Below are 71,883 nucleotides of genomic sequence, written 5' to 3'. Positions count from 1 at the left end.
CTTTTCGATCCCTTGGTTAACCGTTGGAGTATCAAACGAAGTCCAAATGACACGAAACTTGACAGGCGGTCTACCGGTAGTAAACCAAGGCCGCTTGGCAAGTCTCGGTCCAATCCGAAAATGTTTAAGACCCGCACACGAAAAGAGGTAGAAAGGGACACCGGAGGACATAGGAGCGCCGGAATGCAAAACGGACAACGGGGAAAAAGCTCGGATGCATAAGACGAACACGTATGCAAATGCAATGCACATGATGACATGATATGAGATGCATGACAAAGACAAAACAACACGAAGACAAAAACCCGGCAACGAGGAAATATCATAACTTAGTGTCGGAAATGGCAAGAGTTGGAATACAAATGTGGCAGGTTACATACGGGGTGTTACAGTCATGTCCATCAAATCATTCTCCTAATGATGTGATCATGTTCATCAAATGACAACACATGTCTATGGTTAGGAAACTTAACCATCTTTGATTAACGGGCTAGTCTAGTAGAGGCTTACTAGGGACACAGTGTTTGGTCTATGTATCCACACATGCATCAAGTTTCCAGTTAATACAATTCTAGCATGAATAATAAACATTTATCATGAATAAGGAAATATAAAATAACAACTTTATTATTGCCTCTAGGGCATATTTCCTTCATGGATGATAGAGAAGTGGCAAATCAGCATGTCAGATAACTCTTGTTGAGAACTTAGCAAAGGATGAAAGCTCGTGCTGATAAGCATAGAATTGAAAGAGAGGTTTATGAGGGTGATGAAGTATTTTTTTAAATTGCAGCCTTATGTGCAAACTTCAGTTGCCCATTTTTCAAATCACAAGCTTGCCTTTAATTATTATGGTCCTTATCCTATGACTAGGAGAATTGGAGAAGTGACCTACAGATTACAGCTACCTGACACTAGCAAGACGCATCTGGTGTTTCATGTTTCCCAGTGAAAGAAGTGTACAGGGCCTCCACTCTAGGTACAAAACGAATTACCCTCTTTCATTTCACCATTTCAAGTCCCCGTCAGAATCTTGCAACAGCCAGTTCGACGAGCTACTATGGCCCAAGAACTTGTTGAATGGAGTGATGCAACACCTCAAGAATTGTCGAAGTAATGGACCATGGGTAGCCTCACTCGAGTCCCTGAGCATCTCAAGACATTTGGGCCGGCTGCGCCCAACGAGCGTCAAGCATGAAGCGCCGCCTTCTGGCGGCCGGCTGGCTCAAAGCGGCCGGCTGCCAGAGGACGGCCAAAGTATCAGAAGACGGCCCCAAGACGAGCCGCCTCCCAGCAGGCGGCCACCAGAGAGGCCGGCACCTGGTAGGCAACCCGCGGCGCCCTCAAAGACTGCGCCCCATAAAGAAGACAAGACGGGGTGAGGCTACGGCGTAGCCATCACCCCCATATCCAGGGCGGGGCGTGGCCACAGTGTCCCGTACCAGCCGAGATCTCCGGACGGCGCGGGACTGTTTCCATCCCGCCCTTGATGTTGCCACCATCGGGCGGAACCCTGTTCCCACGACGGCCTGTCGGTACAGCCTGCAGGCGGCGGGCCCCACTTGGCTGCGAGAGCCCAGAAGGCGGCAGCGCCTGACCAGTCGGACCTGAGGGGGGCCAGCCTCCAGCAGGCGGACCACCTTTTCCTTGGGGTCCATGCGCCATCGACCAAAGGAGACATGGTGTGGCTATAGTGATCTCCCACCAGACGGTGGGACTGTAGCATTATGACTACAGTAACAAGCAGCCAGCCAGACCCGCAAGCGGCGGAGGCGGCCTGTCGGCTCCGTACCAGACTAGCCGGCAGGGCCCACCAGGCGGCGGGCCCCAGCGGCCGGCGAAGGAGCCGGCGACAGAAGACACTGACAATCGGGTCCTACAGTCCGCAAGATTACCATTGTACCCCTGGGGGTAGGCCTATATAAACCCCCCAGGGCACCCATGCAAAGGGTTCCCAACACTGTTAGATCTAGACGCACATAGAGAGAGAAGAAAGCTAGCCCTGCCTTCTTCCACCCCTCGCATACAGCTCGGGGAGCACCATTGTACTTACTAGTGCCTTAGTGATCATGCGGAGAACCTGCAGAGCAGGACTAGGGGTGTTATCTCCTAGGAGAGCCCTGAATCTGGGTAAGATTCGCCGGCGTGCATGTCTTTGCCTCATCCCGTTTCCTGGCACCGGCGACGTCTTACTAGCCCCCATCATGATTAGCCATCCTTTGGCATATGTCGCACCAAACCCCCAACAAGAATCAACTTGGGAAGACATGTATTCTCTCAAGTAGACATTTCCACATGCGTCGGCTAGGAGGCAAGCGGTTACTCAAGAACAGGGGTTCCCAACAACTCTACGGATGGCAACAAGATCACATACAAACGGGAAATACCAAATTCAAGTCGTGGGCTTAAAGACCCATATGGTGTTTCATATTTCCCTATGAAAGAAGTGTATGAAGTCCCTACTCCAAGTACAAAAGAGAAGGTCCCTCTTTCATTTCACCATTTCAAGTTCCTATCAGGATCCTACAATGGCGAATTCAACAAGTTGGCAATTGTATTGTGGGCCAAGTACTTGTTGAATGGAGTGATGCATCATGCATCACTGCAATAGTCAACTTGGGAAGACATGGATTCTCTCAAGCAAACATTTCCATGGATTCAGCTTTGTGTGTGGGGGGAGGGGGGTCTAGCGGCTACTCAAGAATGTTGGGGATCTCAATAGCTCTATTGACAGCAACAAAAGAACATTGTCACACCCTCGATGCGACTATAGCTCCCACGTGTCGAGGCATGACTTAGAGACATAATCGCATTGAAGGCATATGTCGCAAGTTAGGCAATCTTCACAACATCCCATGTATTGTAAATAATAAAGGGGAGATAACATAGTTGGCTTACACTCGCCACGTCAATCAAGTACATAAATAACATTACATCAACCAAACACTCATGGCCCGACTACGGCGCCAGAAATAAAAGAGAACCCAACATGCGACACGGTCCCAATCACCCCCAACTGGGCACCACTACTGATCATCGGGAAAGGAAACATAGTAACGTTGAGAGTCTTCGTCGAACTCCCACTTGAGCTCATACGCGTCACCTGGAGCGGAATCATCAGGCCCTGCATCTGGTGTAATAGTAATCTGTGAGCCACAGGGACTCAGCAATCTCGCACCCTCGCGATCAAGACTATTTAAGCTTATAGGCAAGGCAAGGTAAAATATGAGTGGAGCTGCAGCAAGCGACTAGCAAGTATGGTGGCTAACCTATTCGCAAAGGAGAGCGAGAAGAGGAGGCAAAGCGCGAGCGAGAAACTAGAGAGCAACCTGCGCAAACATTACTCCAACACTGTGTCCACTTCCCGGACTCCGCCGAGAAGAGGCCATCACGGTAACACACTCAGTTGATTCATTTTAATTAATTAAGGTTCAAGTTATCTACAACTGGACATTAACAAATTCCCATCTGCCCATAACCGCGGGCACGACTTTCGAAAGTTCAATCCCTGCAGGGGAGTCCCAACTTAGCCCATGACAAGCTGTCACGGTCAACGAAGGAATAGACCTCCTCCCAAGATGTTCCGATCAGACTCGGTATCTCGGTAATTCAAGACACTTCAACAGGTTAAAACAAGACAAGCAACACCGCCCGAATGTGCCGACAAATCCCGATAGGAGCTGCACATATCTCTTTCTCAGGGCACACTCAGATGAGCCAGACGTCGGGTAGGCTAGCACAGAGTTGCCCCTGGTAGCCCCGGACATCGCTCAGTTGGACCAACACTCAGAGGAGCACTGGCCCGGGGGGGTAAAATAAGATGACCCTTGAGTCTGCAGAACCCAAGGGAAAGAAAAGGCTAGGTGGCGAATGGTAAAACCAATGTTGGGCATTGCTGGAAAAGCTTTAATCAAGGCGAAATATCAAGTGGTTCCCATTATAACCCAACCGCGTAAGGAACGCAAAATCCGGGAACATAACACCGATATGACGGAAACTAGGGCGGCAAGAGTGGAACAAAACACTAGGCGAGAGGCCGAGCCTTCCACCCCTTTACCAAGTATATAGATGCATTTAAGATAACATAGCAATATAATGATATCCCAACAATTAAATAAAAGATGTTCCAAGAAGGAACGGCCTCCAATCTTCACCTGCAACTAGCAACGCTATAAGAGGGGCTGAGCAAAGCGGTAACATAGCCAATCAATGGTTTGCTAGGACAAGGTGGGTTAGAGGTTTGACATGGCAATTTGGGAGGCTTGAAACCAAGTGGTAGGCATCGTAGCATTGGCATAGCAAAAGAGCGAGCAAACTAGCATAGCAAAGATAGTAGTGATTTCGAGGGTATGATCATCTTGCATGCACAGTTGTCAGAGTTGACTGGATCCTCGAAAACAAACTCAATGGGCTCCTCGTTAGCGAACTCGTCTCCCGGCTCTACCCAAACAAGACAAACAAGTAACAAGGATACAATCAACCACGTGCAAGGACAAGCAATATGATGAAATGATGAAATGCTATGCGGGATGCCAAATGCAAGATGTGACAGGAAATGCATGAACCTGGCCTCAACTTGGAAAACCAAGTGTGCCGCTGGAAATATGAGATGAAATCGCTTGAAAACGATATAAAGAACGCCGGAATCGGAGTTGCGGTTTGAAAATGGCAAGCGATTCAAAAATGACACCGGTCTGCGATTTACAGCAAGTAGGCCTCTAAATGCAATGATATGAACATGCTACAGCACCCAAACATGACAACAAAATACATGGCAGGGATGCACACAAGATGCTTAACAAAAGTCTAGCATTGAGCTACAGCCAAATCATCCATTAACAGGTTCAAACAAGCATGGCAAAAATGCAAATGGCAAACAGATCTCAGACTTAGTGAAATTAACACGTGTCTGGAATTTTAGATCAGGTAGCCCTCTTCGGAGCAACAAAACCACACGCTACAGTATCTGAACATGGAAAAGTAAAGCATGGCATGGAGCTACTCAAAGAGCTTAACAAAAGTCCCTTAGTGACCTTGAGCCAAAAGGGATCAGAAAATACAATTGCAAGCATGTGAACATAGCAAAAACATAATCAGTTTTCAGACAGTGAAAAACTGGCACATGCTGAAATATAGCTCAAGTAGGCATGTTTACGAGTTCGATGCACTCACTACGGTGCAAGTCATGGCAAGGCAAGCATACACCCATCAAGAAGGCACAAAATGCAAGCTAGACATGGCAAGAACAATAGCATAGCATGCACGGATCAACTACAACATCACCGGCAAAATTGCAAACAAGTTGACAATCTGCCCAGATTCACAAAGTAGCAAAAGTAGGGCTCGATTGACTCAAGCTAGGGTGCTCCATAATTGCAAACAAAGACATGGATGGATAGAGCACTACAATATTAACAAAACTCTCTTACTGATCATCCTCAACAGAGGCACGGATCACTAGGAAACAACATGAACATATGGCATCATGAGATAAACAGCTCCAGGACTTAGTCACCTCACACATCACAAAAATACATGGGTTGCACCTCTGGAAAGATGACAAAACCCTTAACAAATATATGTAGAACTCACGGGCATATCATGCACACAATAATCATGGCAAAAATGACAAAAGTGCTAAACGGAGTAGCAGATCTGACAACTAACTCAAGTAGCCCTCTTCTAACAGCATTTTGGGCATCAAAGATGAATTCAAATGAAAATGATGCAATGGAATGAAATGATGTACTCTCTGAGGTGAACATTTTGATATGCTATATGCATGAATCGGATCTACGGATGCGAAGTTACGGAGCCGCGAACATGGGCATATGAACTAAAAACATCAGGGACTTAGACGAAATTTTTACCCTCCAGATCTAGGGTTTCGGCGGGCACACGAACTGAGGCAGCGTCGCACTGTAGCAGTTCGCCGGAAATGGCGCCGGAGTGATCGGGGAAGCAAGGGCCGGCTGGATCTTCGCCGGATCCAGGCCGGCCGGCGGCAGGCGGCGAGGCGGCGGCGGCGGGGCGGCGCGGTGCGGCGGCCGCAGGCGAGGTGAGGCGGCGGCGGTGCGAAGGGAGGCTGGCGGCGGGGCGGCTCGGCCCAGGCGGCGGAGGAGGAGGGCCCGCCCCGGGCGTGGCGGGCCGGCGGGAGGCGGTGGCGGGGAACGAATGCGGTGGCGACACGTGGCAGCGGCGGGGACGGCCGGACAATGTCCGTCGGCGGATTTCTGTCCGGCGCGGCGCGGGGACGATTTCTAGGGTTTCGGAGGTAGGAGGAGATCCGAAAATCGGGGGGTGTTTAAATAGGCATAGAGGGAGCTAGGAGAGTCCAAATGAGGTGTGGTTTTCGGCCACGCGATCGTGATCGAACGCTCTAGATGATGGAGTAGAGTTTGGTGGGTTTTGGGCCAAATTGGAGGGGTGATGGGCTGCAACACACACGAGGCCTTTTCGGTCCCTCGGTTAACCGTTGGAGTATCAAACGAAGTCCAAATGATACGAAACTTGACAGGCGGTCTACCGGTAGTAAACCAAGGCCGCTTGGCAAGTCTCGGTCCAATCCGGAAATGTTCAATCCCCACACATGAAAGAAAGTTAGAAATGACCACCGGAGGAGAACGAAGCGCCGGAATGCAAAACGGACAACGGGGAAAAAGCTCGAATGCATGAGACGAACACGTATGCCAATGCAATGCACATGATGACATGATATGAGATGCATGACAATGATAACAACACACGGAGACAAAGACCCGAACCCGAGAAAATAAAATAACTTAACGCCGGAAACGGCAAGAGTTGGAGTACAAATAGGGAAGGTTACATCCGGGGTGTTACAACACTCCACCACTACGAAAGGATCTCGTCCCGAGATCTAGGACTGAACGAACGCCGGGTACTCAGAACGGAGGTGATCCTCGCGTTCCCAGGTAGCTTCACGGTCGGAATGATGTGACCACTTGACTTTGAGAAATTTGATTGACTTGTTGCGAGTCTTGCGTTCAGTCTCTTCAAGAATAGCAACTGGGTGCTCACGATAAGAGAGATCTTCTTGGAGCTCAATGTCCTCGAAGTTGACGGTGCGGTCAGGAGTCTTGAAGCACTTTCGAAGTTGAGAAACATGGAACACGTCATGAACATTTGCAAAGTTTGAAGGAAGCTCGAGTTGATAGGCGAGGTCGCCTCTCTTGCTGACAATCTTGAAAGGTCCCACGTATCTAGGGGCAAGCTTCCCTTTGATACTAAAACGACGAGTACCTTTCATAGGAGAGACGCGGAGGTAAACATGATCTCCGATCTCGAAAGCCAAATCACGGTGCTTACTATCATAGTAGCTCTTCTGGCGGGATTGGGCCGCTTTGAGGTTATCTCGAATGACTTTGCACATTTCTGCCTCTGTGATTAAGTCATTACCCAAAAGCTTACGTTCACCAGTTTCAGACCAGTTGAGAGGGGTACGGCACTTCCTGCCATACAGAATTTCAAATGGGGCCTTGCCCGAACTTGCTTGAAAACTGTTGTTGTAGGAGAATTCAGCATAAGGAAGACAATCCTCCCACTTCATGCCGAAGGAGATCACACAAGCCCTGAGCATATCTTCAAGAATCTGGTTGACACGCTCGACTTGACCGCTAGTTTGAGGATGGAAAGCTGTGCTGAAGCGGATGTTCGTGCCCATGGCCTTCTGAAAAGAATCCCAAAACTTCAAGGTAAAGATGCTGCCATGGTCTGAAGAGATCACTTGAGGAATATCGTGCAGAGAGACAATACGAGAGGTATAGAGTTCCGCCAATTGAGCTGCAGTGATCGACTCTTTGATAGGCAGAAAGTGAGCCACTTTGGTGAGTTTATCGATGACAACGAATATAGCATCATTGCCACGCTTGGACTTTGGAAACCCAGTCACGAAGTCCATTTCAATGTGGTCAAATTTCCATTCTGGAATGGCAAGAGGTTGGAGGAGACCAGCTGGCCTTTGGTGTTCTGCCTTCACTCTTCTGCAGACATCACATTCATTCACAAATTGAGCGATCTCACGCTTCATTCGAGTCCACCAATAAGCTTGCTTGAGGTCCTGATACATCTTCGTGCTCCCAGGGTGGATGGAGAGGAGAGAATTGTGAGCCTCGTTCATGATCACTTTACGGAGGTCACCTTTGGGTAAAACAATACGATCCTCGAAGAAGAGAGTGTCCTTGTCGTCAAGGCGGTAGCACTTGTACTTGGACTGACTCTTGGCAATCCCAAACTTCACCTTTTTCACCATAGCATCAAGAAGCTGGGCTTGACGAATCTGGTCTTCTAAGGTAGGAGAGACTAGAAGGTTGGCAAGGAAACCTAGAGGAACAACTTGCAGATTAAGTTTGCGGAAGGCTTCACAAAGCTCGGGTTGATAAGGCTTGAGAATCAGACTGTTGCAGTAAGCCTTTCTGCTCAAAGCGTCAGCAATCACATTGGCCTTACCTGGAGTATACTCGATACTCGGATTATACTCTTGAATCATTTCGACCCATCGAGTTTGCCTGAGGTTGAGATTAGGCTGAGTGAAGATGTACTTGAGACTCTTGTGATCAGTGAAAATGTCCACTTTTCTTCCCAATAGAAGATGTCTCCAAGTCAAAAGAGCATGCACAACTGCCGCCAACTCGAGATCATGAGTGGGGTAGTTCTTCTCATTAGGCTTCAACTGGCGAGAGGTATAAGCAACAACTTTCTTCTCTTGCATCAATACCGCGCCAAGACCTTGGAGAGAGGCATCACAAAAGACCACGTACGGCTTGGATTCATCAGGCGGAGTCAGAACTGGAGCAGTGATCAATTTCTCTTTCAAAGTGTTGAAAGCAATGTCACACTCTGGAGACCAAACGTACTTGACGTGCTTCTGAAGAAGATTAGAAAGAGGCTTCGCGATCTTAGAAAAGTTTTCAACGAATCTTAGGCAATAGCTTGCGAGACCGAGGAAACTGCGGAGTTGCTTCACGTTGGAGGAGCCATCCTGAAGAGGTTGACCACCATTAGCACATTGATAGACAAATATTGAAGCTAAATCCAACAGAATGAAAATTGCAACATATAGTCTTCACATCCGAACAAAATGAACGAATGCATTCCTCTTGAAATGGTCACATATCCATAAATTGAGAAGCCACGTAGAAATAAGGTAGAGAAATAAATCAACAAGGTACGGATCAAGAACGAATAATTGGTAAGAAATCCCAATCTCAAACCAATATCCGTGAAAGAAGAACTAGAGCTACAAGAATTCCCACCTATGAAACTCCCGAACCTTTCCGGTTATGCAATCAGGTGTTGGGGATACAGGGGAAGCATAATATCTCACCCAAATCTAGCAAATCCTACATCCAGCTGTATCCATCCTTCAACACATAACCAAGAAACCTTCGGAAACCATCTACCTCAACCTTCGAAAAGCATCCGTTATACAAGTTATGGTGATACTCCCGAACTCCCGCCCCAGTACTGGGTGGCGTCGAGGTTATCTCACCAACGAACTGCATAAAAGAGATTTTCGATGTCGGCGTACTAAACTCAGGTATTCCAGAACTGCAATGATAAAATTATGATGACAACACCTCAGAGCTCAACTCCCCGGGACACTTCCACTAAACCCCTGACAGGAGGCACCAAGTCAATGTTCTCATCATAAAACCATCGGAACGATTCCAAGATACCCGCGTGATCCTAAAATTTTTTTAGTGAAATTTGAGAAGAGAAGAGTCAAAACTCTACGTCAGGATGCCTTACCAGAGCGATGAGGAGACTGGGAAGTAAAAAGAATTCCTAAACTCTCTGATATATAATTCCTAAATGACTCAAAACATTTTTCTAGAGACAACTCGGCCGCTAAAAAAACGATCAAGCAATGGGGCTCCTAAGGTCGGGGAAGGCTCTGATACCAACTTGTCACACCCTCGATGCGACTATAGCTCCCACGTGTCGAGGCACGACTTAGAGACATAATCGCATTGAAGGCATATGTCGCAAGTTAGGCAATCTTCACAACATCCCATGTAATGTAAATAATAAAGGGGAGATAACATAGTTGGCTTACACTCGCCACGTCAATCAAGTACATAAATAACATTACATCAACCAAACACTCATGGCCCGACTACGGTGCCAAAAATAAAAGAGAACCCCACATGCGACATGGTCCCAATCACCCCCAACTGGGCACCACTACTGATCATCGGGAAAGGAAACATAGTAACATTGATAGTCTTTGTCGAACTCCCACTTGAGCTCATACGCGTCACCTGGAGCGGAATCATCAGGCCCTGCATCTAGTGTAATAGTAATCTATGAGCCACAGGGACTCAGCAATCTCGCACCCTCGCGATCAAGACTATTTAAGCTTATAGGCAAGGCAAGGTAAAATATGAGTGGAGCTGCAGCAAGTGACTAGCAAGTATGGTGGCTAACCTATTCGCAAAGGAGAGCGAGAAGAGGAGGCAAAGCGCGAGCGAGAAACTAGAGAGCAACCTGCGCAAACATTACTCCAACACCGTGTCCACTTCCCGGACTCCACCGAGAAGAGGCCATCACGGTAACACACTCAGTTGATTCATTTTAATTAATTAAGGTTCAAGTTATCTACAACCGGACATTAACAAATTCCCATCTGCCCATAACCGCGGGCACGGCTTTCGAAAGTTCAATCCCTGCAGGGGAGTCCCAACTTAGCCCATGACAAGCTCTCACGGTCAACGAAGGAATAGACCTCCTCCCAAGACGTTCCGATCAGACTCGGTATCTCGGTAATTCAAGACACTTCGACAGGTTAAAACAAGACCAGCAACACCGCCCGAATGTGCCGACAAATCCCGATAGGAGCTGCACATATCTCTTTCTCAGGGCACACTCAAATGAGCCAGATGTCGGGTAGGCCAGCCCAGAGTTGCCCCTGATAGCCCCGGACATCGCTCAGTTGGACCAACACTTAAAGGAGCACTGGCCCGGGGGGGGGGGTAAAATAAGATGACCCTTGAGTCTGCAGAACCCAGGGGAAAGAAAAGGCTAGGTGGCGAATGGTAAAACCAATGTTGGGCATTGCTAGAAAAGCTTTAATCAAGGTGAAATATCAAGGGGTTCCCATTATAACCCAACCGCGTAAGGAACGCAAAATCCGGGAACATAACACTGATATGACAGAAACTAGGGCGGCAAGAGTGGAACAAAACACTAGGCGAGAGGCCGAGCCTTCCACCCCTTTATCAAGTATATAGATGCATTTAAGATAACATAGCAATATAATGATATCCCAACAATTAAATAAAAGATGTTCCAAGAAGGAACGGCCTCCAATCTTCACCTGCAACTAGCAACGCTATAAGAGGGGCTGAGCAAAGCGGTAACATAGCCAATCAATGGTTTGCTAGGACAAGGTGGGTTAGAGGTTTGACATGGCAATTTGGGAGGCTTGCAAGCAAGTGGTAGGCATCGTAGCATTGGCATAGCAAAAGAGCGAGCAAACTAGCATAGCAAAGATAGTAGTGATTTCGACGGTATGATCATCTTGCCTGCACAGTTGTCAGAGTTGACTGGATCCTCGAAGGCAAACTCAACGGGCTCCTCGTTAGCGAACTCGTCTCCCGGCTCTACCCAAACAAGACAAACAAGCAACAAGGATACAATCAACCACGTGCAAGGACAAGCAATATGATGAAATGCTATGCGGGATGCGATGCGGGATGCCAAATGCAAGATGTGACAGGAAATGCATGAACCTGGCCTCAACTTGGAAAACCAAGTGTGCCACTGGAAAGATGAGATGAAATCGCTTGAAAACGATATAAAGAACGCCGGAAACGGAGTTGCGGTTTGGAAATGGCAAGTGATTCAAAAATGACACCGGTCTGCGATTTACAGCAAGTAGGCCTCTAAATGCAATGATATGAACATGCTACAGCACCCAAACATGACAACAAAATACATGGCAGGGATGCACACAAGATGCTTAACAAAAGTCTAGCACTGAGCTACGGCCAAATCATCAATTAACAGGTTCAAACAAGCATGGCAAAAATGCAAATGGCAAACAGATCTCAGACTTAGTGAAATTAACACGTGTCTGGAATTTCAGATCAGGTAGCCCTCTTCGGAGCAACAAAACCACATGCTACAGTATCTGAACATGGAAAAGTAAAGCATGGCATGGAGCTACTCAAAGAGCTTAACAAAAGTCCCTTAGTGACCTTGAGCCAAAAGGGATCAGAAAATACAATTGCAAGCATGTGAACATAGCAAAAACATAATCAGTTTTCAGACTAAGTGAAAAACTGGCACATGCTGAAATATAGCTCAAGTAGGCATGTTTACGAGCTCGATGCACTCACTACGGTGCAAGTCATGACAAGGCAAGCATACATCCATCAAGAAGGCACAAAATGCAAGCTAGACATGGTAAGAACAATAGCATAGCATGCACAGATTAACTACAACATCACCGGCAAAATTGCAAACAAGTTAACAATCTGCCCAGATTCACAAAGTAGCAAAAGTAGAGCTCGATTGATTCAAGCTAGGGTGCTCCATAATTGCAAACAAAGACATGGATTGATAGAGCACTACAATATTAACAAAACTCTATTACTGATCATCCTCAACAGAGGCACGGATCACTAGGAAACGACATGAACATATGGCATCATGAGATAAACAGCTCCAGGACTTAGTGAAATTACTAAGTCCCTGAAAACAGAATTAGCAAGTGCACCACTGTGCAAGCTTTCACTAGTCACCTCACACATCACAAAAATACATGGGTTGCACCTCTGGAAAGATGACAAAACCGTTGACAAAACATATGTAGAACTCACGGGCATATCATGCACACAATAATCATGGCAAAAATGACAAATGTGCTAAACGGAGTAGCAGATCTGACAATTAACTCAAGTAGCCCTCTTCTAACAGCATTTCGGGCATCAAGATGAATTCAAATGAAAATGATGCAATGGAAAAAAATGATGTACTCTCTGAGATGAACATTTTGATATGCTATATGCATGAATCGGATCTACGGATGCGAAGTTACGGAGCCGCGAACATGGGCATATGAACTAAAAACATCAGGGACTTAGACAAAAATTTTACACTCCAGATCTAGGGTTTCGGCGGGCACACGAACCGAGGCAGCGTCGCACTGTAGCAGTTCGCCGGAAATGGCGCCGGAGTGATCGGGGAAGCAAGGGCCGGCCGGATCTTCGCCGGATCTGGGCCGGCCGGCGGCGGCGGGGCGGCGCGGTGCGGCGGCCGCGGGCGAGGCGAGGCGGCCGCGGTGCGGAGGGAGGCTGGCGGCGGGGCGGCTCGGCCCAGGCGGCGGAGGAGGGCCCGCCCCGGGCCTGGCGGGCCGGCGGGAGGCGGCGGCGGGGAACGAACGCGGTGGCGACACGTGGCGGCGGCGGGGACGGCCGGACAATGTCCGTCGGCGGATTTCTGTCCGGCACGGCGCGGGGACGATTTCTAGGGTTTCGGAGGTAGGAGGAGATCCGAAAATCGGGGGGTGTTTAAATAGGCATAGAGGGAGCTAGGAGAGTCCAAATGAGGTGCGGTTTTCGGCCACGCGATCATGATCGAACGCTCTAGATGATGGAGCAGAGTTTGGTGGGTTTTGGCCAAATTGGAGGGGTGTTGGGATGCAACACACACGAGGCCTTTTCGGTACCTCGGTTAACCGTTGGAGTATCAAACGAAGTCCAAATGATACGAAACTTGACAGGCGGTCTACCGATAGTAAACCAAGGCCGCTTGGCAAGTCTCGGTCCAATCCGGAAATGTTCAATCCCCACACACGAAAGAAAGTTAGAAATGACCACCGGAGGAGAACGAAGCGCCGGAATGCAAAACGGATAATGGGGAAAAAGCTCGAATGCATGAGACGAACACGTATGCCAATGCAATGCACATGATGACATGATATGAGATGCATGACAATGATAACAACACACGGAGACAAAGACCCGAACCCGAAAAAATAAAACAACTTAACGCCGGAAACGGCAAGAGTTGGAGTACAAATAGGGAAGGTTATATCCGAGGTGTTACAAACATGCAAGCGGGGAATACCAAATCCAACTCATGGGCTTAAAGACCCCTGGTGTTCCATGTTTCCCATTGAAAGAAGTGTACGCGGTCTCCACTCGAGGTATAAAGAGATTTGCCCTCTTTCATTTCACCGTTTCAAGTTCCTGTCAAGATTCTGCAACAGTGAGCTCGGCGAGATGAGATGTCTATCATACTTTGGCCCAAGTCACTATTCAATGGGTTGACGCATCACCTCAAGAGTCAACTTGGGAAGACATGGATTCTCTCAAGCAAACATTTCCACGTGCATCGGCCGGGGGGCATGCAACTACTCAAGAACAAGGGGTGCCATCACCTCTACTAACGACAACAAAAGAACAAACAAGTTGGAAATGTCAAGTTCAACTCGTGGGCCTGAAGCACGACCCACTCGTCATCGCCACCTCCCCTAGTGGCTTGCAAGCCCGAACTAGACCCGTTAATCGGGTGTAATAGCTTACGCTTAAATATATAACCAGGGACCTCCTATATGGCCTCATACGCGCCAGAAGCCACGGAGCGCGCACCCTCCCCGCTCTTATGAGCACACTCATGGGCCGGCCCATGTGCGGGGCGGCGAGCCTCTTGTTTATTTTTTTTTTGCTTTTTGTTCTGTTTTAGGTTTTTTCATTTCTAGAAATAATTTAGGATTTCAAAAAAATTGCAAATTCTTGAATCGTTTGTGAATTCAAAATTTGTTCATGACTTAAAAAATGTTCGGGAAATGATAAATGCTCACGGGTTCAAAAATTGTTTCATGATTTCAGAAAAAAATGGTTGTCTATTTAGAAAATATTTAAAATTTAAAATTGTTCATGAATTTATAGAAAAATGTTTACAATATTCAAAAATCAAGAATTTCAAAAAAATGTTCCCATATTTCAAAAAAAGTTCAAAAAATTCAAAAAATATTTGCTATGTTAAGAAGTCTTAATGAACTCAATAATTGTTTGCCAAAAACAAAAATGCTCCTGAATTTCAAAAATTGTTCCCAAATTTCAAAAAATGTTCACATGTTCCAAGAATGTACGCAATTTCAAGAAATGTTTGTGATTTTAATAAATGTTCAGGAGTTTATATAAAATGTTCACGATTTAATAAAAAATGTTCACCATTTCAGTAAAATCATGAATTTGAAATAATGTTCACTTTTCAAAAATATTTTCGAATTTGTAAAAAAAATGTTCGTCTATTCAAAAAAAATTCACGATTTTTTAAAAATGTTTGCGAATCTATAAAAATTGTTCACAATTTCGAAAAATGTTCACGAGTTCAAAGAATGTTCGGATTGAGAAAATGTGTTTGTAAATTTGAAAGATGACCGGAAATAAATAAAAAGAAAAGCAAAACAGTAAATATAAGCAAAAAATAAAAAATTAAACGAAAATGAAAAATGAAAAAGAGAGAAAAAAACTGAGAAAAAAAGGTTCTGGGAAGGTTCCCAAAACCGGAGGGGAGGAATAGCAAAATGGCCGACCCAAAAAGGAGCAGACGCTGTAGGGGGGTACGCGCCAGCTAGTTATTTGGTGACCTACGCGCCAAATATGAGTGGCATACAACCAGTAGGTGTGCTGGGTCATTAGCTTCAAAAAAATCGTGACTCTGTGTGGGCGGTTGGGTGAATGATCCAGCGAGAAATTCAATTCAAAGTGATTCGTGAGTAAGCAGAGAGCCAGATCCTTACAAGTGACGACTGCTTTTGATCTGTAATGTGTTCTGTACACCCTAATTTTTCCTCCCGAAGGTTTACACCTTAATTCTGCTCAGGTGCTACGTGCAGACGGGCTGTTACTACATCAGTCGTACGTACCCCATAGTCCATAGCTATTGGTTCCGACATACAAGTGGCACTGTGATAGCACCTCACAACACTCTTGGTCTGCTTAAAATGTTGGGCAACTCATTTATAGTGCTTGTAGCGACCGAGTAATAAAACTGGAGACAGGTAGTAGCCACACCATATCGTTGCTGTTACAACTGTCAACACAGGCATAATTTTGGAAAACAATGGCAACTACAAATTCTGAATGCGGCCTTAAAACATGTGGATTTTTCCGCCATAGCTACTGAATCAACAACAAAACGGGTTCATCCGTATTTGTTCGTCACCAATATTATTGTCCTGTGGGCGAGGATCAGTCAACTACTATTCCCTCTGTTTCTAAATATTTGTCTTTTTAAAGATTTCAACAAGTGACTACATACGGAGCAAAATGAGTGAATCTACACTCTAAAATATGTCTATATACATTTACATTTGATAGTCCATTTAAAATCTCTAAAAAGACAAATATTTAGAAATGGAGGGAGTACATTGCATTTCAGGAACCATGTTAACTAATAGAATGCCCGTGCGTTGTCACGTGCCTTTTAAATTTTGTGTCGTATTCTAGCGTGTAGATAATTGGATTGCCTGAACGAGGCCCAGCCCGACCCTGGCGACGCGGAGGGAACGCATCCGCCGCCGTCAGTAACCCCACCCCCACCTGTTACCGCGGCGCCACCGCCGAAGGGCCGGCCGGCGAAGTCGTGCTGCGCCCCGGGATGGCGGCGGCGGGCCGGATCCATCCCCCGACGCGCTTCCCTCCACCCCGCCCCGTGCCTCCATATCTCGCCCTACTCCGCCCGCTTCCGCTGTGCCGCCGCCGGTGGGCCGGCCGACGAGGCCGTGCCTCGCCCCGGGTTGTTGGCGCCGGCTGGATCCGCCCCCACCGCACGCCCCCCGACCCCCTGGCCCCGTGTGCCTGTGCTGTTGCACGGGCACCCTCCTCCCAGCGCTGTTGTACTCTCCTGTCGGTCGTCTCCAGCGGCCCTCCCCCGAGCCGCGGTGACGTCTCACAAGCGGAGGCGATGATACTACCTTGTTAGTGGTAGTCAGGAAGCCCCTCAAGGCGGGTGCTTGCTGGCACTGCTCTGGCCCTGACGACCTTGGACCCGTGTTTCTCGGATGTCCATTGCTACAGGCGTTGCTGGACGGCTCCGGCCTCGGCGACCAGGTAGTTGCGTCCCTTCCAGCTCGCCTAGCTCCCCGACGTCCCGACAGCTTTGGCCACGACAGTTTGGATATGCGTTCCTCTAGTCCTAGCTTGCCGGTGTTGCTGATCGTCAGCGCCCCACCCCCTCATGGTTTGCTTCACCGTCTGCCCTACCTCGTAGGCCTCAAAGCATCCTCTTTTGTGCCAGATCCAATGCTCACGGGTTCAAAGCAGGTGCCACTCTCGGACGGCAGGTGCAGCCCACCAACCCCCTTTCGATATGGTGGCTCCGATCAGCGTTCACTTCCTCATCCTTGTTTCCAGATTCGGCGGCTATGGGTTTGCTCAGCCGTAGGCCAGGGAGAAACCCCTGCCCGGTTTACCGATGCTGGCAGCGGCGGCGTCTGCGGATGTCGTTTCCTCCTGGGAGGCGTTGTCAAGGCCCTCGGTTGTGCCCCTCTTCGAGCTTAGGGGAAACCCTAGGTCTAGTTCTTCCGGACCGGATGGCGACGGCGTCTCGGCGTCGTCTTCCTTCTTGAAGGTGTCATCTTGCTCGCTTGCGGTGTCCCCGGTCTTGGCTCCGATGATGTTGGTGATCTTGTTGGTTCGGGATTGCCGCTTTTGGTTTGGGCTTGGTTGGTTTAGTTGTGTCGTATGTATCCTCTGTTCGGGCCGAGCATCCCTTGTCTCTTTACTCCGGGCACCATGTTCACGCCTACCTGTGTTTGTGTCATGTGTTGTACCATCATCTATACTATTCCTGCTCCTTCTATCAATGCAATGATACGTAAGTTTTGCGTATTCGCGAAAAGAATTGTGCGGTGGCATGTAAATTTCGCATATATAAAAGAAAAAAAATTCTAATTCTGAGTCGTCTATTTTTAAATTCACTTTAGGCTATTTTTTGTTACCGTCGGATCTGCACAAATCATAGTGTTGTTTGGTTTAGAGAAAAATCTAAAAAAAATCTTTAACTCGTAGAGCCAGTTTGATTAAATCCAACTTTCAATCCCTGAAATTAGCATTCTGTACTTATCAATCCCGGTAAATTCCGACCTTCTACCGATCTAGACCAATTTTGTGGTGCTGAGAAATAAATAATCCCTAATGGTTGAGAATTCGGGGTACGTTTCAGATCGGTTCTATGAAGTCAAGATTTTTTTTAGACTTTTTTCTTCGGTTTATTCGCTCGCTCCATCTGTCCCCCTATGTGGCGTGTGTCAGGTCTCGATTGTTTTTCTTTTCAGGCTAAAAGTATCTCTAGCGTAAACCGGGTCATCCAGCAAAATAACCGCCGGTTAGCAGGATGTAGGCGATTTTTTCGCCCCGAATAGATCGTGTATATTCGACTATCCTGGATTCTTTTTTTGCGGGATCCTGCATATTCCAGAGCTGTTTCTGCTATATCTATGCGAATGGGGGTAATTTTTACAAGGACCTGAAATATAAGAAATAGTTAACAGGAGGGAACTTTGTGTGTTTGGTATGTGTCAGCAAGGAGAATGAAATGGGTCCGACCCGTCCTTTGGGCTCGTTCTTATGTTTGGTAGGCAACTGGAACAGGAACCACTCGTTCCCCGAATGGAAATATTTGCTCCGGATGCGTAACACGCTCGTTCCTCCAAATTGGTGGAACAACGCGGAACCGCTCCTCCTCGTCTCTTCCTCTCTTTCCCCTGTGCCTTCTCCCTCATCTCTCTCTCCCTCTTCAATCAGCGTCCAGTGCCCTTGCGGCATCTGGGGAGGCGAGCGATGGCGACCGGCGGGCGCGCAGCTCGCGGCCGGGAAGACGGCGGCGACTCCAGCGCAGAGATCGAGTCGGAGGACGCACCTGGTGAAGAGCGTCGTGGCAGAGCAGGTGAGCAGGTGCAGGGACGGGAGCGTGAAGGCACAGGCCGGCGGGCGCTCGGCTGGAGCACCTCCCCGATCTGGCGGCTGCGGTTTCGCCATCTCATCTCTCTCTCGGGAGGAGCAGCCGTCCTGCCACTGGCGCATCTGTACCGCGGAAGCGGCCATGGAGAAGTGGAGCGGTGGCATGAGATGGAACTGCAGCTATCAATTTGCTGATCGGCACAACATGAGCAGCTCGCGCAGCACTCAGACAGTGGCGTGCTACACCATGCGAGAGAAAAAAGAAAGAGAATCAGGCTGTGCTCCATCGTGCTCTTTCACTTGTGCCTTTTGCAATGTAATTTTATGCATGCCCCTAGTCAAATATTGATGATTCTGTCTAAATTTGTTACTAGTAAAATACAATCAATGTTTGTATATATTATCAGAAAAGAAATCACTAATTTTAACATTTTTCATTTCATTCCATCTCACCAATCAAACATTGAGATGGAACCATTTCATTCCACCTTATTATTCATACCAAACACAAAGATGAAACCATTCCATTCCGATGGAACGGAACCATTACATGTCATTTCACTTGGTTTTTCAACCAAACACACCGCAGCTTCCGCCTCCGCTAGCTGCCGCAGCCACAAGATTGATGCCGATGGCATCTTCTTGATGTGAGCTCCAGCACCGGCCCTTTGTCCATCCTGACGAGATCCTTGCGGTGGAAGCGGCCGAGGTGTACCCAATTGTAATTTAGTGGACGTTTTAAGGGGGTTGTGTAATTTTGCCGGGACCATGAATTATTTTACATGATCTGTTCAGGCGGAACAAAAGTCATATTGTAAGAATGCAAAAAGTTAAAAAAAAATTGCAGTGTCCTCTAATATTGTTTTTTTTTTGGAACGGGGTATACTTAAGATGCTCTATGGAGTGGGGCAGGGGGTCGGGATGTATTGCTCCGCGCCCGGATCCGTTTTTTTTAGGGACGATCCGTTTTTGCCCACACAATTTTTTGAATTGTTTTTAGGAAAAGATAACTACTGAATGTTAGGTTTTGACGATCTCGTGCCGAAGGCATCTATTACCGTTGGATCATACGCACCAATCTTGATGCACGGGATTACCACGTCATTAGCAGGAGTCGTTCGTTCCAGAGACTGACCGAATCGAACGCCACGACCCATCACTTCCTCTATCCCTCACCCATCTCCCTCTCCCTCACTTTTTCTCTCCCGGCGATCCCCAATTTAGCTCCATTTTGACTAATACTCCGGCGAGCTGCGGCAACCAGATAATGGATCGCGACCAGATCAGGGGAGCGATGGCTGGGCGACGCTGTGCAGAGGGCGGGTGTTGAAGACCGCGGCAAGACCATGGCGCTGACGTGCACCCTGTCTTTCGGCGGCACCTCTCCCCTCTCCCCTCTCCCCGTGATTCAGTCGGAGCCCTCGCCAAGACGCGTCGCGACAGACGATAGCGAGGGTGGGAGCGCAAGGTAGAGCTGTCAGGCGCACCACGCGAGCGCGCCCACTGTTGCTATCCAAACAGCAGTCGTGAGGGAATGAGGAGTGCAGCGGAGGTCCTGCACCGGCACGCCGTGGAGGAGTTGCAGCAGAGGTTCCGGGTCATCTGTTGGAGGGAGGAGCAGGGAGCGGACAATGCGTCGTGAGAGGCAGCAGTGAACAACGCACCGGAACGAAGTGCATCAGCAGAGGATGTGCGGGATGAGCAGCAGCAGCGCCTATTCCCTGCATGGGTTTTCACAGGTAACCTGATGCTTTCTTCATCTTTAAATTCAGTAACGGATGTCCATTCAGTAAACCATTGGAAGGATACTGATGGCTTAGTTGCCATACGAAAAATTAGGATCCTACTTGACCGTATACAAGTTTATTTGGAACCATCTTTTTTTACAATTTATTTAAATGATTTGTCATGCTGAAAGATTGTATCACGTACAGTGTTGCCATGCTAATTTTTAGAAAACTGAAGACAGGCAAGATTTGGATTAAAATTTGCCATGCTATTTTACACAACATGCAAACATTTGCCGCCTTGATATATAACTGAATATTTGTGTAGTAAGTTCAGTTCTCATTTGGAGCCGTCACAACATTTTTATTACGAGCAGTGTGCCCGGCGCCACCGCATCCCCATCTGCCATGGCGAGCGCCTCAAAGTGATCTTTGTCGTTGTCATAATGAACCAAAAAGCCCCCCCCCCCCCCCCCCCCCCGCGTCATCTCCTCCGAGGCGACTCAGGGGCCAACCCTAGCCGCCACACTTTAGCCCCCTCCCCCCCCCCCTCCGCCGCCGCCAGAGGAGCATGTGACGCCCGGATAATTAAGCTACAGCAGTCCTCTGCTAATGATGCCACATCACCGCGATTACTGTTGTTAAACTCGCGTTGGTTCGAATCCGGTCCAAAATCAAATTTTAAAATAAAGTCAAAAATAAAATGTTCAAAGTGTGGAAAATAATTCATAACCAATTATGGTGGTGAACCAACTTTTTACAAAGTGGTTTAATGCCATATAATAATTAAAACAGTGGCCAAATCAATAACTTATATGCCTTTAAAATTATAAAATTTTGCAAACTATTTTATTTATGTGCCAAACCAATTTATGGCAGTGCCTAAATTTTCGTTATAAATTATGGGCAAAGTCTCTTATTTTACAAAACCCCCTTTTGATGATTAATTTAAATTCTAAACAGAGCTAAAAGAAAAGAAACAAAAAAAGGAAAACAGAAAAAAGAAAACAAAAGACCTAAACCTACTGGGCGCCTTGGCCCATTTAGCTAAAACAGGCCCAGCCCACCTAACTCATCCCCCTCCTCGCTACAGGAGCTGAGGGGGATCGTGGAGGCCATCTGCCATGGCACCGGCCACGCGTCGACCATCCCGCCGCCGCCGGCGCCTACAAGTCGACTCCCTCGCACCCGAAACCCTAATCCCCTCCCTCGCGCCCCCATCTCCTCTCCCTCGCTCTCTCTCGATGAAATCGCCCGAGCAGACGCCATGTCCATCGCGGTCGTCGCGTGGCCACTGGCCTCCCCGCGGCCGGAGCTCATGTCCAGGAGGACCTCCAGCGTCGTCTCCTTCTCCACGTGCACCCGTTCGAGCTAGGACCGCTCCAAGCCTCACCATCGAGCTCTTCTCCGTCGCGGACGTCACCATCTCGCCGTCGATTCGCCTAGCTCCGTCCAGTCTTCGGCCTCCCCGAGCTCACCGGCGACACCGTTGTGAGCTCCTCTACCAAAACCTCTCTCCCCCTCTCAATTTCGTCACCGTAGCCGCCGTCTCCGAGCTCGTCCGAGCCCCCGCGTACGCGTACACGTACGTGCGTGTTGTGATGTGCTGCTCCTATGCCGCTGCTTCTGTTGATGCTTCTGCCGTCGTGCTGCTCGCTGCGCTGCGTTAGCTGCTGCTGCTTCTGCTGTGCTGCGGCCGCTGCCTGCTGCCGGCCCCGCCCGTTGTGGCCGGAGCTCTGCATCCGCGGCCGAGTCACACATGCGTGCGCTGCTGCAGCCATGTCCGCTGCACCTACTGCACCCGCGACCCGCGCCCATGTCCACGAGCGCGACAACCCGGCCTCTACAGCGCTTGCCTGCAGCCGCCTACGCCCGCTCCAAGCTGCTGGTCGTGGCCACCGCAAGCTACGCGTGCGTGTGAGCCAGCCTTGAATCCTGCTGTGTTCTTCATTGCGTGTCTGGCCAGGTTTAATTAGGACAAGGATAGATTATATTAGAGGCTAAACTTGCCTATGCCAAGTGGGCCTCTGTACTTAACTAGTTTAGTTAATTAGATATATTTATTTATGTTATTGGGGTAGTCCATGGCATGTGGGCCGCATCCCCCCTTCTTGACTAGTCAATTTGACTTGGTCAAATTCGGATTAGTTTAAATACAGATATTCCAGAAAATGTAGAAAATATTTAAAACTTTGGAAAATCATAGAAAATTAACCGTAACTCCGATAAAAATACTTTGTACATGAAAGTTGCTCAGAACGATGAGACAAAACCGGATACGCAGTCCGTTCATCCGCCACGCATCCCTAGCATAGCGAACACGCAATTTTCCCCCTCCGATTCATCTGTCCGAAAACGCAGAACACCGGAGATACTTTTCCGGATGTTCCCCTCTTCGCTGGTATCACCTATCCCTACATTAGGTCACCCCTAGCACAACGTAATGCCGCATCTTGCTTTGGGTTACATTTGATTGCTGTGTTATTTATTGTGTTCCCCCTCCGTTACTTATTTTCGGTAGACTCTGAGACCGCTGCCGATGTCCGTGTGTTCGACTACATTGAAGACGACCCCTCTCTCTTGCCAGAGCAACCAGGCAAGCCCCCCCCTTTGATCACCAGATATCGCCTACTCTTCTCTATACTGCTTGCATTAGAGTAGTGTAGCATGTTACTGCTTTCCGTTAATCCTATTCTGATGCATAGCCTATCATTGTTGCTACAGTTGTTACCCTTACCTGCTATCCTACTGCTTAGTATAGGATGCTAGTGTTCCATCAGTGGCCCTACACTCTTGTCCGTCTACCATGCTATACTACTGGGCCGTGATCACTCGGGAGGTGATCACGGGCATATGCTATATACTTTATACTGTTACATTACTTATGATACTGTTCGGAGATGCGGGCTGAAGGGGCAGGTGGCTCCATCCCGGTAGAGGTGGGCCTAGGTTCCCGACGGTCTCTGACTGTTACTTTGTGGCGGAGCGACAGGGCAGGTTGAGACCACCTAGGAGAGAGGTGGGCCTGGCCCTGGTCGGCGTTCGCGGATACTTAACATGATTAACGAGATCTTGGTATTTGATCTGAGTCTGGCTACTGGCCTATACGCACTAACCAACTACGCGGGAACAGTTATGGGCACTCGACGTCGTGGTATCAGCCGAAGCCTTCGTGACGTCAGCGACTGAGCGGCGCGCGCCGGGTTGGACCGCGTAACGCAACTTCCTTTGTAATGGAGGTTGCTAGGTCTGCCCACCGGCCGCGTACGCAACGTGCAGGTGTGCAATGGGCGATGGGCTCAGACCCCTGCGTGCATAGGATTTAGACCGGCGTGCTGACCTCTCTGTTGTGCCTAGGTAGGGCTGCGACGTGTTGATCTTCTGAGGTCGGGCATGACCCAGAAAAGTGTGTCCGGACAAAGGGGATCGAGCGTTTTGGGAAATATGGTGCATCCCTGTAGGGAAGTTAATCTATTCGAATAGCCGTGATCTTCGGTAACAGGACGACTTGGAGTTGTACCTTGACCTTATGACAACTAGAACTGGATACTTAATAAAACACACCCTTCCAAGTGCCAGATACAACCCGGTGGTCGCTCTCTAACAGGGCGACGAGGAGAGGACCGCCGGGTAGGATTATGCTACGCAATGCTACTTGGTGAACTTACCTTCTGCTCTCTTCTACATGCTGCAAGATGGAGGTGGCCAGAAGCGTAGTCTTCGAAAGGATTAGCTATCCCCCCATATTTCGGTATTCTGCAGTTTAGTTCACATATTATACCCTTATTCCATTTGATACCATTGCATACATATGTAGTGTAGCTCCTTACTTGCGAGTACTTTGGATGAGTACTCATGGTTGCTTTGCTCCCTCTTTCCTCCTTTCTATACCCGATTGCTGCGACCAGACGATGCAGTCCAGGAGCCAGACGCCACCGTCGACGACGACTCCTACTACTCGGGAGGTGCCTACTACTACGTGCAGCCCGCTGACGACGACCAGGAGTAGTTTAGGAGGATCCAAGGCAGGAGGCATGCGCCTCTTTCGATCTGTATCCCAGTTTGTGCTAGCCTTCTTAAGGCAAACTTGTTTAACTTATGTCTGTATTCAGATTTTGTTGCTTCCGCTGACTCGTCTATGATCGAGCTCTTGTATTCAAGCCCTCGAGGCCCCTGACTTGTAATATGATGCTTGTATGACTCATTTTATTTGTAGAGTTGTGTTGTGATATCTTCCCGTGAGTCCATGATCTTGATCGTACACGTTTGCGTGTATGATTAGTGTACGGTCAAATCGGGGGTATCACAGAGCACCTTGGCGAGCCCGCGCGGCTCTAATGATGGTGGCGGCGGGGATCTCGGCGGCTTCACCCTGTGTGGAGGGCCTCGGCTTTCGGGGCGGCGGCCCCTGGATGGCGGCGCGTGACGTGGCCTCTGCGGCGGGTGGCGTCGGCGAGTGCAGGCGGGCCGCCTCCCTGGCCGTGAGGGCGGCACGGAGGCGGCGGGCGTCGGCTGGTGCGGTGACTCCTCACCAGTCGTTTGCGCCCTGGAGAAGTGGCGTCTTCAACCTCGATCTACTCCGATTCGCGCCGATCTCGGCCTCTGGCGGCTATGGTCGCTATCTCGGCATCGGGTGCGCGGATCTGGTGCTTGGGGGCGGATCGGGGGGAAACCCCTGGCCGACGTGGCGGCCACACCGAAGGCGGCGCCTTTGTGCGTCGTTTACCTTGTTGGAGGCTTCAGTGAGACTCCTCCTCCTCCCATCCCGTCCAAGAGCTCAGGTAAAAGCCTCAGGTCCCCTTTTCCTGGCGACAACGGCATTCTAGTGGCGTGTTCCTTCCTGAGGGTGTCCTTCGGGGATGGCTCGAGTGGTGGTGGAGTTGGGTGTGGTTCGAGGGCGGCATGTGGTGGCCTGATTTCATCAACGACATCCTTCTCTGGTCCAGGTGCGGAGGGTTCCAGCCGCTGGTTCGAGGGGATTGGGGTCCCTGCCTCCATGCCGGCGGTAGGCCTTCGGTGTGGCGATTCCTATCCTTGACCAGGGGCATGGTGTCGCATCCATTTGGCCTTCTTTGAGGTTTCAGTGTCTGCGTCCGATAACTCTCATTCGGTGTTTTGCCTTGCTCCTGCCGACGATGGTGTTGGATCGGTTCTCCGTTTCATGTGGGTCTGTCCATTGTGCCTCTCCTTTGGCAGCCGGGGCACTCTGATTTGGATTCTAGGGTGAATCACTCCGTTGGCCGCCGGTGCGGCACCCGTCGAACCTGGGTGGTAGGGTAGGGGCCCTTTGCGGCGACAGAGTCAGATCATGTTTGCCCTGTTTAATCCCTTTGGTGGTAGCCAGCGACACAAAATCATGAATGGTGGTGCCCTCCTCCTGGCGTCTCTGTAGGTTAGCTAGTTCTTGACTTTGCGTCGTTCGATGGCAAGAGTAGTGTGTGCTCTTTGCCTTCGAGTTGTTCTGCTGAGTACATTATATCTTTTTCTTTCCGCTTTCTTCTTTCTTGTTGTAAATGGCAGTCTTGTACTCCTGGCCGGTTGATGGCTTTGTTAATTCAAAACCGGGCTCTTTTTGAGCCTTCGTTCCAAAAAAAATCAAAATCTACATAAACAGTCAAATTATGTAAAAGACAATCAACATTCAGAGGCATGTTAACTAACATTTCATGGAGCATTTTCAAGGAAGGAAAATATGATGATAGCTTGGTTAACATGATTCTCGACTTGCCGAAAATTCTATCTTTTCCACGCTTGACCTCCTATATGAAGTATCTTATATAATATAGCAAGCTGGCCTATATGAAATACCATCTGGGACAAAAAAAAAAAGAGAGAATACGAGCTTGTTTAGATAGCGCATGCAGCCGCCCTGCCAACACTAGGCATGCCAACTTTTTAGCGGAAGGTTTCGCCGCCACCGAATCGCCTGCGGTTAGCAGAAAAACTAAATGTGTTAACCAAAAAATTGGCTACATCAGAAATTTGGGCAGCCATCCAAACGCTTGCCTGTGTCCTCAGTCAACGCCAATTTTTTTGGCAGGGTTGTCGTTGGCTTCCATCCAAACGGACCCTACCACTCAAGCTGACCAACCAAAAACTAACTGAAATATGAGATTTTAGAATCCACCCCATCCATTAAAAATGGAAATGCAAAATAAGGACTAAATCGGTGAATCCTGTAACAGCTAGGTTAGAACTACTTGATAGCACAATGAATCTAGATAAAACAATAAAATCACCGGCTTGCTAGTATAGAAATCGTCGATGCTGGCCCTCATTACGTGGCACATATGGTTGGAGAGAAACTCTTGCATCTTCAGAGGGAAACAGCCAGATGAGCGACACATCTTCGAGGCATGCCGCCGTGACATGGAGCAATGGCGTTTAGCAGGGGCCAAATGCATAGAGCAGCCCTTCGGGAACATGACGTGAGATATCGCCCTGATCACACTCTACTGGGAGCTGAGTGCCCCAGTGATCCGCTGTAATTTTCTCTTATTCACCTGATCATTTGATTGGAAACACTTTGTCGCTCCCTTCTGCTAAATCAATGAAACACCAGTCTAAAGCTGGTTTCTTCAACAAAAAAAGTAGTATAGAAATCCTAACTCTACTTAGGCAGATGATCTTATGTTATATAAATTCATGTAGCTCCTACCTTGTAATCATCATGAGTTGAAAAAGTACAAACAACAAATGTTACACATGCCCGTCTGTGTGCGTGTGTTGCTCGTCGATCAATCAATCCACCTGTTGGCTAGCCACGCTATGCCAGATTCAATCCATCAGTCAAGCTAGCTTTGCCATGTGTGCCTTCAGATCAATACCAACGTACGTCGTTTCGTTCGCTCGTTCCCTCCCCTTTCATTGAAAGAAGTCGCCAGCCCCACGCCTCGCACGATCTCCTTCATGTTTCCAATTTTTAATTTTTTAATATGTTTTTTTAGAACGAAGGCTCAAGGGGAATCCGGCTTTGAATTAATGAAGCCATCAACCGGCCAGGATTACACAAGGCCACCAAAGCGATAGCGACCGAAAGATACAATGGAGCTTAGTGAACAACTAACAATGCAACACACACTAGATCAGAAAGAAAATACATGGAGAGCCCTGCTAGTAGTGTCGAAACCTACTGCACATAGGCAACAGAGAGAGGAGCAGCAGAGAAGCCTCGATGATCAGCCGAAGGCCAGCGAAAGGTGTGAACTGTCTGAACCCAAGGGCAAGGGAAGAACATCGCTCCCAACGCCGAAGAGGAACCCTTTCCTCTCGCCTAGGCTCGAAGACGCCGCACCGTCGGATCGTTGGCGCTCACCCGAGAACTAGAGTAGACGCCAGCCGGATCCCCATCGCAGACAAGTTGCACAGCCCTCGCCACGCCACAGGCACACACCACAGCTACACTACCACCTCTCCTGAACAACCAAGAGCAGAAGGATAGCCATCGGGAGGTCGCCGAAGAAGAAAGCTGCCGAGGCCAAGAGGCGGAGCAGGGGAGCACCAGGTCCCGTTCCATGGCCGCAAGAAGGACTCTTGCAGGAACGAGCACCCTCCACAGAAAAACACAAACTTGGCCTCGCAGCCGCCGAACGCCCACCAACCACCTCATCCCTCTCCCGAAGAACCAGACACCCAACACGGCGCCTCCAACAAGGACGCGACGCACTAGGTGCCGCCGCCGGCCAACCCGAGACGGGTTTTGGGTTTTCACCCGGGGTCTGGGACGGGGGTGAAGAGAAGAGCCCTCGACGGCGCCTCTAGCGAAGAACACGGCGCGCACACGCGCCGTCGCCGTCGTGACCGGAGGACCGGCCAAGGGTTTCCCCCGGGCTCGAACCTGAGCACCCGCACCCCACCAGCACCGGATCTGGCGACCAGAGTCACAGAAGGGTACGACCGGCGGGGAGGAGAGAGCAGGGGAGGAGGGCGCCTGACCTTCAGATCTGGGCCAGAGGAACTCCGCACCGCGACCGCCCGCCGTATCCTCGCTGCCCGGGCAGCCGAGGATGCCGACCACCTCTTCCTGCGCGCGCCGCCAGTCGCGGAGGCAGCGCCGCCTCGCCGTCCGGGGCCGCCGCCCCGGCTTCCGGGTCCTTCGCGGGGGCACGAAGCAACGCAGCACCTCACCGCCACCTTCATCGACGACCTAGCAGGCTTGCCTGTCGATCCCCTCAGGTGGCGGCGAGGAGGGGCTGGGATTGAGGGGGTGGCGGCGCGGGGAAACCCTAGTCGCCCCCAAGTCGCCCTCGGGAGGACGACGCGAGGGCCGGGGGGAAAAAGACTCACTTCCATTTTTTAATATGTTAGGCAGATGATCTTATGTTATATATATCTCATTTATATATATTTACATTTGCACACATTAATTTTTTTAATATGTAGCATGGCAAATATACTTGTGTAGCCATGGCAATTTTTAATTTATTTCCATGACAAAATTACACCATTTTTGCCATGGCAAAATTTACTTCATTTTTTTGCCACAACGTACTTTTAATGACATGACAAATTTTAGTTTATTTTTCCATGGCAAATTTATTGTAAAGAGCATGGCAATTTTAATTTAAATATGATGGAAAATTTACATTTTCCGGAACATGACAAATTTTTACTATGTAGCATGGTATATATATTTGTATTCCCATGGCAATTTTTAATCCATTTTTGCCATGGCAAAATTTAATCCATTTTTGCCATGGCAAAATTTAATCCATTTTTTGCCATGGAAAATTTTACTCCATTTTTGCCATGGCAAAAATACTTCTATTCACATGGCAAATTTTAGTTTAACTTGCCATGTGAAAATTTCCTGCTTTTTTACATTTGTATATTGAAAGATGGCAAAGTTAAGAAATTTTGATCCATTGATATGGCATTGCTCAGATTTTTATACATGCCCAATGACAATTTTTGTAGAAATCTTTTTTGTTCTATCTGATATTTCCATTTTTTTTGTTTCTCCATAATATCATAGCAAACTTTTTCCACACCCAATTGTAATGAAGTTTGTATGAACATCATGGCAAATCATGTAATTTTTTTAATATACCCTTTTTCATGATTATATGCTAGTTTTGTTCATTAGAGCATGGCAACTTTTTGTCGCGTACTATGGATTTTCTAGATTTTTTTTTCAAGGAAGGATTTCTTGGTCCAGCGCATTTTAGGCCTTTTTCCCATTTCTGTCTATTTGTTGGTAGTACCAGTTTTTGGGCCTACAGAAAATATAACTCTTTGTTTTTCTTAATTATTCAATTTAATGAAGTTTTTGGGCTAGTCTGTTGGAGTCATTGAGCTGGCCCGCTGAAGGCGAGCGGAGGGAGACAGGCGTTCGGGAGGGGGTAGACCGTAACGAACGAAATCGTTAGTTCGGTCCTCTCTCGTGGATCGAACGAAACGTTCGGTCTGATTCCTCCCCTCCCCGAACGTTCTAAACCGAACGGAGCGCAGTTGACGTTGCCGTCTATATCCAGATGAAATTGCCTTCTACTTTTGCTCTGACTGTTATCTCACAAACCAATTCTATTATATCTCCTGCTTATTAGCCGATTCTGTTTGATTCACGTAGGTTCTCTCAGGTGCTTCTTCTTCCAGCAGGCGTCACCTGCGAGTCTCCCATCTCCTGTCTCGGTCATGACTCAATCAAGCTCACCACCAGGGGAAAAAGGTATGCGCTCGTCTTATGGCCTATCCTTAAATATTTGTCCAGTCTGATGAATGCAATACTGCTGCAAGGGGCGGCGTATTGAACATACTCCGCTCTGATCTTCCAAACAGTAGATGTTAACGTTGGATGAGACGAGGGCAGTGATTAGTTTCCAGTGATCTTCCAAGCTTCTAGGTCGTGTCCTCGTATGCCTATTATTAATTTCCGGCGAGTAGCGCACGTCTTGAGTGGTTCATGGAGTAGATCGTTTGGTCTGCCTGGAGAACACTCGTACGCACAAGGCCATGCTAGGTAGCCGATGCAGTACCAACGGCGCACGTACAAGCACATAGAATTTTGGCCGGACTGGAAGTACATGCACGTATATAAAAAATATGATGGCAATCAGTCGAATCTCTTCGTTGAGGAGGGAAGGGGACAGGCAACCGTAGTGATGCCGATCCATGACCACGAGCGCGCTGCCAGCCGGCTGGCCACATGGAGCGACCAAACCGAAAGAAAAAGGGGTTAGTTTACTTTCAGCATTAGATTAGTTTATTTATGCCTTCAAATTGCATCGGTGGAATTGTGGAACCGCAAAATTTCACAACTAACTAGTAAATTCTAATTAGTCTAATTGTCGAAGGAATCTACTAGGGCGTGTGCTATGGTGTGCAGGCGTATTTGCCAATGGTGTGCTGGCAATATGTGTTCGTAATCACGCATTCACGTCGCGCTAGCCAAAATCAGATGATGCAAACTCTATCCTGCTAGATGGATATTGCCTGGACGTTCGTTCAATAAACGCCTGATTGTATTTGTCTAGACACAAAGAGAAAGAGGACTGAATCAATTCATAATTTTTTTAAGCCAGTTGTTTCAAGCTCGCTGCCATGTGAACATGATGGCAATGCAAACAAAATGCAACGTAACACCGACTCAAATTAATAGATATGATTTTATTATTATTATAGAACAACAGATATATATTTACTATAGAAGGTGTAATTGCAGAACTACATATATCAACAACTAGATCACATGATTTGTTATAAAATTCCCAATATCGCTGCCACCGCCCGCTTGTTGTCATCTGCCGCCTTCAGGAAGCACTGTTGGTTGTGATCGTTCTATCTCCTCTGTGTCCAAATTTGAGTAAACGGTGATGCTGCAATGGCCGGCTTGCCGCAAGCAAGCGCCATCTTCCATGGCACCAATAGATCGTTTCTCTATTATTAATATGGTCTGATTGGGTAACGCCCTAATGCATTATTTAGTAGCAATTGTAGTTACATGTGTTTACTAATAGAGATCTGATCTTTATCCCAGTTTAGATGTATTTGTCTAGATAAAAATAAATAGAAAGAAAGAATAGAACATAATGCTATTTTCAAGCCATTTTCTTCAAGTCTGAACGTTGTGCGCTAATGATCTGAATTCAACGTGCTAATCATATGATCATATACGTACTGCTAGAGCTAAATTTACACCCACATTTGCAAAACATGCGTTTTTTTCTCTTATATTAATTATTATTATTTGTGCAACTATTACATAACATACATTGCGATTTTATGTGAGAATTGATATGCAGGCGGTGACGGCTACGTCTGCAACTGCGGCGCGATGAAGATGGGCGGCGTCGGCTGCCACTGCGGCTCTTACCTACTATCCAAAAGGGAGAAACTAAATACGCCACAAGAGGAGATGGTGATGTACAAGATCGCACGAATTACCCGTGTTTGTGCAGAAGATGACGAAAAATGATATACTGAATCCAAACCTGGTGAGTTCATAACTTCAGATACCATGCGCAATATGTATAAAGCTCGCAAATTTAGAACAATTTTTTCCTGAATTAATCGTCGGCCTGATACCCGATCTCCATCCTGGCGCGCTCTTTTCTGAACAGTATTTTTGCAAGGCATATGTTTCGAGGTGTCTCCCGCGCCAACAAGAGGGCAACCAAATAATACCTCTCAAAGTTTTGCTGGAAGGTATGAAGATGGACACAAAGCTGGTCTTCACGAAATATTCCCATGGGACGTGGCCTACTATATATCGAGAAGACTGGAAGAAATTGATCGAAGATGCCGGGATGAAGGCCGGAGACATCTGCCTCTTCCAAGTTGTAGACAGGAGCAGCAGCGGGCTCAAGATGATGGTCCATATGATCCGCACGTCGGAAATGCTGGTAATAGCCTTAGTCTTGGAGGGTCGTATAGACCATTTTTTCTTGTGCATGTGCGACATTTTGCCTTTTAGTAGAATATATATATATATATATATATATATATATATATATATTACATTGTGCCTCACTCAATTCATTCTGCTAGCATTACATGCCTCTTACTGTCTATCTATATATACACTTCTTCTTCGGTACAACCCCCCTAGACACATCAACGGTTCAGATCGTCTTATACCCCTTCATGTAAAAACTTAAAAAAGGGTAGGATGGTCATTCCCCATCACCCTCCCCCCAGCCCCGCTCCCGCGACGTACCCGCGCGCGAGGCGACGGCTTTCTTTTTACACTCGCGCAAAGACGGTGTATTTTTGTACAGTGAGGCGACGCCTTTTTTTTACACTCGAGCAAGGACAGCGTATTTTTGTACAGTGGGGCGACGTACGTACGCGCCCGTCGGTGGTCAATCCGCGACGCGTCGCCCGCGGAAAACGCGTCGTGGCGCGTGGATAGCGGCCCCGCCGTCCCGTCCTGTCCGTCCCCTCGACTGCCGCAACGCCGCCCTCGACTGCCGTCCCGCCGCCTGCTGCCCCGTCGTATCCCGTGCGCATCAATGCCGTCGACCCACCCGCCCGTCGCCATTACTGCCCGTCCGCCCGCCGCCCCCGCCGTCTGCCCTAAAAAAACCACCCCCGTCCGCCCGTCGCCGCTCACACCATTCCTTCCCCGGACCCGTCGTCACATCCACCTTTGAAAAGCTCGCCGGCAAGATGTCGTTCCACCGCGGCAGCAGCTCCGGCACCGGCGGCGGCGACGGACCGAGCGCGTGGCCGTCGAGCCTGAGCACGCCGGAGACAGAGGAGCTGTACCGGTTTGGGCTCCTCGTGCCGCCGGGTTGCCGTCTGCCGCACAACTGGAAGCTCGACAAGGACGGCTACCCGAGGCGCGGGCCCGGCGCCACCGCGAGGAGAAGCGGACCGGCGGCCGCAACAACATCGCCGGCCGTCACGCGTTCTGGGACGGCAAAGACTACGCCGCCGTCATTCGCGCGTGCCGGCTCGCGGAGTCCGGCGGCACGGCAGACCTCGTCCCGCGCCCCCGTCCAGAAGCACGCGGCCGTCGGGCCCCTCCACCACCTGCGCCGGTGACCGCCGATCCCCTCGCCCCGCCGGAGGTGGAACTGCCGCCGGAGCAGTTGGTTCTTCGGGAGGACGGCGATCCCGACGATATGCCGGGTTACCTCGTCGCCCTGCGGGCGTCGGTGGCTGCAGCGGCAGCTGCAGAGGCGGCGGCGGTTGCGAGGGAGGCCGCCGAGCAGGCGGCAGCGATCCAGGCGGTGGCGGCGATTCCGCCGGTGGTCCCGCAGGCGAAGGCGGAGGCGGCAGAGTCGTCGGACGAAGACGACATCGACTGGGAGCGGCTAGCCCAGGTCAGCGACGACGACGACGACGGCGGCGGCGGCGGTGACGGCGGTGACGGTGCGGTCATCGATCTGCTGGGTAGCAACGACGAGGAGGAGCAGTTGTTTTTTTTAAATGTTCTAAGTATGAACTATGAATCGTTTATGTTCGGATGAACTCGTTTCGTTTCCGTAGTGTTTAATGGACTATGTAAAATATATCTATGTTCAATCAAGTTTGTTCGAATGTTGTTTTAATTTGTCTTCAAAGTTTGTTCAAAAAATTAGCAAAATATTGAATGCTTATTTTGACAAAAATTTGAAAATTTTCCGACCAATGCATAAAAATGTTCACAATATATTTAAAAAATTTCCATCGAATATACATAGCACAAAATAAGGTATGCAATTATCTAAAAATTGTAGCAAAAAAAATCGTGAAAACACATAAAATATAAAAGAAAACTGAATAAAAAGTCAAAAGCGTTTCTAAATGTTTATAAAGTGTTTTAGAAATGTTCATATGTTGTTAAAATATGTGCATATAGTAAAGCCCAGTGGATGAAAAAAATGAAAATTAAGAAATAAATATTTAACAAATTAAAAAATAATCAAAAAGGTGAGATATTTTAATTCATTAATTAACATTTTCTGAAATATTTTTAAATTCATTACCATTTATGAATCCGAGAATTTTTAAATTCATTAACATTATCTGAAATAGTTTTAAATTCATTAACATTTATGAATTTTCTGCAAACATGAGACGTGACAAAATTTTAGGGGTTTTCGGCCCAGAAAATCATAGAAAATTTATACGGACTCGAAACGTGACAAATTTTTGCGAGCGTGCCCTGCATGGTCACTGTGGCCCGTGACAAAAAATTGGGCACGTTTGGCGGATATGAAGCAGAGACGTGCGACCGAGGGTCCCCTCCGGCCATACCGCAACCACCCCTTTCCACAGCAAGTACCTGAGCGGTTTCACGGAATGCACCCAACTTGGGGCAGCGCGTGTGGGGCCCCACCCAGGCACGCCACGGCCAAAATGAACAAAATCCGACAACGAACGCAAGTTGCGTCACGTCCGGGCAGTATTTTAGAGGTTTTCGGCCCGGAAAATCGTAGAAAATCCATACGGACTCGAAACGCGGCAAATTTTTGCGTGTGTGCCCTGCATGGTCACTGTGGCCCGTGAAAAAAAATTGGGCACGTTTGGCGGATGCGAAGCGGAGACGTGCGACCGAGGGTCCCCTCCGGCCATACCGCAACCACCCCCTTTCACAGCAAGTACCTGAGCGGTTTCACGGAATGCACCCAACTTTTGGCAGCGCGTGTGGGGCCCCACCCGGGCACCCCACAGCCAAAATGAATGAAATCCGACAACGAACGCAAGTTGCGTCACATCCGGGCAGTATTTTAGGGGTTTTCGGCCCGGAAAATCGTAGAAAATCCATACGGACTCGAAACGCGGCAGATTTTTGCGTGCGTGCCCTGCATGGTCACTGTGGCCCGTGAAACAAAAATTGGGCACGTTTGGCGGATGCGAAGAGGAGACGTGCGACCGAGGGTCCCCTCCGGCCATACCGCAACCACCCCCTTCCACAGCAAGTACCTGAGCGGTTTCACGGAATGCACCCAACTTTTGGCAGCGCGTGTGGGGCCCCACCCGGGCACCCCACGGCCAAAATGAACAAAATCCGACAACGAACGCAAGTTGCGTCACGTCCGGACAGTATTTTAGGGGTTTTCGGCCCGGAAAATCGTAGAAATTCCATACGGACTCGAAACGCGGCAAATTTTTGCGTGCGTGCCGTCCATGGTCACTGTGGCCCGTGAAAAAAATTGGGCACGTTTGGCGGATGTGAAGCGGAGACGTGCGACCGAGGGTCCCCTCTGGCCATACCGCAACCAGCCCCTTCCACAGCAAGTACCTGAGCGGTTTCACGGAATGCACCCAACTTTTGGCAGCGCGTGTGGGGCCCCACCCGGGCACCCCACGGCCAAAATAAACGAAATCCGACAACGAACGCAAGTTGCGTCACGTCCGGACAGTATTTTAGGGGTTTTCGGCCCGGAAAATCGTAGAAAATCCATACGGAATCGAAACACTGCAAATTTTTGCGTGCGTGCCCTGCATTGGTCACTGTGGCCCGTGAAAAAAAATTGGGCATGTTTGACGGATGCGAAGCGGAGACGTGCGACCGAGGGTCCCCTCCGGCCATACCGCAACCACCCCCTTCCACAGCAAGTACCTGAGCGGTTTCACGGAATGCACCCAACTTTTGGCAGCGCGTGTGGGGCCCCACCCGGGCACCCCACGGCCAAAATGAATGAAATCCGACAACGAACGCAAGTTGCGTCACGTCCGGGCAGTATTTTAGGGGTTTTCGGCCCGGAAAATTGTAGAAAATCCATACGGACTCGAAACACGACAAATTTTTGCGTGCGTGCCCTACATGGTCACTGTGGCCCGTGAAAAAAAATTGGGCATGTTTGGCGGATGCGAAGCGGAGACGTGCGACCGAGGGTCCCCTCCGGCCATACCGCAACCACCCCCTTCCACAACAAGTACCTGAGCGGTTTCATGGAATGCACCCAATTTTTGGCAGCGCGTGTGGGGCCCCACCCGGGCACCCCACGGTCAAAATGAACGAAATCCGACAACGAACGCAAGTTGCGTCACGTCCGGGCAGTATTTTAGGGGTTTTCGGCCCGGAAAATCGTAGAAAATCCATACAGACTCGAAACGCGGCAAATTTTTGCGTGCGTGCCCTGCATGGTCACTGTGGCCCGTGAAAAAAAATTGGGCACGTTTGGCGGATGCGAAGCGGAGACGTGCGACCAAGGGTCCTCTCCGGCCATACCGCAACCACCCCCTTCCACAGCAAGTACTTGAGCGGTTTCACGGAATGCACCCAACTTTTGGCAGCGCGTGTGGGGCCCCACCCGGGCACCCCACGGCCAAAATGAACGAAATCCGACAACGAACGCAATTTGCGTCACGTCCGGGCAGTATTTTAGGGGTTTTCGGCCCGGAAAATCGTAGAAAATCCATACGGACTCGAAATGCGGTAAATTTTTGCGTGCGTGCCCTGCATGGTCACTGTGGCCCGTGAAAAAAAATTGGGCACGTTTGGCGGATGCGAAGTGGAGACGTGCGACCGAGGGTCCCCTCCGGCCATACCGCAACCACCCCCTTCCACAGCAAGTACCTGAGCGGTTTCACGGAGTGCACCCAACTTTTGGCAGCGCGTGTGGGGCCCCACCCGGGCACCCCACGGCCAAAATGAACGAAATCCGACAACGAACGCAAGTTGCGTCACGTCCGGGCAGTATTTTAGGGGTTTTCGGCCCAGAAAATCGTAGAAAATCCATACGGACTCGAAACGCGGCAAATTTTTGCGTGCGTGCCCTGCATGGTCACTATGGCCCGTGAAAAAAAAATTGGGCACAAAACATGTTTGTTTTTCGTGCAAAGTTTATAAAAAATACACTAAATGACAAAATTATACAAATAAATAAATAAATACATATTCAATATTGTAGACTGGCCGTCGCCCACTTAATAATCGCCGCAGGCCCGACGCAGCAAAATATCTACCCAATATCTGCATGAGCCGTCGCTATCCGAGGGAATATTCCTGACAAACGCGCACGTCGCCCAATCACGTCGCGCATGCCCTTTTTGCGTCGTACGTGCCGACGACGCGCCCGATCTGATCCCCGTCGCCCGCCGCCCACACTGTCGTTCCTCGCCCAACAGCGTCGCGCCGCCGTCAGCCCGCACTAGTCGACGTCACCACCCGCTGTCAGTGCCGGTCGTCAACGCCCGTCGTCACCCAGCAATAGTCGACGTCAGCACCCTCCGTCAGCGCCGGTCGTCAGCGGCCGACGTCACCACTCGCCGTCAGCGCCGGTTGTGAACACGCCGTCAGACGCCTTCGTCAGCCGCTGTGATCGCCGTCGCCCGCTGTAGTCGCCGTCGGGCAGGTATATATTTTAAAATTTTCAACATTATATAACACATTAGCTGCGTGCAATGTCACATAGATATTTTTATATGCAGTATGGACATCGATGGTGTGATTGCATGTTCTGTAGAAAAATGGGTTACTCTTGTTAATAAATTAACATCAAGTCAGCGATTTACGTTTTACGAAACAGAGATGGAGGGCATGTTACGAATACTTTCAGTCAAGATGCATGATAATTTGCTTGCGCTTATGATTCAAGGTTACAATCCTAGTAGTAAAAAATTCATGGTGCAAGAGGCAGCCGGAAAAAAAGGGTTGATTTCATTGAGGCCTGATGATGTGTTTGCTATATTTGGTTTGAAGAATGAAGGAGTTGATGTTTCTAGTTTTTTGAGTATGGACCAAGGCAAAGCAATAAAAAAAATTCCAGCTAGTTTTGTTAACAAGAAGAATGGTAAAATATTGATTGATGATCTTATTGAGAAGATTGTGAGAAATAAAAATGTGGACGATGAATTTGTTCGGATGGCGTTTCTCGTCCTGTTAGGGACTATAATTGCACCAGTGTCTGATGAGTACATTCTGAAGAATTATTATGCACTAGTGCAAGATGTGAGGCAGATAAAAAAGTTCAACTGGAACGCATTCACTTTGCGGTTTTGTTTGTCGGAGATTGATACGGTCTTGCAGCCCGGTCGTGTTAGGGAATGGCCACGTGGCAACCTAGCACTTCTGCAGGTATGATTTATTTTTAAAATTGAATAGTTGTATTATGTAATAATAGTGTAACACATGCTAAATGGTTGTGTGTTTGTTTTGCAGTATCTATATTGGGAGAAGGTGCAGCCAAGCACCGGTCCAAAGTATGATCCTTTAGCGTTATTGAGCCCCTTGATGAGGAATTGGACAGAAGCGGCAGCGGAGAAAAGAGACAAGTACGACTTTCAAAATGGTCGTGGTGTTGGAATGGTAATACGTTAAATATTTATTTTTTCCATTTAAAGTCTACAATTAATTATTAATTAAATATGATTGTATGATTCTTTATGTTGTAGATCGATGACACCATTACTGAAGAGTACCGCTTAAACAAAATAAGAATGGAACAGGCTGAAAAGAACAAAAAATCCAGTACGAGAAAGTCTAACATTACTGGAAGGAGAACAGGCGTGAGTACATCTGAGGCTTCAGCTACCCAGAACCCTATTATGGATCGGATTTTGACTGAGCTGCAGCACATTCGTAAGGATATGCTTCGTATGCCGGAGCTATGCGCACAGGTACAAGTTTTCTGATTTTGCCGTTCACAATGGTTTTCGATGTGTCACATAACTAATTACAACTAATTTTTAATCACAGAGGGTCATAGAGAAATTGAACAAAAGCGCTGTATTTTACAAAGCAGGTGATAGTGAAAAAGAAGAAGAGAATGAGTATGGTGAAAATAGTGAAAGTAGAAACTATGGTGGAAAACCTCGGAAGGAATTTGTATATAATCCTGACGTGGACAATTTCGAAACACCGAGAAAAAAGAATGTGCAAGAGGATGATGAAGATGATATTAATGATTCTGAAGACAAGACACCTTATTATTGCACACCTGAATATTTCAATAGTTTCAAGGGTGATGAAGAAGATTCTATCGAAGTTCCTGAGGTATCTGATGAGAAATCCGTTACATCTTTAGGAACAGATGAAACCGCATCACGTGGATCGGTAGATTGTATTGGAGAAGATGAGGTAGAGGAGAAGGGTGTAGGGAAACGGAAGCGGAGACGATCAAACCTTATAAAGTCTCCTTATATTCCCGTTATACCTACAAAGCGTGTAAAGCGTTCAGCAAAAGCAAGTGAGTTTTATCATATTATTTTCGAGCTGAAATTACTACTTATCATTGAATTATTAACATATTACCGTCATGTATTGTAGAACTATTCGAGAAAGAAGTCTTTGAAGAAGAATACGATGTGATTAAAGCTAGTGTTAAGTTTGTTCGTGCTTATCAGCGGTCAGCAAAACATAGAAAGAAGGAAATATTCAATGATGGCATGCGCGAAGGTCTGAGTGCAGAGAGGGCTTGTAAGATTCTTGACCATGAATGGCTAACCGGTAATGTAAGTTATTGTTCTGTTTTCTATTAGCATTCAATGCAAATTGGAATTGTTATACATCATTTAAATTATTTTCAGGTTATCAATGCTTATTCGTCGTATCTGTTGGGAGTTGTTGGTGAAGATCGTCATATAATGCCGACCTGGCTGGTCAATTGGTTACTTGAATTTAGACCGGACACCCAGGGAGGAAAAAATGACAATGAAGTTGTGGCGAAGAAGAATGGACCCTTGAATAGATGCACCGACGAGTATTTTAAAAAAGATAAGGTAAGTTCAACTGCCTTAAAGTATGCATATATGGGATATAAATAATAAGATAGTATATGTTGATTGCATCATATTTTCGTTGTGATGCAGCTTTATATTCCTCTTAATAAGGGAAATACCCACTGGGTTTCGGTTGTCATGCATCGCCCGAAGGAAGAGTTCCAGGTTCTTGATTCTTTGATGGGACCCGAACTTGACAGTGAAATTACAGAAAAAGTTGAGGAGCTGGTACGGCATAAATTTACATGAGCATATTGAAATTATCATTTAGTAACTGAACTATGTTAAATTATTTTCGTGCTATTATGTATATGAACAGAAAAATCAACTTGGATATGACATACGTGATGCGAATGCGAGCGGTGCTGTGAATTTTCCAGATGTGTCTACCTGGCCTATCAAAACGTATAACATCCCACAACAAGAAGACGGGTGAGTAAATACTTTCATATTGTTTTAATATCTTACCTCAAATGCGAACTTATGAACTGTTGTTTGTACGGATCAGCAATTCATGTGGAATATTTGTTCTTCGATGCTTTCAATATTGGAACGGTGAAAAATGGACAAGCCATTTTTTTCAGGTCTGGTTTTTTTTCAAATGCTTATATTCAATTAAATTCATTATGTAATACTATTTGAATTGTACTAATATGAAGTTTTAACAGGGTCAATTGATAAATCGAGGGACTTAATGATTGTGCAGCTTATTTTTTCGGAGATAAATACGCTCAACGATGTGAAGGACAAAGTTACCCGGCTTGCAAAGAAGAAATAAATGTGCCAAAATTTTTGTAAAAGAAAATTTTGTAGGCTCAAATAATGTTTACATTTATTTCGACTATCATGTCTTGTGATGAAGAAGACACTACTATTTTGAATATTTAAGTCGAGAATGACATTTGGATTATTATGTTGTCTTCATGCCGTTGTCTTTACATTTGAAATCTTCATATTTATAGTTGTGCAGTCGTCAAGTTGTTTTCCTGTACTGCTGAATGTTAAAAAAATGTACATGTATTTATTATGCACTTTAAAGCACTGTCGATGTCGCTTATTATAACACCGATGTTCTTAATTTCCTTTTCTACAAAAAAAATTGCCGACAAGTGCGCCGGCCAGTCTGACGTCAGACAGGACCGACGGCACTGTCCAACAGGGCAGCGTCGAACGACGGTTAGCATAACTAATCAAAGACGCTCGACTGCAAGTGCGCCGCCGGGTATATAAGTTGGTCGTCGCACGCTCCGTCAGGCGAGGTGGGACTAAAACTTAGCTATCGCAGCCGCCGTGCCTGCAGTGACGCGCGTGACCGCATGGGCCGGCCCAATATCATTGTTTCCACCCACGGCGTGACGACGGCCCAAGTAGCACGCGGCGCGACGACGGCCCAAGTTCCACGCGGGGCGACTTGGGATGTTTAGTCCCACCTCGGCCGACGGAGGGCGCGACGACCGGCTTATATACCCGGCGGCACATAGGCTATCGAACTCCTTTCGTTGCCTTGTACTGCTGCCGCCGTCCGACTCTGCCCTGTGGGACAGTGCCACCGGCCGACGCTGCCACTGTGGGACAGTGCCGCCGGCGCACTTGTTGGGTGTTTTTTTTAAAAAAATGACGGTGTTCTAAGCGACGGCGACCGTGCAATGCAGAAAATATACAGTAAACAGCGACGGCAGTACTATGCAAAAATGAGCACGTCAAAATAAACAACAGCGACTTGCACAAAATTAACAGTAAAAATTAACACATCAAAATAAACAAAGTAAAACTCCTTCTTGCATTACATAGTCTGTCATCAAAACAAAATAGTCTGACATCAACGAAGTAAAATAAGTTCATATAACATATTATAACAATTATTAAAGATCAAATGTATAGAACATTAAAAAACTGTCTTCAATGAAAGGGTGGAACGATCTTCCATAGCCATCCATAATAAAACTGTCTTCAATCAAAGTGTGAACCAATCTTCCATACTCCACAAGTTAAGCAAAGTTCCTACATAACAATAAGATATGTGTTAATTCACAATGAACAAATAAATTCGGTTTGAACAATAACATATACAATAACATAAGAAAATCATACTTAGGATTTTAAGGGCACGTGGACTTATAATGACCCGTAACACCGCACGGTCCACATTGACGTTTGCTTTTCTCATCAAAAGCTTTTGGTCGCCCATTTTTAGTGACATCAGGACCATCCTTACCGCGGCCTTTAACATTCTGTTTTGGTACGCCTTTGGTGTTAACTTTTGCGGGATCATGAACAAGACCATGATCTTGATTAGGCTCGAATGCATCGTCGTTCACAAACTGTACCTCCGCACCAGGCTCATCCTCCTTAGTGTAATCATTATCTATTATGTCCCTCAGAGCCGCCTTCAACTTGTCGAATAAAAATGGTTTATGACATGCTTTATGAGTTGCTTCAGCAGATAAGATAGTCAACTCGCTGTACCTAGCTCTGTCCCCTGCACCTGCCCATCCCCATGCAAACAGATTGCTAGTGCGTCACGGGAAGTCCACCCCTTGCAACTTGGCTCAACCTCCGCAGTACTAAACACTTAGGTATCTCACGTAAGCGTAGCTGAATCAGAACGTGAAGAATATGTTTGCAAGGAAGTCCTTTACGATACATGCTTCTGCAACTGCACTTCACAGTTTCTTCTAAGTTACCTGGGGTATAGTCCACAGTGAATCTGATATCTCTATTTTCCTTCCATGTCAGTATGAATCTGTGAGTGTCTGCTCCTCTCAGTCTCTCAAGGACCTCTAGCTCCCGTGCCTTCTTCATATCTTCCTGCAAGATATAAAAGTTTGTCGTAGTGAACTCACGGGCAGCTGATTTCTCAATATCTTTACACTCATCCAATACTGGTACTGGAACTGTCTGTGAGTTTGTGCAATCGTCATGCGCCTCATTCTCACGGATACGAACTATGCAGTTCTCATAGTGCACAATCATATCAACAATAGTCATACCGGAGTCTAGATGCAAGTGAAGGCATGAATTCAGACTCTCACTTCGCTGGTTACTTCGCATACCTAAGAAAAACCCACCTGACAGATATGATGCAGCCCAAAGCCTTTTCTTCTTGTACATCCTACGTAACCATGTCTTTGTTTTCTCCGACTGCCATTTGGCGGTAAACGCTGCCCATCTCTCCTCAAATACCTTTTTTGAAGTGGCATAATAAAGTAGAGACCTGAACTCCTTTAGAGACTTATGATGAAGGTGTTTCTGCATGTTCTTCTCAATATGCCACGAGCAAAGACGATGCCAAACCTCCGAAAGTACCTTTCTTATGGCCTTAATCATAGTTGCATCTCCACCAGTAATTACTGACCTGGGCCTCTTCTGACAGTGAGCCCTCAAAAACGTCTGAAGCAGCCAGACATATGTATCTTCCGTCTCGTCAAACACAAGAGCACAACCGAATACCGTGGTGCAACGGTGGTTGTTCAGACCGACAAAAGGTATAAATGGCATGCCATACCTATTCATCCTGTATGTGCTGTCGAAGACTGTCACATCACCGTAGTCAACATAGTCTCGACGTGATTGAGAATCACACCAGAATATGTTTTTCAGCCTTCCTTCATCATCGACGGTGTGCTCAAAGAAGAAATCTGGATCTCTCTCTTTTCTGGTCATCATGATCCCAATGGCAGTGTCTGCATCACCTTGTGCAAGCAACTTCATTTTTTCTCTATAACACATGTTATAAAGCTTCTTCCTCCCAAAACCAGCCTTTGCATATGACCCAGAGCGCGCAACGAGTTGATCATAAATCATATGTTTCCTGATTCCAACACCTGCCATGGTTAAGATCTCAGCCTTCTGATATTCTTTTATCTGATTGTGAGACCGAAGAAACGTGACTTCATCCGGTCTAGCTAGAACGTGACTGTGATCATCATTGAAACTGCTGACATACCAAACATCACGCTCTTTATCAAGTTTCAAAGTTATATGCGCATCGCAGAAGCAACGAGTCTCCCCTCTCAGCCTGCGGGTCCTGCCTTCCATTGTACAACGTTTTGCCTGTCGTTTCGCAGCTCTCGCACACACATACTTTCTCAAGCGCTTAGTTGCCTCAGGACCTTTCGAATATTTCAGTGAGTCCTTTCTTACGCTGAAACCACGCTCGTATGCATACTGATTATAGAAATTGTAAGCATCTCCTAGTGACTTGAACGTCTTCCTCATGACCTTCCAATGCATGCCCAATAATTCTTGCTGATATTCATCAAATCTGATGTCAAAATTAAACAGATCATCACCAACATGCTCATCATTCCCGCTTGTACCATCTACATCTCCCTGTAAATTAATGCATTAAACCATTTATGTCAGTCAATTATAATTTTAAAATGTACTTTAGTGATGTAAGTTTCAAAACTTACTTTGCTGGAGCTGTCATCATGAGATGCATCAACGTGGGATTTGTCACTTTCATCGTCCACAATATTCCTCACAAAGTCCCCGTCCTCGTCCATCTGCGCGCATTGCAAAAAAAACATGTAAGCGCTCATATGGTTATTATGTCATTTCTTCTCTGATTTTATTAATAACATACCCGGAGTGCACTTTCAGCAAATGAATCATCTATATCCATATCATCATCATCATCGCCATGTCGCTGCATCATGCAAAAAAATATTAAATTTTCCGTGCGGTCTATCATATTTACCCCCTCATATTTATTGTTTTATCAACATTGATCACACTTACATTGCCACTATAAGATTCATCCAAACTCATGTAGTTCTCCTCACGAGGTTCATCCATATTCCGTGACGAGGTTTCGTTGTCCTTGCCGTAATCATCGCCATCATAATCTCCCTCCTCCTCTAACTATATATAGTTAAAAAATTGTACGATGAATCAAACGCCGTGTAACATCATCCCTAAAACTAACTATCTTATCAAGCACAACAATGTCTCAAACCAACCTCTTGCACGGCGGCGAGGATTTCAGCCGGATCCATTTCCTCCGATGACGAACGTGATGACGGCGTGACGTTGCTGGCCGGCGGAGGCAGGTGTCGACGGCGTGAGGACGATGGCTGGTCGTAGTAGGCGTAGTGCGCGGAGGGAGGCGGCGACGTAGATCGCGGGTGGGCGGCCATCTGGGCGACGGGAATGGAATGCGGCGGCGGGCACGCGCGCCGGCAGCGGTAAAGGCGCCGGGGCACGCACGGCGGCCTGTTTGGGCCGCGACTCGGGCGACGGCGACTTCGTGCAGATGGGGGCCAACGTGGAGACGGCGTGGATGCGTTAGGGTTCAGGGTTTTGACGGCGGGCGTCGGCGGCTACCGTGTCTTTTTTTTCCTCCAACAACTGTCCACGCCAACGTCGAGACGTGAGGGCGTACGGCGACGAGTGCGGGTTCGCACGCGACATATGGCGTCGGGTGGGTATTCCTATACCTAATGTGAAATTACCATACTACCCACTATATGTTTTTAGTGTGTGTGTTGTACCGAAGCACTCCCCTTATATATATCAGTTGTAGTAACATTTCAATCTGCTGTGTGCTGCTAGCCTCGCAAGGAAGGAAGCACCAGCGTCGAGGCTAGCGAGCCTCGCTCGGAGGAGACACGCTTGGCCCAGCCGGGAGGAGACGCCGGCAAGCCTCGCGCGGAGGAGACCCACTCCTCCCCGGCGGGAGGATACGTCGGCAAGCCTCGCGCTGAGCCCTCCGGAGGGAGCGACAGCGACAGCCGCCCCCATCTGAATGTGAAGAGGAGTCTCTCGCCTTCACCTGGCGAGTAAGTACCCGCATCTTACTTTCTGCTTCGTGATCTTTGTTTCCTACCTCTTGAAACCGGGAGCTGAGCCCCCATGCCATGCAGGTCCCTCCAAAAGGAGAAGAAGATGCAGTTAGGGGCCACGACGTCCACCGAGCCCTCACCAGAGGAGCCCGCTGAGGAGACCCATGCGCCCCTGTCGAGCCCTGAGGGGCGTGAGGAGATGGCCCGCCATGTTGAGACGGCAACGGGGCAGACGGTGACCGAAGATGATTGTGTGACTTCCCAGCCGCACGAAGACTTGCCTCCCCCAGCTGGGAGGAACGAGCTTCGCAAGGGAAGGGGGCCTCCGGAGGTGAGGAGGTGCCTCTAAAGGCGCGACGAGCCCCCAGCACAAGCCCACAGACGTGAAATAACATCAGGGTGTCAGCGAAAGCACAGACGTGAAATAACAATTTTGCATCTGATAGTAGGGTACTTTTACTAGTCAAAAAGGCCAAAACAATTTTCAGCCAGGGTACTTCCACATCTCAGAATCACATTTGTCTTCCCCAATAGAGAACTCAAGAAAGACCATTGGATTAGTCATTCAATCGATACGTGCTTCCATATCCTGATGCACTTGCCTTTGTCTCGGCCACGGCAGCAGATACTTGCTTCCATTGACGATTGGTTTTGATCTGTAATGGGTTCTTTACACCCTAATTCTGCTTCAGGTGATACGTGCAGATGGGGAATTGCTACATCAGTAGTTACTGTGAGCTCCAGTACGTACTCCATACTCCATAGCTATTGGTTTCGACACACAATGTTGGGTATTTATGAACTAAAACGACGGCACTTATTTTGGATCGGAGGCAGTATACTATAGTGCCTTTAACAGCAAAACAAAATTTTAGAACAGGCAAGCACACCATATCTTTGTTACTCCTACTTACAACTGTGAATGCAAGCATAATTTTGGCGATCACAAGGAGCAACTGCAAATTCTGAACCCGGCATGAAAATGCGTCGAGTTTTCCACCATATATAGCTTCCAAATCAACAAACAGAAATACCTCATGTTTATTGTCTGTCACGCAGCTGAATAATACTGCCCCGTATTCAAGGATCAGTAAAATGCATTGCATTCCACATCTCAGAATCATATTAGGTGCATCTGATATGATAGGTGCTTTTACAAGCCAAAAAGGCGAAAAACAATATTCAGCCAGGGTACTTCCACATCTCAGTCTCCCCAGTAGAGAACTCAAGAAAGAGTGCAACATGCTAGTAAAACTAGCTTCCAGACCTTCATGGGCTCAGTTTGCCTTCTCAGTTCACCACAAAATTATGCAGAACTACCAAGTAAACTAGTACCACACACTTAGCAGCTCAAAGTAAACATGTCGATGTGAAACACCATCAGCATCAGTACCATTATCAAAAATAAAAACCTCTCATGCCATAACCCGAGAAGCAATCCAGCACCTGTCATGCCTCAACACACAGAAGGGATCTTCCACTGACAAGTCAATGGCGTTACAAAAAGAAGTGCCCTCTTTCGTTTCACCATTTCAAGTTCCTGTCAGGATCCTGCAACGGCGAATTCGGCGAGCTGGCAATCCTACCGTGGCCCAAATACTTGTTGAATGGAGTGATGCATCATGCATCACCTCAAGGGTCATGGATTCCCTCAAGCAAACATTTCCACATGCGTTAGCTTGGGGGCATGCAACTACTCAAGAACGGGGGGATGTCAGCACCTCTACTGACGAAAACAAGAGAACAAACAAGCTGAAAATGTCAAATTCAACTCGTGGGCCTGAAGCACCGCCCACTCGTCATCGCTGCCTCCCCCAGTGGCTTGCAAGCCCAAACTAGACCCGTTAATCAGGTGTAACAGCTGACGCCTGCATATATATATATATATATATATATATATATATATAACCAGTACGTGTGCTTGTTCATTAGTTGGGTAGGAAGAAAGGCTTCGGACTGGATTTGAATTCCTTGCACTCGTTGTAATCGTGAAATTCCATTCCAGGTGATTCGTGAGTGAGAGAGCTAGATCTTTACAAGTGACGGCTGGTTTTGATCTGTAATCGGTATTACGGGTTCCTTACACCTTTTTTTTTCTGTTGCGAGGGTTGACACCTTATCTTATTTTTTTCCAAAATCAATAGTAGTTTATTCCAAAGGGATAGGGTTACAATACGACGACAAGAGTTCCTCAATACATGAGGGTCCTCTGTCGAGCCACACAGTCATAGCCTGCTCAAAGCCAGGCTTGACACCCTAATTCTGCTCAGGTGGTACATGCTGATGGGCTGTTGCTACATCAGTAGTTGCTCTGAGCTCCAGTAGGTACTCCATAGCTATTGGTTTCCACACAAAAGTGGCAGCACCTCACAACACTCTAGGTCTGCTTAAAATGTTGGGCAACCTTTTTTTTTGTAGCGACAGAGTAAAATTGGAAACAGGTAGCCACACCATATCGTTGTTACAACTGTCAACACAAGCATAATTTCGGAAAACAATGGGAACTACAAATTCTGAACGCAGCCTGAAATGTGTGGATTTTTCCGCCATAGCTGCTACCGGTTCAACAACAAAACGGCTCCGCCTGTATCTGCATACCAGAAACTATGTTACTCCCTCCGTAAAGAAATATAAGAGTGTTATAAGAGTGTTATTTAAGTGATCTGATCACGATCACTCTTATATTTCTTTACGGGTGGAGTACTAATTTATCAGCTTAGCAGCAAAAGCACACACGTGAAACAACATCAGTAGACATAGATTGTGCATCTGATAGTAGGGTACGTTTACAAGACAAAAGGCCAAAACAATTTTCAGCCAGGGTACTTCCACATCTCAGAATCACATTAGTCTTCCCGGTAGAGAACTCAAAAAGGAGTGCAACATACTAGTAAAACTAGCTTCCAGACCATCACGGCCTCATTCTACCTTCTCAGTTCACCGCAAAATTATGCAGAAGTGCAGAACTAATAAGTAAACAACCAAACCCTTAGCAGCTCAAAGTAAACATGTCAGATGCGAAATACCACCAGCATGAAAAACAAAAACTACTCATGCCTCAGCTCGAGAAGCCCTCCAGGCCCTGGCACGCCTCAACACACAGAAGGGATCCTCCACTGACAAGTCAATGGCGTTCTGAAAGCTCCAGCTAGGGGAGGCCGGGCAAACGTAAATAACATCACTGCCAGTGCCTCCGCCTGATGGAGCATCGCCCTCACTAACGGAACCTGACACGGGACCTCCCTCCATCACCACATCATGGCTGCCAGTGCTTCCACCTGATGACACATTGCCCTCACCAGCAGAACCTGAGACAGGGCCTCCCTCCACTACCACATCATCACTGCCACTACTTCCACCTGATGGCGCATCGCCCTCGCCAACAGAACATGACATCCGGCCTGCCTCCGATACCACGTCATCACTGTCTCTACAAACCATTCCCAGCGTCTTAAGCACCTTCCCATTCTTCAAGATGTAACCGAGGAACAACAACTCACAGTTCAGGCCCTGGAATCCGTGGAGGACGAGCGTCTTCAGATGTGATTCGAGGCAATCGCAAGAGCTCTGAGACTCCCAGAACTCAGCAGAATGTACACCATCAGGTGAAGTGGATTGAATGGACTGAAATTGAGCAAAAAGAAACAATGTCGGCGTTTAGCATATCAAACTTCGAATTACACCAAAATACAATTACAAGTGCAAAGAACAGATATCTACAATATCAATCTGGATCATATAGCAATGAACTAGTACTGGAATAAGCTAGTATTCATATTATCATCTTGAATCACCATCGATAAACAAGTATAGGGAAGATATCAATATGCCATATCTACCTATATCTATATCTATCTATCTATCTATCTATTCATCTATATATCTACTCCCTCCGTCCCATAATATAAGAGCGTTTTTTACACTACACTAGTGTGAAAAATACTTTTGTATTATGGGACGGAGGGAGTATATATCTATATATACTACTTAAAAAGAACGTAAGGTTCCCATTTCACTTTTCTTCCCACCACCCCTTCATCCAACCTTCCTTGTATGATAATAGATCAACTTAATTTACTAACCTTCTGAACCAGTTCCACTTTAATTTACTTACCAAACTTCGGATCAAAATATAAGATAATTCATGGGCAGAATTTGATGATCATTTATTTACACAATCGCATTATTAGTAAATCACAAGCCGACGGACTAGAAGATTTATATCCTGTTGCAACGCACGGGCATTGTTCTAGTTATCGATAAACAAGTATAGGGAAGATAAAAAGTGCTAGAATGAATATCTACAGTCTCAATCTGTAATATATAGCGATGGGCAACTAGCACTTGAATAAGCTGACATCCATATTATCGTCTTGAATGGCAATCGATAAACAAGTGCAGAGATGAACATATATCGATATGCCGTACCATGATGTGAAGTGTCTCGAGGCGAGGAAAGCATCTGAGCAGGGTGTGCAGCATCTTGACCTCCATGTTGTGTGAAAGTCGCACCTTGACAGCTAATATCTTCAAACTTGGCAGCATGGCGCTAGCTCTCACATTCATCCCAGCCTGCCATTGAGGCAAATTATAAAAAAAATGAGAAATTCGTTTGGTTGCACAGACACGTAATGAATGCTAAGTGCAGATGACAGAAGTTACAAGAAGCAGTTACCCTGATGACAACACCACCAATCTCGAGAGCGTGGAGTTGAAGGTCCAAGTAGCCGAGCACCTCCAGCCTAGGGGCGTGGGCAATCTTGACGGGCCTCCGGTCGAAAATGCTTTGGAGGAGCAGGCGCTCCAGGCAGGGGGCATCCTCGACAATGATTTCATCGAAGCTGCATCCCCATTCCATCACGGCGCGGAGGCTGCTGGACTTGATGCGGAGGATTGAACTGCTAATGTACGCGATGGCAAAGGAGAGGATTTTCAGCTTGGGGCAGTGCGCGAGCAAGGCGTCGACTTCCCTGTCCTCGATGATGGAGTGGAAAAGGCCGAGCTCTTCGAGGTTGGGGAAGGCTGGCCGGAGGGCGGTGGTGTCCGGGAAGCGCCAGCGCCAGACGCCGATGTAGAGGCGGGTGAGGGAGGCACAGCCGAGGATGCTGTCGGGGAGCGGCATGTCGAGCGGCCAGGGGCGGTTGAAGAGGATGAGGTCCTGGATCTTCTTGGCGGCGAGGCTGGCGATCAGGCGCTCGAGCGCGTACTCCTGCCGGTAGAAGGAGGTGCGGGTGAAGCGCACGGCACGGACGGGGCCCGGGTGAGCGGCCACGCAGCGCGAGACGGCGCGCACGGCGTGGAAATGGCGGGGCCCGTCGGCGGCCCTGAGGTGGGCGTCGTCGACGAGGAGCGGGGTCGCCGCCCACACGCAGCGCCAGCGGGTGGAGAGCACCGTGGTGCGCGCGGCTTCCTTGGTAGGGAGGCGGGAGATGATGTTGGAGAGCAGGTCGTCCGGGAGGCGGCTGATGTGGTCCTGGCCGTCGCCATCCTGCACGGCGGGCCGGTCGGCGGCGGCGGCGTCGGCGGCGGTGTCCTCGGAGTCGGAGGAGGTGAGGGAGAAGTGGTCGTCGTCGGAGTCGTCGTCGTCGGGCGCGGGGACGAAGGGCGCGGGGAGGAGGGAGATGATTTGGGAGACGATGCCATCCATGCGCTCCTGCGCGGACAGACCCTCCAGTGCCATATTGTTGAAGTACTCCTCGATTTGGGCGTAGTTGACAAACACTTCTTCTCCTCCCCCTCCGGCGGCGTCCATGGTGGCGGCGGCCGGCTAGGGTTTTGTCGGCGGGCGGGGCGGAGAGACCTCACCTCCGCGAGGGGAGCAGGCTGAACAAATGGGGACTGGTGTGGGATGCCGTGGACCGTGTGGACTGGCTGTACGGGGGCTCTTTGGTCTCACTAGTGTTGTGAACTTGTGGACCAGATTTAAATTTCAAATACATTCCATGTATTGGAGTTCAAACAGATAAATTCAGCTGTGAACAGTTGTTGACGGTGTCCCTGCGGCCTCTCACCATGTCGGTTCCCAGTCTCATGGGCCAGGCCAAGGACCCCTTTGCCGGTTCCGTCCCAGGCCACTTCAACAGGTCCATCACATGAAAATTCTAGAAGACTTAGCTGGGATCGTGGAGAACTCTGCCTCACCGTACGTAGCCGGGAGAACTCTACCTCACCGCACGTAGCCGACTAGGATTTGTACCCCTAGTGTCCTCGGTATGTTATATATGTCAGAATCTTGGTGGTCGAAAGTGATCGGTACGTCCGACCACTTATTCTCCGAAGTCGTTGTGCTTTCAATGACGTCCGACCACTTATTGTCCGAAGTCATTGTGCTTTCAATCGTACATATCTCTCGAAAAGCTCTCTTCCGTTGATTTCTTGATGAGTGTGTTTCGTAGATCATACGTACGTCTTTGTCCTTGGACATGTATTGTTCTTCTATACAGTCGATTTCTACACCCCGAACCCTTCTGCTATTGGGGTTATTGAGGAACTCCCATTCTCCTTTTGCCACTTGCTTGACAACCCAACAGTTCCTGCTTTTGTGGGTCGCTGGTTTATCCGATGAGGCAGAGTGGATCGTGCACGGGTGGTCGAGTATCATGTCCAGCAGTGATTTGACTCCGATGCCGACTACCCGGCTCTTCTTCTATGGAAGCTGCTCGTCGTGTGTGTCAATATTGTTGGGCTTGGAACGCCGGCTGCGAGGGTTGTGCCTGCCTTCTGCTTCGGGTAACCCCAAGCTGGGGTCTCCGGCAATATTGGTTGGCTAAGCGGGCGTCCTCTATGGCGCAATAGTTTGTCATTAGGTCGGAGAGTGTGTTGAATGTCCTCGGATGATGACGACCAATCTCTCTACTGACCCATTCATCGTAAATGTTGAAACAGAATGCCGCTAGGGATTCACTGTCGTTGCAATCCGGGATCTCATTCTTCTTTTACAAAAAACGTGTCTAGAATTCTCGGATGATTTCTCTTTTCTTTTAGGTGACTAGGCCGGGTCCCAGATGTTAATCAGCCTAGTGCTATCTGGACAATTTCGGCTCCGATTAGACATCAACACCATTGATTGATCTAATGTCAACCCTAGGTCTTTCGATTGGGCCAGATATGCCTAGCTTTCGTACTGATTCGTCGGATTCGTGCTCCAGGCTTGGTCAGATGAATTATGGTTATCGCCCCAAGCTAAACTTAACGTTGATGCTTGGAGACACATTGTCTGCTTGTCCTCGGTACGATCTAACATCCTGGGTGAGGAGAGAGTGGCAGGTTCTGATTTGTCAAGTTCAACATCTGGATGAGGGCTTGAAACCTCGATTTGCCTCAACTGGCCAGTCGAGCCGGGGTGAGGAACTTCCGATGCAGAAATTACGCCGGTGCCGACCTAATCGTCGACTGTAAACGCCATCGAATCGCTTCGACTACACAGAGGAAAGATGGAGTCAAATCTAGCAGATCTCGGATAGGCGATCCCAAGCTGGTAGCCTGTAACGCCCTCGATGCGGCTATATCTCCCACGTGTCGAAGCACGACTTAGAGGCATAACCGCATTGAAAGCAATGTCGCAAGTGAGGTAATCTTCACACAACCCATGTAATACATAAGGGAAAGAGATACATAGTTGGCTTACAATCGCCACTTCACACAATTACATGAATAAAGCATTACATCAACCAGATACAAACAAGGTCCGACTACGGAATCAAAATAAAAGAAGACTACCCCAAATGCTACACAGTTCCCCGATCGACCCCAACTGGGCTCCACTACTGATCAACTAGAACGAAACAACACAAAGGACAAGATCTTCATCGAGCTCCTCCTTGAGCTTGGTTGCGTCACCTGCACGGTCTCATCGGCACCTGAAACTGGTTTTGGAAGTATCTGTGAGTCACGGGGACTCAGCAATCTCACACCCTCGCGATCAAGACTATTTAAGCTTATAGGTAGGGAAAAGGTATGAGGTGGAGCTGCAACAAGCGACTAGCATATATGGTGGCTAACATACGCAAATGAGAGCGAGAAGAGAAGGCAAAAGCACGGTCGAACAACTATGATCAAGAAGTGATCCTAGAACAACCTACGTCAAGCATTACTCCAACACCGTGTTCACTTCCCGGACCCCGCCGAGAAGAGACCATCACGGTAACACACGCGGTTGATGTATTTTAATTAAGGTCCACTTCAGGATTTCTACAACCGGACATTAACAAATTCCCATCTGCCCATAACTGCGGGCACGACTTTCGAAAGTTCAAATCCCCGCAGGGGTGTCCCAACTTAGCCCATCACAAGCTCTTACGATCAACGAAGGATATTCCTTCTCCCAAGACAATCCGATCAGACTCGGCATCCCGGTTACAAGACATCCTCGACAATGGTAAAACAAGTCCAGCAACACCGCCCGAATGTGCCGACAAATCCCGATAGGAGCTGCACATATCTCGTTCTCAGGGCACACTCAGATGAGACATCCTATGAGTAAAACCAACCCTCAAGTTCCCCCGAGGTGGCCCCGCAGTCTACTCGGTCGGACCAACACTCAGAGGAGCACTGGCCCAGGGGGGTTTAAATAAAGATGACCCTTGAGTCTGCAGAACCCAAGGGAAAAAAGGCTAGGTGGCGAATGGTAAAACCAATGTTGGGCATTGCTGGAGGAGTTTTATTCAGGGCGAACTATCAAGGGGTTCCCATTATAACCCAACCGTGTAAGGAACGCAAAATCCGGGAACATAACACCGATATGACGGAAACTAGGGCGGCAAGAGTGGAACAAAACACCAGGCATAAGGCCGAGCCTTCCACCCTTTATCAAGTATATAGATGCATTAATTAAATAAGAGATATTGTGATATCCCAACAAAAATATCCATGTTCCAACATGGAACAAACTCCAATCTTCACCTGCAACTAACAACACTATAAGAGGGGCTGAGCAAAGTGGTAACATAGCCAAACAATGGTTTGATAGGACAAGGTGGGTTAGAGGCTTGGCTTAAAAATATGGGAGGCATGATAAGCAAGTGGTAGGTATCGTGGCACAGGCATAGCAAAAGAGCGAGCAACTAGCAAGCAAGATAGAAGTGATTTCGAGGGTATAGTCATCTTGCCTGAGATCCCGCAAGGAAGAAGAACGAGTCCATGAAGAAGGCAAACGGACGTAGTCGAATGGGTCCTCACAAACACGACGTTATCGGAACCAACCCGAAGAAGCAACACCGGAAAGAAGCACACAACATAGTAAACAACCAACACACGAACATGGTATGATATGCGGGATGCGGTATGTGATGCATATGCATGATTTGGAAAGGAATGATTGAATATGGCCTCAACCTGGAAATCCAAGAGTGTCACTGGAAAGGTGAGGTGATTTCGGTTGAAATCGATATAAAGATCACCGGAATCGGATGCACGGTTTGGAAATGACAAGCAAAACAAATATGGCACCGGTCTGCGATAAACAGCAAGTAGCCAACTAAATGCATCAAGATAATTATGCTACAGCACTCAAACATAACAACAAAAGGCATGGTAGGGATCCACTCAAGATGCTTGAAAAAAGATGAACACTGAGATATGGCTAATACACTCATTAACAGGTTCAATCAAGCATGGAAAAAGTGCAAATGATAACAGGTTTCAGACTTAGTGAAATTAACACAAGTCTGGAATTTATCATCAGGAAGCACACTTTAGAGCATGAAAACTACATGCTACAGGAACATATCATGGCAAAGCAAGGCATGACATGAAGCTAATCTAAGCACATAACAAAAGTCCCTTAGTGACCATGAGCCAAAAGGGATCAGAAAATACAATTGCAAGCATGTGAACATAGCAAAAACATAAATAGATTCAGACTTAGTGAAAAACTGGAGCATGCAAAACAGATAACGAGTAGGCATGTTTACGAGCTCGATGCACTCACTACAAAGCATGGAATTACAAACTAAGCATACACCCATCAAGAAGACATGGCATAGAAGCTAGACATGGCAAGAACAACATCATAGCATGCACGGATCAATAGCGACAACCTCGGCAAAATCGCTAAACAAGTTAACAATCTGCCAGGAACATTTTATAGCAAAAGTAGAGCTCGATTGACTCACGCTAGGGTGCTCCATAATTGCAAATAAAGACATGGATGGATAGAGCACCACAATATTAACAAAACATCCTTACTGGTCATCCTCAAAAGAGGCACGTATCACTAGGAAACAACATGAACATATGGCATAAAAACAAAAACAGGACAAGGACTTAGTGAAATTCTAAGTCCCTGAAATCAGCATCATCGAGTAAGCTACTTTGCATGCTTGTGCTAGTCACCACAAAGATCACAAAAATACATGGCATACACCCCTGTAAAGATGGCATGGCATTCTACAAAGCACATGTAGAGCTCAGGATCATACCATGCGCACATTAATCATGGCAAAAATGACAAAAGGCCATTTGCTGAAACAGATCTGACATAATCATCACATAGCCCTCTTCCAACAATATTTCGGGCATCAAGATGAGCTCAAATGAAAATGATGCAATGAGATGAAATGATGTACTCGTCGAGACGAACATTTTGATATGCTATGCGCATGAAACGGAGCAGTATGCAACAAGTTATGGACATGAGAAGATGCACACATGATACTGGAAACTTCGGGGACTTAGTAAAATTCCACGTCTGCGGGTGAGCGCAACATAGTAACAATCGCCCACGGCGATGGATAAGGGAAATGGCGGGGCCTCACCTGATTGGGCTTGGCCCAGGATGAAGGAGAGGTAGGCCGAGGCTGAGGTGGGCCGGACGGGACCCGCGCGATGCGGTGGGCCGAGGCTGACGTGGAGGCCCACACGCGGAGGGCAGCGAGCAGGCCGCTGGGTGGCTTCGTCCCGATCTCTCGATCGAGACAGCGGCCTGGTGACGGCGTACGGCACCGGCGGCGACCGCCGGAGTTTGAGAGGAGCGGGGACGAGGCCAGATGAGGTCGGGGCGGAGTGGATCTGGTCCGCGGCGACGAGATCCGGGCGCGGAGTCGCCGGATCTGGGGCAACGGCGCGTCGGACGGAGCCTGCGGCAGCACTGCACAAAGGGTGGCCATGGCGGGGCGGCGACATTGCGGTTTCCTGGCGAGGAACCACGGCGGAGGACGAACGGCGGCTTGGGCACGAGGCTGCGGGTGCGGGCAAGCGCCTGCGGGCGGCGGCGGCGACCGAGCCTGCGCGGGCCCGCGATGGGCTCGGCGGGCCGCGCGGTGGAGGGGGAGTGGCGGCGACAGGTGGCGCGAGGGGAGTGGTTGAGCGAGGCGGCGGAGCTGACGTGGCCTCTCCTGATTGGACGGAGTGAGGTGGCGGCGGGATTTCGTCCGGCGGGCGCGGACATGTCCGGCAGCGGAGTGGGAAGTTTAGCTAGGGTTTCATCTGCGTGGAAATTTCGGAGGAGAGCACATATTTATAGATAGAGGGAGCTAGGAGGCTCCAAATTGAGCACGGTTTTCGGCCATGCGATCGTGATCGAACGACCGAGAGGATGGAGGAGGTTTAGGTGGGTTTTGGGCCACTTGGAAGGGGTGTTGGGCTGTAACACACACAAGGCCTTTTCGGTCCCTCGGTTAACCGTTGGAGTATCAAACGAAGTCCAAATGGCACGAACAGGCGGTCTACTGGTGGTAAACCAAGGCCGCATAACAAGTCTCGGTCCAATCCGAAAACGTTTAACGCCCGCACACGAAAGAGGTAAAAAGGGACACCGGGTGACATAGGAGCGACGGAATGCAAAATGGACAACGGGGAAAATGCTCGGATGCATGAGAAGAACATGTATGCAAATGAAATGCACATGATGACATGATATGAGATGCATGACACGCAAGCAAAGACAAGGCAACAACAGCGAATAACTGGAGGACACCTGGCACATCGGTCTCGGGGCGTTACAACACTCCACCACTACGAAAGGATCTCGTCCCGAGATCTAGAATGGCACCGGAGGGAAAGCGGAAGAGAAAGAGAAGAGGTAAAGCTAAGTTGCTCCTTTGACAAACGAGTGAAACCAAAGAACCTTGAAAAGGTTAAGCTATTTCGAGAAAAGAATACAATCGAGATGAACGAAGTTAAAAACACTCCGTTAGAAAAGAGGAAACAAAGAAGAACAAATTCGAGCAGCACTCCGGTTGACAAGAGATGAAAGACTTGACAAGATGAAAAGAACTTGAGCAGAGGACACAACACTCTGGTTAAAAGGATAAGCACGAAAAGAACAAGGTCCTGACAAACAAGGAGATGAGTTGAAGAGAGCAACCTCACAAAGCCTCCGAAAGAAAATAGAGAATGGAATGAACAAAGTAGAAAACAAGATCTTGGCAGCGCACGCTTACAACAGAACGGAGTTGTTGGATTATCAACAACGAAAAGATAAGCTTGATATGGTCTTATGGAATACGTCTCAAATTATGAGGTGACAACCTGTCACTCACGGAAAAGATTTGATTGGATTGATATCAACAAGGAGACGAGAAACTTATTTCACCGGGAGGATAAATGAAGAACTTGGATCATTTATAAGCACCATAAATAGCAACATCCTTACGGAAGGCTTTAGGTGAAATATAACCCAAGGTAATTCCAATGACGAGATTGATGGATTTAAAATACCTCACTCTTAACAACATGTGAATCATGAAACATGAACTCAAATTATCAAGAATGACATAATACCACCTCCAATGATATGGTAGAAAGACTTGCACTCCGGATTGCAAGATGAAGAATGCTTGAGCTCCTCTGAAAAGAATGTTGATGAAAAATTCGAGAAGGAATTAAACCCTTGATGAACCACCATGAAGAACATCCATGAAGAACTCCGGTAACAAAAAAGGATGATGAAGATGAAAGGAAAAAAAACGGTTGAAAAACACAAGGTGAAGCCTTGCAATGATTTAGAAGAATCTCCATGGTGATATAATTAAAAGAGGTTGGAACTCCAGGAAAAGAGAAGATTAACAATCGACAACGAGAATTAGTCATTGTGAACAAACTCCGGAGGAACGAATCCACCATTTGGATGAGGCAAGAATAAGAATTGCGTTATGCGTATCCTTCACCAATTTAATTGATGACGAGCAAACGGATTTGGCATACTACTTATTCTCTTTGAAAAAGGATTAAGAGAGATATAGCACAAACTTGGGAAGGTCTTGATGGAACCGCCGGTGGGATTTAGAACAACGAATGAATTGATATGATAACAAGGTAAGAGAAATCTTGAACGAACCACTGTTAGAATTAAAATGAATGAAGTAAAGAGATGAATCACCGGTAAGAATTAGAGAACGAATCAGGATACTTGAAGGAATTTAGATGCAAGAGAACGAAGAGATCATGAACTGATTAGAGGATATTTGAACGATGCACCGGTAAGATTGGAGAATGATAACTAAAAGCTGAGAATGAATAAACCTGAATTGTTGGACTCCGGATAATCAAACTGAGAAGACTCTTGAATTGCTCCGGAAGGATGAAAAGAAATCTCACAATCGAAAACAATTATGAGAGGATGGCATAACGCTAGAACCACGAATCTTTGAGAGAACAGATAAGATTGAGAGAGAAATCTTCTTCGGTCTTCAAGTGTTGAGAATGACAATGCGAGACACCACCATGAATTATTGAGGCACTCCGGAATGAAGAATGGAAAGGTTGAGCCAACGATGAAAAGAATTTGAAAGATCTTGGAGAAATACATATGACTGATGATGAATCATTCTTACATCAAACTTTGGAGAGAATTTGAGAAGCTCCGGTAAAATTAGAAGAGTCAGGTAAGATCCTGGAAAAAGACCCGTGGGTTAGGGCCCACTCAAAAGAAACACCGTAGAACGATTTAAAAGAGAGAATGCACCGGTTGAATTAAAAGGCTTGAATGAGATAACATCCTTGAAAGAGCTTGAACGAATGCAGAGTGGTAACACGAATCTTCTGAGATATCTTCAGCACTCCGGAACAAATGAATAGCGAGAAGTGAATGGTTATGACGTGCACCGGTATGAGAAGGCATTTGACGCAAGGAAAAGAATATGATCAACACAGAAAACTTGAATTGAATCCACCGGAGAAGATAATGAGTGAAGAGTGACGAACTTGAAGCTCCGTTAGTATTTTCTCGAGAACCACCGGGTAAGAACATTGACGAAAAAAAACAAAGAAACTTTACATCCATAAGATGGATACTTGATTACGGAATCTGAGTCCTTGAAGAAAAATGGGGTGGGTGGGCGGGAAAAACAAAGGCAACTTGGAACGGATGAAACAAACATCGTTGATGAAAAAAATTTGAGTTGATCTTGCGGATGTTGAAAATGAATGGATCCACTTGACGAGAAACTCACCGATTGAAAAAGTATTGACATGACAATCTCGATTATCATGAAGGATTAGTATTCACATCGGAGTATGAGAACACCATTTGGGAAAGGTATGGAATCAACATTTGACTTCGAAGCAACTCGAATACCACACTTCAAAACAAAACAAGGATTGGCTTGCAGAATAAGCCGGAACAAACATATGATCGAGATTTCGTCCGAAGTTTTCGTGGTGGGGCCTACAAGGGCTTGATCGTACAACACCATCATGTACAAGGAAATGCACATGACATACGAAGCGTCCCCGAGTCGGCATAGCCAAGGACTCTTTAAGACACAACGAGACCACTGTAAAACCAACCGTGGATAGGCGGACCACTAGACGTCGAACCCCAATTTCATATCATACATCTGTCGGAAAGATATCCTAAGAGCTACTTGAATTCCCACTTATAAACTCCTGAAACTTTCCGGTTATGCAATCAGGTGTAGGGGATACAGGGGAAGCATAATATCTCACCCAAAACTAGCAAATCCTACATCCAGCTGTATCCATCCTTCAACACATAACCGAGAAATCTTCGGAAATCGTTTACCTCAACCTTCGAAAAACATCCATTATACGAGTTATGGCAATACTCCCGAACTCCCGCCCCAGTACTGGGTGGCGTCGAGGTTATCTCACCAACAACTGCATAAAAGAGATTTTCGATGTCGGCGAATAAAAATCAGGTATTCTAGAACTGCAACGATAAAATTGTGACGACGACACCTCGGAGCTCAACTCCCCGGGACACTGCCACAACCCCTAAATGTCAGGAGGCACCAAGAACAATGTTCTCGTCACAAAACCATCGGAACGATTCCAAGATACCTGCGTGATCCTAAATTTTTTAGTGAAATTTGAGAAGAGAAGAGTCAAAACTCTACGTCAAGATGCCTCACCAGAGCGATGAAGGGACTGAGGCGTAAAAATAAGTCCTACTCTCCGATATATATATTCCTAAAAGACTCAAAATATTTTTCTTTTTCGACTCAACAATGCCAGCGATTCGATCAAGCAGGGGGCTCCTAAGTCGGGGAAGGCTCTGATACCAACTTGTAATGTCCTCGATGCGGCTATATCTCCCACGTGTTGAAGCACGACTTAAAGGCATAACCGCATTGAAAGCAATGTCGCAAGTGAGGTAATATTCACACAACCCATGTAATACATAAGGGAAAGAGATACATAGTTGGCTTACAATCGCCACTTCACACAATTACATGAATAAAGCATTACATCAACCAGATACAAACAAGGTCCGACTATGGAACCAAAATAAAAGAAGACTACCCCACATGCTACACAGTTCCCCGATCGACCCCAACTGGGCTCCACTACTGATCAATTAGAACGAAACAACACAAAGGACAAGATCTTCATCGAGCTCCTCCTTGAGCTTGGTTGCGTCACCTGCACGGTCTCATCGGCACCTGAAACTGGTTTTGGAAGTATCTGTGAGTCACGGGGACTTAGCAATCTCACACCCTCACGATCACGACTATTTAAGCTTATAGGTAGGGAAAAGGTATGAGGTGGAGCTGCAACAAGCGACTAGCATATATGGTGGCTAACATACGCAAATGAGAGCGAGAAGAGAAGGAAAAAGCATGGTCGAACAACTATGATCAAGAAGTGATCCTAGAACAACCTACGTCAAGCATTACTCCAACACCGTGTTCACTTCCCGGACCCCGCCGAGAAGAGACCATCACGGTAACACACGCGGTTGATGTATTTTAATTAAGGTCCACTTTAGGTTTTCTACAACCGGACATTAACAAATTCCCATCTGCCCATAACCGCGGGCACGACTTTCAAAAGTTCAAATCCCTGCAGGGGTGTCCCTAGTTAGCCCATCACAAGCTCTCACGGTCAACGAAGGATATTCCTTCTCCCAAGACAATCCGATCAAACTCGGCATCCCGGTTACAAGACATCCTCGACAATGGTAAAACAAGTCCAGCAACACCGCCCGAATGTGCCGACAAATCCCGATAGGAGCTGCACATATCTCGTTCTCAGGGCACACTCAGATGAGACATCCTATGAGTAAAACCAACCCTCAAGTTGCCCCGAGGTGGCCCCGCAGTCTACTCGGTCGGACCAACACTCAGAGGAGCACTGGCCCAGGGGGGTTTAAATAAAGATGACCCTTGAGTCTGCAGAACCCAAGGGAAAAAAGGCTAGGTGGCGAATGGTAAAACCAATGTTGGGCATTGCTGGAGGAGTTTTATTTAAGGCGAACTGTCAAGGGGTTCCCATTATAACCCAACCGTGTAAGGAACGCAAAATCCGGGAACATAACACCGATATGACGGAAACTAGGGCGGCAAGAGTGGAACAAAACACCAGGCATAAGGCCGAGCCTTCCACCCTTTACCAAGTATATATATGCATTAATTAAATAAGAGATATTGTGATATCCCAACAAAATTATCCATGTTCCAACATGGAACAAACTCCAATCTTCACCTGCAACTAACAACGCTATAAGAGGGGCTGAGCAAAGCGGTAACATAGCCAAACAATGGTTTGCTAGGACAAGGTGGGTTAGAGGCTTGGCTTAACAATATGGGAGGCATGATAAGCAAGTGGTAGGTATCGTGGCACAGGCATAGCAAAAGAGCGAGCAACTAGCAAGCAAAGATAGAAGTGATTTCAAGGGTATAGTCATCTTGCCTGAGATCCCGCAAGGAAGAAGAACGAGTCCATGAAGAAGGCAAACGAACGTAGTCGAACGGGTCCTCACAAACGCGACGTTATCAGAACCAACCCGAAGAAGCAACACCGGAAAGAAGCACACAACATAGTAAACAACCAACACACGAACATGGTATGATATGCGAGATGCGGTATGTGATGCATATGCATGATTTGGAAAGGAATGATTGAACCTGGCCTCAACATGGAAATCCAGGAGTGCCACTGGAAAGGTGAGCTGATTTCGGTCGAAATCGATATAAAGATCACCGGAATCGGATGCACGGTTTGGAAATGGCAAGCAAAACAAATATGGCACTGGTCTGCGATAAACAACAAGTAGCCAACTAAATGCATCAAGATAATTATGCTACAACACTCAAACATAGCAACAAAAGGCATGGCGGGGATCCACTCAATATGCTTGACAAAATATGAACACTGAGATACGGCTAATACACTCATTAACAAGTTCAATCAAGCATGGCAAAAGTGCAAATGATAACAGGTTTCAGATTTTGTGAAATTAACACAAGTCTGGAATTTATCATCAGGAAGCACACTTTAGAGCATGAAAACTTCATGCTACAGGAACATATCATGGCAAAGCAAGGCATGACATGAAGCTACTCTAAGCACATAACAAAAGTCCCTTAGTGACCATGAGCCAAAAGGGATCAGAAAATACAATTGCAAGCATGTGAACATAGCAAAAACATAAACAGATTCAGACTTAGTGAAAAACTGGAGCATGCAAAACAGATAACGAGTAGAGGACACAACACTCCGGTTAAAAGGATAAGCACGAAAAGAACAAGGTCCTGACAAACAAGGAGATGAGTTGAAGAGAGCAACCTCACAAATCCTCTGAAAGAAAATAGAGAATGGAATGGAATGAACGAAGTAGAAAACAAGATCTTGGCAGCGCACGCTTACAACAAAGGCTAGAACGGAGTTGTTGGATTATCAACAACGAAAAGATAAGCTTGATATGGTCTTATGGAATACGTCTCAAATTATGAGGTGACAACCTGTCACTCACGGAAAAGATTTGATTGTATTGATATCAACAAGGAGACGAGAAACTTATTTCACCGGGAGGATAAATGAAGAACTTGGATCATTATAAGCACCATAAATAGCAACATCCTTACGGAAGGCTTTAGGTGAAATATAACCCAAGGTAATTCCAATGACGAGATTGATGGATTTAAAATACCTCACTCTTAACAACATGTGAATCATGAAACATGAACTCAAATTATCAAGAATGACATAATACCACCTCCAATGATACGGTAGAAAGACTTGCACTCCGGATTGCAAGATGAAGAATGCTTGAGCTCCTCTGAAAAGAATGTTGATGAAAAATTCGAGAAGGAATTAAACCCTTGATTAACCATCATGAAGAACATCCATGAAGAACTCCGGTAACAAAAAAGGATGATGAAGATGAAAGGAAAAAAAGGTTGAAAAACACAAGGTGAAGCCTTGCAATGATTTAGAAGAATCTCCGTGGTGATATAATTAAAAGAGGTTGGAACTCCGGGAAAAGAGAAGATGAACAATCTAAAGGAAATATGCCCTAGAGGCAATAATAAAGTTATTATTTATTTCCTTATATCATGATAAATGTTTATTATTCATGCTAGAATTGTATTAACTGGAAACATAATACATGTGTGAATACATAGACAAACAGAGTGTCACTAGTATGCCTCTACTTGACTAGCTCGTTAATCAAAGATGGTTATGTTTCCTAACCATGGACAAAGAGTTGTTATTTGATTAACGGGATCACATCATTAGTTGAATGATCTGATTGACATGACCCATTCCATTAGCTTAGCACCCGATCGTTTAGTATGTTGCTATTGCTTTCTTCATGACTTATACATGTTCCTATGACTATGAGATTATGCAACTCCCGTTTGTCGGAGGAACACTTTGTGTGCTACCAAACGTCACAACGTAACTGGGTGATTATAAAGGAGCTCTACAGGTGTCTCCAAAGGTACATGTTGGGTTGGCGTATTTCGAGATTAGGATTTGCCACTCCGAATGTCGGAGAGGTATCTCTGGGCCCTCTCAGTAATGCACATCACTTAAGCCTTGCAAGCATTGCAACTAATGAGTTAGTTGCGGCATGATGTATTACGGAACGAGTAAAGAGACTTGCCGGTAACAAGATTGAACTAGGTATTGGATACCGACGATCGAATCTCAGGCAAGTAACATACCGATGACAAAGGGAACAACGTATGTTGTTATGCGGTCTGACCGATAAAGATCTTCGTAGAATATGTAGGAGCCAATATGGGCATCCAGGTCCCGCTATTGGTTATTGACCAGAGACGTGTCTCGGTCATGTCTACATTGTTCTCGAACCGTAGGGTCCGCACGCTTAAGGTTTCGATGACAGTTATATTATGAGTTTATGAGTTTTGATGTACCGAAGGAGTTCGGAGTCCCGGATGAGATTGGGGACATGACGAGGAGTCTCGAGATGGTCAAGACGTAAAGATCGATATATTGGACGACTATATTCGGACTTCGGAAAGGTTCCGAGTGATTCGGATATTTTTCGGAGTACCGGAGAGTTACGGGAATTCGCCGGGAGAAGTATTGGGCCTTATTGGGCCATACGAGAAAGAGAGAGGGGCTGCTTAGGGCAGGCTGCGCCCCCCCAAGGCCTAGTCCGAATTGGACTAGGGGGAGGGGCTGCGCCCCTTCCTTGTTTCCTACTCCTACTACATGGAAGGACTCCTAGTTGGACTAGGAAAGGGGGAATCCTACTCCCGGTGGGAGTAGGACTCCCCTAGGGCGCGCCATAGAGAGGGCCGACCCTCCCCTCCTCCACTCCTTTATATACGGGGGCAGGGGGCACCCCATAGACACACAAGTTGATCTTCGTGATCGTTCCTTAGCCGTGTGTGGTGCCCCCCTCCACCATATTCCACCTCGGTCATATTGTAGCAGTGCTTAGGCGAAGCCCTGCGACGGTAGAACATCAAGATCGTCACCACGCCGTCGTGCTGACGGAACTCCTCCCCGATGCTTTGCTGGATCGGAGCCCAGGGATCGTCATCGAGCTGAACGTGTGCCAAGAACTCGGAGGTGCCGGAGTAACGGTGCTTGGATCGGTCGGATCGGGAAGACGTACAACTACTTCCTCTACGTTGCGTCAACGCTTCCGCTTCGGTCTACGAGGGTACGTAGACAACACTCTCCCCTCTCGTTGCTATGCATCACCATGATCTTGCGTGTGCGTAGGAAAATTTTGAAATTACTACGTTCCCCAACAGTGGCATCCGAGCCTAGGTTTTTATGGTTTGATGTTATATGCACGAGTAGAACACAAGTGAGTTGTGGGTGATATAAGTCATACTGCTTACCAGCATGTCATACTTTGGTTCGGCGGTATTGTTGGATGAAGCGGCCCGGACCGACATTACGCGTACGCTTACGCGAGACTGGTTCTACCGACGTGCTTTGCACACAGGTGGCTGGCGGGTGTCAGTTTCTCCAACTTTAGTTGAACCGAGTGTGGCTATGCCCGGTCCTTGCGAAGGTTAAAACAGCACCAACTTGACAAACTATCGTTGTGGTTTTGATGCGTAGGTAAGATTGGTTCTTGCTTAAGCCCGTAGTAGCCACGTAAAACTTGCAACAACAAAGTAGAGGACGTCTAACTTGTTTTTGCAGGGCATGTTGTGATGTAATATGGTCAAAACGTGATGAGATATAAGTTGTTGTATGAGATGATCATGTTTTGTTAAAGTTATCGGCAACTGGCAAAAGCCTTATGGTTGTCTCTTTATTGCATAAGATGCAAGTGCCAAATAATTGCTTTACTTTATCGCTATGCGATAGCAATAGTTGCAAGAGCAATAGTTGGCGAGACGACCGTGTGACGACACATTGATATAGATCAAGATGATGGAGATCATGGTGTCATGCCGGTGACGATAGAGATCATGACAGTACTTTGGAGATGGAGATCAAAGGCGCAAGATGATGATGGCCATATCATGTCACATATTTTGATTGCATATGATGTTTATCTTTCATACATCTTATTTTGCTTAGTTTGACGGTAGCATTTTAAGATGATCTCTCACTAATTATCAAGAAGTGTTCTCCCTGAGTATGCACCGTTGCGAAAGTTCTTCGTGCTGGGACACCACGTGATGATTGGGTGTGATAGGCTCTACGTTCAAATACAACGGGTGCAAAACAGTTGCACACGCGGAATACTCAGGTTATACTTGACGAGCCAAGCATATACAGATATGGCCTCGGAACACGGAGACCGAAAGGTCGAGCGTGAATCATATAGTAGATATGATCAACATAGTGATGTTCACCAATGAAACTACTCCATCTCACGTGATGATCGGACATGGTTTAGTTGATTTGGATCACGTGATCACTTAGAGGATTAGAGGGATGTCTATCTAAGTGGGAGTTCTTAAGTAATATGATTAAATTGAACTTAAATTTATCATGAACTTAGTCCTGGTAGTATTTTGCAAATCATGTTGTAGATCAATAGCTCGCGTTGTTGCTTCCCTGTGTTTATTTTGATATGTTCCTAGAGAAAATTGTGTTGAAAGATGTTAGTAGCAAAGATGCGGATTGGATCCGTGATCTGAGGTTTATCCTCATTGCTGCACAGAAGAATTATGTCCTTGATGCACCGCTAGGTGACAGACCTATTGCAGGAGCAGATGCAGACATTATGAACGTTTGGCTAGCTCAATATGATGACTACTTGATAGTTTAGTGCACCATGCTTAATGGCTTAGAATCGGGACTTCAAAGACGTTTTGAACATCATGGACCATATGAGATGTTCCAGGAGTTGAAGTTAATATTTCAAGCAAATACCCGAGTTGAGAAATATGAAGTCTCCAACAAGTTCTATAGCTAAAAGATGGAGGAGAATCGCTCAACTAGTGAGCATGTGCCCAGATTGTCTGAGTACTACAATCGCTTGAATCAAGTGGGAGTTAATCTTCCAGATAAGATAGTGATTGACAGAATTCTCTAGTCACCATCACCAAGTTAGTAGAACTTCGTGATGAACTATGATATGCAAGGGATAACGGAAACGATTCCCAAGCTCTTTGTAATGCGGAAATTGATGAAGGTAGAAATCGAGAAAAACATCAAGTGTTGATGGTAGACAAGACCACTAGTTTCAAGAAAAGGGCGGAGGGAAGAAGGGGAACTTCAAAAAGAACAGCAAGCAAGTTGCTGCTCAAGTGAAGAAGCCCAAGTCTGATCCTAAGCCTGAGACTAAGTGCTTCTACTGCAAAGGGACTGGTCACTGGAAGCGGAACTACCCCAAGTGATTGGCAGATAAGAAGGATGGCAAAGTGAACATAAGTATATTTGATATACATGTTATTGATGTGTACTTTACTAGTGTTTATAGCAACCCCTCAGTATTTGATACTAGTTCAGTTGCTAAGATTAGTAACTCGAAACAGGAGTTGCAGAATAAACAGAGACTAGTTAAGGGTGAAGTGACGATGTGTGTTGGAAGTGGTTCCAAGATTGATATGATCATCATCGCACACTCCCTATAAATTCGGGATTAGTGTTGAACCTAAATAAGTGTTATTTGGTGTTTACGTTGAGCATGAATATAATTTGATCATGTTTATTGTAATACGGTTATTCATTTAAGTAAGAGAATAAATTGTTGTTCTGTTTACATGAATAAAACCTTATATGGTTACACACCCAATGAAAATAGTTCGTTGGATCTCGATCGTAGTGATACACATAATCATAATATTGAAACCAAAAGATGCAAAGTTAATAATGATAGTGCAACTTATTTGTAGCACTGCCGTTTAGGTCATATTGGTGTAAAGCGCATGAAGAAACTCCATGCTGATGGGCTTTTGGAATCACTTGATTATGAATCAGTTGATGCTTGCGAACCATGCCTCATGGGCAAGATGACTAAGACTCTGTTCTTCGGAACAATGGAGCGAGCAACAGATTTGTTGGAAATCATACATACTGATGTATGTGGTCCGATGAATATTGAGGCTCGCGATAGGTATCATTATTTTCTGATCTTCACAGATGATTTGAGCAGATATGAGTATATCTACTTGATGAAACAAAGGTCTGAAACATTTGAAAAGTTCAAAGAATTTCAGAGTGAAGTGGAGAATCATCGTAACAAAAATGAAAGTTTCTACGATATGATCACAGAAGTAAAATATTTGAGTTACGAGTTTGGTCTTCAATTAAAACAATGTGGAATAGTTTCACAAACTCATGCCACCTGGAACACCACAGCATAATGGTGTGTCCGGATGTCATAACCGTACTTTATTAGATATGGTGTGATCTATGATGTCTCTTACCGATCTACCACTATCGTTTTGGGGTTATGCATTAGAGACAGCTGTATTCACGTTAAATAGGGCACCATCTAAGTCTGTTGAGACGACACAATCTGAACTGTGGTTTGGCAAGAAACCAAACTTGTCGTTTCTTAAAGTTTGGGGTTGTGATGCTTATATGAAAAAGTTTCATCCTAATAAGCTCAAACCCAAATCGGAGAAATATGTCTTCATAGGATACCCAAAGGAGACTGTTGGGTACACCTTCTATCACAAATCCGAAGGCAAGACTTTTGTTGCTAAATTCGGAGTTTTTCTAGAGAAGGAGTTTCTCTCGAAAGAAGTGAGTGGGAGGAAAGTAGAACTTGATGAGGTAACTGTACCTGCTCCCTTATTGGAAAGTAGTTCATCACAGAAATCTGTTCATGTGACTACTACACCAATTAGTGAGGAAGCTAATGATGATGATCATGTAACTTCAGATCAAGTTACTACCAAATCTCGTAGGTAAACCAGAGTGAGATCCACACCAGAGTGGTATGGTAATCCTGTTCTGGAAGTCATGTTACTAGACCATGACGAACTTGCGAACTATGAGGAAGCGATGATGAGCCCAGATTCCGCGAAATGGTTTGAGGCCATGAAATCTGAGATATGATCCATGTATGAGAACAAAGTATGGACTTTGATGGATTTGCCCGATGATCGGCAAGCCATAGAAAATAAATGGATCTTCAAGAGGAAGACGGACGCTGATAGTAGTGTTACTATCTACAAAGCTAGAATTGTCGCAAAAGGTTTTCGACAAGTTCAAGGTGTTGACTACGATGAGATTTTCTCACTCGTATCTATGCTTAAGTCTGTCCGAATCATGTTAGCAATTGCCGCATTTTATGAAATCTGGCAAATGGATAAACAAAACTGCATTCCTTAATGGATTTACTAAAGAAGAGTTGTATACGATGCAACTAGAAGGTTTTGTCGATCCTAAAGGTGTTAACTAAATATGCAAGCTCCAGCGATCCATCTATGGACTGGTGCAAGAATCTCGGAGTTGGAATATACGCTTTGATAAGTTGATCAAAGCATATAGTTTTATACAGACTTGCGGTGAAGCCTGTATTTACAAGAAAGTGAGTGGGAGCACTACATCATTTCTGATAAGTATATGTGTATGACATATTGTTGATCGGAAATAATGTAGAATTATTCTGCAAAGCATAAAGGAGTGTTTCAAAGGAGTTTTTCAAAGAAAGACCTCGGTAAAGCTGCTTACATATTGAGTATCAAGATCTATAGAGATAGATCAAGACGCTCGATAAGTTTTTCAATGAGTACATACCTTGACAAGATTTTGAAGTAGTTCAAAATGGAACAGTCAAAGAAAAAGTTTCTTGCCTGTGTTACAAGGTGTGAAGTTGAGTAAGACTCAAAGCCCGACCACGGCAGAAGATAGAAAGAGAATGAAAGTCATTCCCTATGCCTCAGTCATAGGTTCTATAAAGTATGCCATGCTGTGTACCAGATCTATTGTATACCATACACTGTGTTAAGAGAGGGAGTACAATAGTGATCTAAGAGTAGATCAATAGACAACGGTCAAAATTATCCTTACTGGAATAAGGATATGTTTCTCGATTATGGAGGTGACAAAAGGTTCGTCGTAAAGGGTTACGTCGATGCAAGCTTTGACACTGATCCAGATGACTCTAAGTCTCAATCTGGATACATATTGAAAGTGGGAGCAATTAGCTAGAGTAGCTCCATGCAGAGCATTGTTGACATAGAAATTTGCAAAATACATGCGGATCTGAATGTGGCAGACCCGTTGACTAAACTTCTCTCACAAGCAAAACATGATCACTTTTTGGGTCTTAATCACATAGCGATGTGAACTAGATTATTGAATCTAGTAAACCCTTTGGGTGTTAGTTACATGGAGATGTGAACCAATCACATAAAGATGTGAACTATTGATGTTAAATCACATGGCGATGTGATCTAGATTATTGACTCTAGTGCAAGTGGGAGACTGAAGGAAATATGCCCTAGAGGCAATAATAAAGTTATTATTTATTTCCTTATATCATGATAAATGTTTATTATTCATGCTAGAATTGTATTAACCGGAAACATAATACATGTGTGAATACATAGACAAACAGAGTGTCACTAGTATGCCTCTACTTGACTAGCTCGTTAATCAAAGATGGTTATGTTTCCTAACCATGGACAAAGATTTGTTATTTGATTAACGGGATCACATCATTAGTTGAATGATCTGATTGACATGACCCATTCCATTATCTTAGCACCCGATCGTTTAGTATGTTGCTATTGCTTTCTTCATGACTTATAC

The 71,883-nt window shown here is 46.8% G+C and overlaps 4 protein-coding genes, 1 long non-coding RNA gene and 1 pseudogene across 5 annotated transcripts; 3 read left to right on the top strand and 3 right to left on the bottom strand.

Moving 5' to 3' along the window:
• The first annotated feature begins 21,576 nt into the window (after positions 1-21,576).
• LOC147964160 (uncharacterized) lies at positions 21,577-24,869 on the top strand. The gene is made up of 2 exons (XR_015607422.1): positions 21,577-22,156; positions 24,574-24,869. It is a non-coding gene; the product is annotated as an uncharacterized LOC147964160 (long non-coding RNA).
• An 8,402-nt stretch (positions 24,870-33,271) lies between these two features.
• LOC147964159 (uncharacterized) lies at positions 33,272-34,077 on the top strand (annotated as a pseudogene).
• A 3,992-nt stretch (positions 34,078-38,069) lies between these two features.
• Positions 38,070-41,036, top strand: LOC147964158 (uncharacterized). The gene is made up of 10 exons (XM_087529862.1): positions 38,070-38,615; positions 38,700-38,846; positions 38,933-39,157; positions 39,237-39,726; positions 39,807-39,991; positions 40,067-40,258; positions 40,349-40,486; positions 40,578-40,690; positions 40,767-40,844; positions 40,928-41,036. Exons 1-10 carry the CDS (start codon positions 38,070-38,072, stop codon positions 41,034-41,036), a joined length of 2,223 nt encoding a protein of 740 aa, XP_087385988.1.
• A 1,176-nt stretch (positions 41,037-42,212) lies between these two features.
• On the bottom strand, positions 42,213-45,220 carry LOC125516582 (uncharacterized). The gene is made up of 6 exons (XM_087528921.1): positions 45,002-45,220; positions 44,847-44,909; positions 44,674-44,766; positions 44,555-44,590; positions 42,350-42,515; positions 42,213-42,259 (listed from the first exon to the last, which is right to left on the bottom strand). The coding sequence occupies exons 1-6, from the start codon at positions 45,056-45,058 to the stop codon at positions 42,213-42,215; spliced, it is 462 nt and encodes a 153-aa protein (XP_087385047.1). The 5' UTR covers positions 45,059-45,220.
• Positions 42,770-44,296, bottom strand: LOC147964157 (protein FAR1-RELATED SEQUENCE 5-like). The gene has a single exon (XM_087527635.1). It carries the CDS (start codon positions 44,294-44,296, stop codon positions 42,770-42,772), a length of 1,527 nt encoding a protein of 508 aa, XP_087383761.1.
• A 3,561-nt stretch (positions 45,221-48,781) lies between the features above and the next one.
• On the bottom strand, positions 48,782-51,927 carry LOC125516032 (putative F-box/FBD/LRR-repeat protein At3g49480). The gene is made up of 3 exons (XM_048681514.2): positions 50,720-51,927; positions 50,473-50,616; positions 48,782-49,668 (listed from the first exon to the last, which is right to left on the bottom strand). Exons 1-3 carry the CDS (start codon positions 51,794-51,796, stop codon positions 49,096-49,098), a joined length of 1,794 nt encoding a protein of 597 aa, XP_048537471.1. The 5' UTR covers positions 51,797-51,927; the 3' UTR covers positions 48,782-49,095.
• Between the last annotated feature and the right edge of the window lie 19,956 nt (positions 51,928-71,883).

This window comes from Triticum urartu, chromosome 6A, assembly GCF_056163025.1.
Source record: "Triticum urartu cultivar PI428250 chromosome 6A, HENAU_Tu73, whole genome shotgun sequence".
In the NCBI taxonomy this organism is placed as follows: domain Eukaryota; kingdom Viridiplantae; phylum Streptophyta; class Magnoliopsida; order Poales; family Poaceae; genus Triticum; species Triticum urartu.
This window is presented reverse-complemented; position numbering and strand designations above follow the sequence as displayed.

Coding starts and splice junctions, on each gene's coding strand:
- LOC125516582 (XM_087528921.1), bottom strand. CDS start 45,058: ATGGATGAACCTCGTGAGGAGAACTACATGAGTTTGGATGAATCTTAT. Junction 44,910..45,001: donor ATGAATCTTATAGTGGCAAT/GTAAGTGTGATC, acceptor TGCATGATGCAG/CGACATGGCGATGATGATGA. Junction 44,767..44,846: donor TTGCTGAAAGTGCACTCCGG/GTATGTTATTAA, acceptor CAATGCGCGCAG/ATGGACGAGGACGGGGACTT.
- LOC125516032 (XM_048681514.2), bottom strand. CDS start 51,796: ATGGACGCCGCCGGAGGGGGAGGAGAAGAAGTGTTTGTCAACTACGCC. Junction 50,617..50,719: donor TTGGTGGTGTTGTCATCAGG/GTAACTGCTTCT, acceptor CCTCAATGGCAG/GCTGGGATGAATGTGAGAGC. Junction 49,669..50,472: donor TCGAGACACTTCACATCATG/GTACGGCATATC, acceptor GCTCAATTTCAG/TCCATTCAATCCACTTCACC.
- LOC147964158 (XM_087529862.1), top strand. CDS start 38,070: ATGGAGGGCATGTTACGAATACTTTCAGTCAAGATGCATGATAATTTG. Junction 38,847..38,932: donor ATGGTCGTGGTGTTGGAATG/GTAATACGTTAA, acceptor TTTATGTTGTAG/ATCGATGACACCATTACTGA. Junction 40,259..40,348: donor AGTATTTTAAAAAAGATAAG/GTAAGTTCAACT, acceptor GTTGTGATGCAG/CTTTATATTCCTCTTAATAA.
- LOC147964157 (XM_087527635.1), bottom strand. CDS start 44,296: ATGGAAGGCAGGACCCGCAGGCTGAGAGGGGAGACTCGTTGCTTCTGC.